Source organism: Saccopteryx bilineata, chromosome 3 (genome assembly GCF_036850765.1).
Source record: "Saccopteryx bilineata isolate mSacBil1 chromosome 3, mSacBil1_pri_phased_curated, whole genome shotgun sequence".
In the NCBI taxonomy this organism is placed as follows: domain Eukaryota; kingdom Metazoa; phylum Chordata; class Mammalia; order Chiroptera; family Emballonuridae; genus Saccopteryx; species Saccopteryx bilineata.
Window position 1 is genome coordinate 136,691,286 of NC_089492.1, and position 72,089 is coordinate 136,763,374.

Sequence of the window (72,089 nt, forward strand, 5' to 3'; positions counted from 1 at the left end):
ACATCGTTTTGGTTAAGGAAACCTAATCCCACTGCTTTTCTGTTAGTAATTCTTTTTATCTCAATCCTTTTTATTAAATTAACAGAATATACTGTAGTGAGGTTCACATTAAAATGTATTTTGTTTTTGCGTTACATCATAATACATTTTAGTGTGAACCTCACTACAGTATATTCTGTTAACTTAATAAAACACAAAAACAAAATCTATGAGTCTACCTTTAAAAAATATTTCCCATGGAGCCAGGACTATTCTAAAACCCAGGACTACAGTCAGACAAGTGAGATTCTTGTCAAGCACACAATTTAAGGAGGTTCCAAAAGAATCAGTAGTCAAAATAATAACACTTAATAGAATATTTTCAAATCAAAATTATTACAAAAATATGATGGAAAATAAATCAAAATTTAAAATGATATGATCAACGTTACAAACTTTTTCCTTTTGTTCTACGTTCCAGTATGTCCCCTCATAACACCGATCTTGCAATAAAAACACACAAAAATATAGAAGAATCTAGATTTATAAAAATATATAGATACTTTTAATGTTAACTACAAGGAAAAAAACTATTACCATGATGAATTCAGCTCAGAATTTTATATATTTGGTTTCTAGGAGCTAAAATAATAGGAATATTTTGGTAGGCCTTGTGATGGCTGTTGTTTCAGAATTAAGAATTAGGCAGCAATAAGACCTCTGTATTAAGGGGAACTGGGAGGGATTCTAACATTTGCTTGAGATCTATTATGAATACAGAGTTCCAACTACTGTGGTTCTTCATCTATCATGAGGTTAGGTTCCAGAACCCCCCACAATAGGCAAAAATCTGCAAAGTAGTGACCTTATATTTGTTGTATTATTTATATATTTTTAAGGCTTTATAAACTCTCCCTACACTCCTTTAAACCTTTCTCACATTGGCCTGACCTGTGGTAGCGCAGTGGATAAAGCATCGACCTGGAACACTGAGGTCTCTGGTTCAAAACCCTGCACTTGTCTGGTCATGGCACATATGAGAGTTGATGCTTTCTGCTCCTCCCCCCTTTCTCTTTCTTTCTCTCTCTCTCTCTCTCTCTCTTTAAAATGAATAAATAAAAAGAAAAAAACAAAAACAAAAAAATCTTTCCCACAGTTATTAACATTTCCCCACACTCTTATAAACACGTCTTATGGTCTTAAACATGTTCCACACTCTTAAACCTATGTAATTTTAACAACATATAAAATTCTATATGGGTCCTCACTGGTGAATATACTACAACTTAAATGATGAAGATAATGATGATTTAATATTCTTTTAATATGTTTTAATTAATATTTTTATATTGTTTCCAATTTTTTAAACTAAAAAGTGCTTATTTTACCATAAAAGTAATTAAAATAATAAATAAATTAAAATACCTGTATACCACAAAATTCCACAATTAATGAAAAATCCACAATATAAAATTAGATATAAAAAATTAAAAATCTGTGATACAGAGTGAACCATGATATGGTAAGAGATGACTGTATATGATTTTATATAATCTTCACAATAACTTATTACTATTTTAGACATCAGGAAACTGAAGTTCATGGAGGCAAACAGCTTTCCCAAATAGTAAATATTTTAACTTATCAAGATTTGTCTAAGTTCTAACTGACATCCTTTCCAGCACCTGTTATTTAGATTGTTCATGGCTTCAAGTAGAGTAGAATAGATGATGTTTAGCTAGACCAGCAATCTTATCTGATTATTCTCTCTCTCTCTCTCCCTTTCCTTCTCTCTCTCTCTCTCTTTCTCTGTCTCCCTCAACTAGTGTAACTGGATTACAGATCTTGGCAAATGTCCATCTCTCTTCAAGTTTGTCTTCTTCTCCACCATCTCCCATCTTATAACTTTATTCTTTCAGATGCTCAATTAAGGATACAGTTTTATTTTTTTTTATTGATGGATTTTAAAGAGAAAGAGAGAAGAACAGAGAGAGAGAAAAAAAGGGAAGCATTCATTTTTTTTGTCCCACTTAGTTGTTCATTTATTAGTTGCTGCCCATATGTGCCCTGACCCAAGGGCAAACCTGCAACCTTACTGCTTCAGGATGATGCTCTACCAACTGAACTAATGGAGCCAAGGTCAAACATACATTATTAAATATGGAGCATGTATATTTATATCCCCTGACCTACAGTTAGTTTCAAAGAGATTATTTTGTATTTCTCCCTAATATTCTTCCATATTTTAAAAATTACTCTTGATAAGCAAGAAACCTATCTTATACTAATTCATTAATATTCTCCCTTTATATCTATTGCAGTACTATAGAAAGCACTCTAAAAGTTGAATTTGGGGGATAAATGATTTAATGAATTAATCATTTACTTAATATTAATATAATCATATTATGGTATTTTATTTTGATATTGAAAAATTTAAATTTTGTCTTATTATAAAATTCTGTATAATTAAGTTATTTTATTTATTTATTTATTTATTTATTTATGTTTTACAGGGACGGAGAGAGAGTCAGAGAGAAGGATAGATAGGGACAGACAGACAGGAATGGAGAGAGGTGAGAAGCATCAATAATCAGTTTTTCGTTGCAACACCTTAGTTGTTCATTGATTGTTTTCTCATATGTGCCTTGACCGTGGGCCTTCAGCAGACTGAGTAATACCTTGCTGGAGCCAGTGACCTTGGGTCCAAGCTGGTGAGCTTTTTTTTTTTTTTTTTTTTTTTTTATCGAACCAGATCAGCCCGCGCTCAAGCTGGTGACCTCAGGGTCTCAAACCTCGGTTCTTCCGCATCCCAATCCGATGCTCTATCCACTGAGCCACTGCCTGGTCAGGCTAATTAAGTTATTTTAATACATTCTAGCTAACAGAGCTTAGTGTCTTTATTTTTCCAAATGAAGAATTAGTTGGTCACTGGTATAACTCTCACCATGGTCAGGAATTATGAACAGGCTTTTCAAGTGACCTCAACTAGCTAAACATGATCTGCCCATGGCCCTTTTCCAAAATGCAATGATGATATAACCACTTTCAGAGAAGTGACTTATCATGTGAAATGAGTAAAAGACTTTAAGATCCCAGTATGTCATTTTGCAAATTACATTCTATGTTATAGCTATTCCCTATAAAGGTCTGGGAGGGTTGAGTTGTCTTTGGTGAATGACAGATTGTTGCCTTAGGACCAATTACTCAACAATGATAACAGTGAAATGGAAAAGGTAGACAAGCTTGGAAATAAATGATTATTGAATCAATGGCAGTGATGGGAACCTTGGCCTGTCTTTTGAGGAAGAGATTTAATAAAAGCATCCCAAAGATCTTGAATATTACAGAAAAAGCACCTGGTAGCCTCCTCCAAAAGAAATAGCAAGAACCATACATTTCTCATAGATTTTCACATCTGTCTCCTATCTCATAAAAGTTCTCTGCACTTATAAATATGTAATAAAATTTTCAAAAGCAGTTAATGCACTTATTTGAATGCATTTTCCACAAGTTGTAAAGTTTGTGTTGGTTTTGTTACACTTCCTTTATGATTTTTATTGCCAATTTCATTCACATAACCTCAAACCCCCAAATGCACCTGCACAAAAACTTAGCATTTAACAGCCACTTAGGAAATGAACTCTTATGATTAGAGCTGGACAAGGAAATAGTAGTAACTTTCATTTCAGATACTTTAATGATAGCATAGTTAAATTTCACCATAATAAAGGAGCCAGTCTATAATTTCTATCCTGGATGAGATTCTTAAAACTTGTCTAATGATTTAATAACCTCTGACACTTTCTGAAATTTTCCTCCATTTGTTTCATGCAAAGCTCTTCAAATGTTCCCAGCAGTTTCTCACTATAGGTTCTACAAAATAAAATTATTTAGTCAGTCTAGGTAAAATAAACACAGATTATGTGTTTATATACTTAGTTTTCAAATGTGAATATTGATGATTTTGAAATCTGTGGGTATTATTTGATGTATTATATCTTTTCCATTCTGCCTTGGTCCTAGTCTACTTAATAAGACCTGAGATTAGCTTTGAAAGTAAAATATAGACCAGGATTAAAAAAAAAACCAAACTACACATATCCTTACCATCAGGTGGGAAGAAAACTTGGAGATAAGCTGCTTATACTTTTGCAGATAACTGATGGTGAGGGTAAAAGGGCAAGTACTAAACTTAAATGATTAAAAGGGTTGATTCCTCAGATCTTGAACTGAGAGAGCAAGAAATTGTCTTGATGGGTCTGAGTGTGAGTTTCAGTCCTACACAAAAGCAGACAAAATGAAAAACTGATTTAGGGGCAACATAAGAAACTGGCTGTCAGTTCCAGGGTATTGGAGGACTCCAGGTCTAACTGGCAGCAAAGCAAACTCAAAAACAAAATGATGCTTGAAGAATAGCTCATTTATCTATCCATTTATTCTTTTAGCAAGTATTTATTGATCACTTACCATGCATGTATCTATTCTTAACTTGAGGAATAAGTTGGATAAGTGGCTGAGTTCTGAGTTCTTTGTACTGAGTGGAAAGGGCTATACGGCAATTTTTGTCAGGACTGGTTTCAGCACGTGGCAGGATCTAGGCAGAAGTATTTGATGAACTTGGGGGAAGAAAGGAAGGAGGCAGAGGTGAATGAGAAGGTAAACAGGGATGAGACAATATGAGTGGGAGAGGGAGTTACCTTTTCGATAGTCTACCAATTATTGAGATAAATTTTCTTTAAATAATTCTATAGTCTCTATTTATAATTCTTTAAAGAAGAATACTTTGAGCAAAAATGTAATAATATACTGCAGATGTTATTTCACTTTTTGGCTATTTCTTATCTAAATACTGTGTAAGTGTGTGTGTGTGTGTGTGTGTATGTTTGTGTGTGTGTGTATTCACCTATCCCAAATACTCATTTTTCTCTATTTCTTAGCAACACTTAATAATTGATTTGCTTGGATTCTGTAGATTAGATTGAAATTTAGTCTTCATCTCTTTGCATATCAAAAACTGGCTCTTTTCAACATCCTTTTTTATATTCTTGAGGCCAGGGCATTTATGAACTCATATTATAATTAATTACTCATAGACAAAAACATTAAATATTAAAAGGAAATATTTAATACTACTAAAAATAGCAAATTGAGCATCAACTTCTAAATTTTGTGATGTGAATTTGAGACAAATGAGGGAGAAATGTTTTACATATAACTATCACAATATAACATATTTATATATTGACATATAACATGATTGAGGATTTATCCTTACAAATGTACTTTTAATGCAATATTTTATTGTCTAGCAAATTCAATTCTTCCAATACAAGGATGCTTTTACTGTATTGTGAATACAGTGGCACCTCACTTATCGTGGGGGTGGGCTCCAGAACCCGCCACAACAGGTGAAAATTTGCAAAGTAGACACTTCATTTTATTATTTATATATATTTTAAGGCTTTATAAAATCTCCCTACACTCTTACAAACCTTTCCCACAGTGTTATTAACCTTTCCCACACTTATTTTGCTTATTTTTAACTGCAAAAATAATTAAAATAATAAATATATAAAAATACCTATATTCTGCAAAATCCTGCAACCTAGAAAAAAATCCAAGATACAAAATTAAATATACACAAGTTAAAAATATGTGATGCTGTGAGACCACAAAAAGTGAACCGCGACATGGAGAGGGATGACTGTATACAACTAGAATATTGTAGTTCTATCTAATGGTCTGATTCTAGATTTGGCTCCATTTTGAAGAAAGTTAAAGGATTTCCCTGAGATTCTTAGCCCAGATTTCACCTTCTATGAAAGCTCTCACCAGAATCTGGTTATTGGTGGACACTTTAATGTGTTGCCAAAATTTAAAAGCATTAGTAAATTTCTTCTGATAGAAATAACCTTGTCTGATGCAGAATTTTAACCATTGAATATCTAGTTTCTTTCCCAGCAAAACAAGTAAACCTTCAAAGTATTATTGTGTTGAACCATATCATTTCACTCATATGTGCGATATAAAACATAAAGCAGAGAGATGACGTCAGAGTAATGGTGCGGTAGGAAGTGATACCAATAAATCTCCCCCAAAACTCAACAAGATCTTCAACCAGAAACAGAAAAACCTATCCTTGGAGCCTCCAGATGTTTTGCAATACACCCGGAGGTATGGTCAAGCGAAAAATTGGCTAAATATATAATCAAATCCCGAAGGAAATAGGGAGTAAGAAATGCTCCGCCTTCCTCACTAACCTAAATAGGGCGGCTTTCACTGGGAACTGAGGGTATAGAAACTAAGGCAGGCAAAGGCGGTGAATAGATCCAGGCCGCGGCACAAACGGCTGAACCATGCTGTGGCACAGATATCCAAGCCGAGGAAAAACTGTGCCTGTGGCAACCCAGGCAATACAAGCTAACATTCGCGCCAAACCCAGACAAAGAAAGACAAGTGGGGCAGCCATTTTCCTCTATCTCCTGGTCAGCACACAGATAGTGGGCAAGAGATTCCTTCCCATGGAGGGGCAGAGACAGGGGCCTTTGTGTAGGCCGAAAGCGAACCTCCAGCCTGTCCCAGCACCCTGAAAAAGCTGTGCATGGGGAGGGAGAGAGAGAGAGCCAATTCCAATGCTGGAACTTTTTCGTGTGGGCGGGGTTTCACTCAAAGTGTGAGGCGGACAGCCTGATATCCTGGTCGGCAAGCACGGAGAGTGGGCAAGAGTTATTCACAAGTTATTTTTTTAACTTTTTATTCTTTATTAAATCTCATTAATACTATCAACAAAACCACCCTCAGATGCCATTAAGGAAGAGAAATTCAAATATCATGGATACAAAAGAAAGAAAGGTAACACAGATAGATGAGGAAAAATCTATGGAGAAAAAATTTAATATATTGGAAACCTTGGACTTAAAATATAGAGAATTTAAAATAGAAATCCTAAATATGCTCAGAGATATACAAGAAAACACAGAAAGGCAATTTAGGGAGGTCAGAAAACAACTCAATGAACACAAAGAATATATTACCAAGGAAATTGAAACTATAAAAACAAATCAAACAGAGATAAAAAACTCAATTCACAAGCTCAAAAATGAGGTAACAAGCTTAGCTAATAGAACAGGCCAGATAGAAGAGAGGATTAGTGAAATAGAAGACAAGCAACTTGAGGCACAACAGAGAGAAGAAGAAAGAGACTCAAAAATTTAAATAAAATGAGATAGCCCTACAGGAATTATCTGACTCCATCAAAAAGAATAACATAAGAATAATAGGTATATCAGAGGGAGAAGAGAGAGAAAATGGAATGGAGAACATACTCAAACAAATAATAGATGAGAACTTCCCAAGACTCTGGAAAGAACTAAAGCCTTAAATTCAAGAAGTAAACAGACACTGAGTTTTCTTAACCCCAACAAACCTACTCTAAAGCACATCATAAGAAATTGGCACAAACCAATGGCAAAGAAAAAATTCTCAAGGCAGCCAGGGAAAAGAAGAATGCAACATATAAAGGAAGGCCCATTAGATTATCATCAGATTTCTCAACAGAAACTCTACAAGCTAGAAGAGAGTAGACCCCAATATTAAAAGTCCTGAAAGAGAGGAACTTGCAGCCATGAATACTATACCCATCAAAGCTATCCTTCAAATATGAAGGAGAAATAAAAGCATTTATAGACATAGAAAAGATGAGGGAATGTATCATCAGAAAATCCCCACTCCAGGAATTACTAAAGGGGGTTCTCCAATCAGATACAAAAGACAAAAAAAAAAACCAAACAAACAAAAAAACACAAGTAGAAGCTCCAAGAAGAACACAATAAAACCAAATTTAAACTGTGACAACAACAAAAAGAAAGGGGGGGAGAGGATGGAGATTAACAGTAGCAAAGGACGATGGAGTGCAAAAGTACTCACAAAATAGTGCACTACAATGAACAGGGTAGGAACCCTTTTCATTACTTAAAGGTAACCACCATTGAAAAAACCACCACAGAAGCACATGATTTAAAAAAGATAGCAACAGAGGAAAGATGTATGGAATACAACCAAACAAAAACAAAAGATAAAAAAACAAAAGAGAAGGATCAAACAAAACACAAAACTAACAGAAAGCAATCTGTAAAATGGCAATAGGGAACTCACAAGTGTCAATAATTACACTAAATGTAAACTGATTAAACTCATCAATAAAAAGGCACAGAGTAGCAGAATGGATTAAAAAAGAAAATCCAACTATATGCTGCCTACAGGAAACTCATCTAAGTAACAAGGACAAAAACAAATTCAAAGTGAAAGGCTAGAAAACAATACTCCAAGCAAATAATATCCAAAAAAAAGCAGGCGTAGCAATACTCATATCTGATAATGCTGACTACAAGACAGCAAAAGTACTCAGAGACAAAAATGGCCATTTCATAATGGCTTAAGGGGACACTGAATCAAGAAGACATAACAATTCTTAATATATATGCACCAAACCAAGGAGCACCAAAATAAATAAGACAGCTACTTATTGACCTTAAAACAAAAACTGACAAAAATACAATCATACTTGGAGACCTCAATACACCACTGAATGCTCTAGATCGGTCATCCAAACAGAGAATCAACAAAGATATAGTGGCCTTAAACAAAACACTAGAGCACCTGGATATGATAGACATCTACAGGACATTTCATCCCAAAGTGACTGAGTATACATTTTTCTCCAGTGTATATGGATCATTCTCAAGAATTCACCATATGTTGGGCCACAAAAACACATTTTATGAGGCCAACATAACCCTCATACCAAAACCAGGCAGAGATGGCATAAAAAAAGAAAATTACAGACCAATATCTCTAATGAATACAGATGCTAAAATACTAAACAAAATACTAGCAAATTGAATACAACAACATATTAAAAAATAATACATCATGATCAAGTGGGATTCATCCCAGAATCTCAAGGATGGTTCAACATATGTAAAATAGTTAACGTAATACACCATATCAACAAAACAAAGAACAAAAACCACATGATCTTATTATCAATAGACACCAAAAAGGCTTTTGATAAAATACAACACAATTTTATGTTTAAGACTCTCAACAAAATGGGTATAGAAGGAAAATATCTCAACATGATAAAGGCCATATATGATAAACCATCAGCTAACATCATATTATATGGCACAAAACTGAAGGCTTTCCCCCTTAAATCAAGAACAAGACAAGGTTGTCCACTCTCTCCACTCTTATTTAATGTGGTACTAGAGGTTCTAGCCAGAGCAATCAGATAAGACAAAGAAATAAAAGGCATTCATATCAGAAAAGAAGTAAAGGTATCACTTTTTGCAGATGATATGATCCTATACATCGAAAACCCCAAAGAATCCACAAAAAGACTACTAGAAACAATAAGCCAACACAGTAAGGTCACAGGATACAAAATTAACATACACAAGTCAATAGCCTTTCTATATGCCAACAATGAAACAATTGAGAATGAACTCAAAAGAATAATCCCCTTCACGATTGCAACAAAAAAAATAAAATACTTAGGAATAAACATAACAAAGAATGTAAAGGACTTATATAATGAAAACTATAAACCATTGTTAAGGGAAATCAAAAAAGATATAATGAGATGGAAGAATATTCTTTGTTCTTGGTTAGGAAGAATAAATATAATCAAGATGGCCATATTACCCAAAGCAATATACAAATTTAATGCAATTCCTATCAAAATTCCAATGACATTTTTTAAAGAAATGGAGCAAAAAATCATCAGATTTATATGGAACTATAAAAAACCCCGAATTGCCAAAGCAATCCTAAAGAAAAAGAATGAAGCTGGGGGCATTACAATACCTGACTTCAAACTATATTATAGGGCCACGACAATCAAAACAGCATGGTATTGGCAGAAAAATAGACACTCAGACCAATGGAACAGAATAGAAAACCCAGAAATAAAACCATATATATATATATATATATATATATATATATATATATATATATATATATATTCAAATAATTTTTGATAAAAGGGCCAACAACACACAATGGAGAAAATAAAGCCTCTTTAATAAATGGTGCGGGAAAACTGGAAAGCCACATGCAAAAGAATGAAACTGGACTACAGTTTGCCCCCTGTACTAAAATTAACTCAAAATGGATCAAAGATCTAAACATAAGACCTGCAACAATTAAGTACATAGAAGAAGACATAGGTACTAAACTCATGGACCTGGGTTTTAAAGAACATTATATGAACTGGACTCCAAAGGAAGAGAAGTGAAGGCAAAAATTAATGAATGGGGCTACATCAGACTAAGAAGTTTTTGCTCAACAAGAGAAACTGATAACAAAATAAACAGAAAGCCAAGTAAATGGGAAATGATATTTTCAAACAACAGCTCAGATAAGGGCCTAATATCCAAAATATACAAAGAACTCATAAAACTCAACAACAAACAAACAAATAATCCAATAAAAAAATGGGAAGAAGACATGAACAGACACTTCTCCCAGGAAGAAATACAAATGGCCAACAGATATATGAAAAGATGCTCATCTTCTTTAGTTATTAGAGAAATGCAAGTCAAAACGGCAATGAGATACCACCTCACACCTGTTCGATTAGCTATTATTAACAAGACAGGTAATAGCAAATGTTGGAGAGGCTGTGGAGAAAAAGGAACCCTCACACACTGTTGGTGGGAATGTACAGTAGTAATACCATTATGGAAGAAAGTATGGTGGTTCCTCAAAAAACTGCAAATAGAACTACCTTATGACCCAGCAATCCCTCTACTGGGTATATACCTCAAAAACTCAGAAACATTGATACGTAAAGACACATGCAGCCCCATGTTCATTGCAGCATTGTTCACTGTGGCCAGGACATGGAAACCACCAAAAAGCCCATCAATAGATGACTGGATAAAGAAGATGTGGCACATATACACTATAGAATACTACTCAGCCATAAGAAATGATGACATCGGATCATTTACAGCAAAATGGTGAGATCTTGATAACATTATATGAAGTGAAATAAGTAAATCAGAAAAAAACAGGAACTGCATTATTCCATACGTAGGTGGGACATAAAAGTGAGACTAAGAGACATTGATAAGAGTGTGGTGGTTACGGGGGGAGGGGGGAGAGGGAGAGGGAAAGGGGAGGGGGAGTGGCACAAAGAAAACTAGATAGAAGGTGACAGAGGACAATCTGACTTTTGGTGAGGGGTATGCAACATAATTGAGAGACAAGACAACCTGGATATGTTATCTTTGAATATATGTATCTTGATTTATTGATGTCACCCCATTAAAAAAATAAAATTATTAAAAAAAATAAAAAAAACAACAACATAAAACATAAAGCAACAGCCTGACCCATGGTGGCACAGTGGATAAAATGTCAACCTAGAACTCTGAGGTCAGTGGTTCAAAACCCTGGGCTTGCTAGGTCAAGGCACTTATGGGAGTTGATGCTTCTTGCTCCTCCCCCCTTCTCTCTCTATCTGTCTAATCTCTAAAATAAATTAAAACAGCAAGCAACAAACATAAATACTCATTGACACAGATAATAGTGTGATGGTTACCAGAGGGTATGGGGATGGGAGAATTTGAAGACCATAAAGGGAGTCAAACATGTGGTGATGGAAGAAGACTAAACTTTGGGTGGTGAGCACAAAATGCAATATACAGATAATGTATTACAGAATTGTACACTTGAAACTTACATGAACTTATTAACAAATGTCATCCCAATAAATGTAATAAAAATGATAGTGATAACAATGTTATCAATAAGTATTAATTCCACTTCCTCTTGGACAAATTAAAGGCAAACATATAAGTAGATTTATAATTTTTTTATAATTTTAAGAAATGGTTTGATTATCTGAGCTTTAGAATATATTATCTACCTCTTTACTAAACCCCTGAAAAGAAAATGTATCTTCTTAGTGAGCATTGTTATTCAAAGTCTGATGCATTGATTTTGTCTTGGGAAATTATTAATCAGAGCCTCAAATTCACTCCACACATCACAAATCAGAATGTGCATTTTAACAAAATCTCCAGGCAATTGGAGATTCATGTAAAACTTTGAGGTGCATTATCCCTATAGCTGTCTCCATTTACTTTCTTAGAGACAACTAACTCTAAAGCAAAATTCAGGTTGTATCTCCTCAAAACCAGAATTGTTTAGATCAAAGTTCCTGGTTCGGTCTCATTTGATAACTCTTTTTCACTATAACTGCCAAAAATGATTGCTTTCTTGCGTTGATTATTTTTTGACCCATTTGGTCTATATCTCTGTCTGACTTTCAAGGCTTGGAGTCCAGGATTGACAATCCAGGATTGGAGTCCACTGACACTAGCTAAGGTGATTTCTTTCAAATCCTTCAGAGGTATTGCAGCTCCCTGTGCCCTGCTACATGGGATAGGTACTTGTTGCATGCTTCCAACTCTGGTTTTCCATTCTGCTTATCCTCCCTGATTTATTCTAACCTTCTCTTTCATGTGATTCCTGAGCCTCTTTATTTTATAAATTTCAGATTTTTTAAAAGGGGAAGGGAAATGAGAGAAATTAAAAAAAAGGAGAATCCCCCAAAATGATTACTTAAAATAAATTGTATTTTAAACAGTGTGAAACAAACAGTAAAATCATTCCACAGTGAAACAAGATTGAAACAAAATTTTTAAAAAATTTAGTTAATAGTATACTCTAAGATATAGGAACTGGTGAAAAAAGTGATAAAAATAATAGGATGGATGGGGTTTTTTTATTCTGTCAGTATTCTCAATGTATATCTTATAACTACAATAAAAGAGAATACCAAAATTGAGGATGTTTGTGAATATAATAAAATTTTTTTCCTCATTAGAGTTGGCCATTGACTATGCGATTATTTTATATTTGAGGCAAAGAAAACCAGTTCCTCTTTGTGTTATGCTACAACACATATCTGAACACATCTATTGATAAATACATTCATGCTATAATAATTAAAATGTATTTATACTTACACTCACTCCGCATCCTTCTTGCAGTTTCTTTTATTTCTAGATGAAATCGTAGCTCATGTTTAAAGAGCAGTCATTCTGCAGTGTATTCCCATTGGGGATAAATTCTAATGTCCTGGAGTGTGCTGAAAGGAACAGATTGATTATAACCTCTATGTACCTCTTGGATCAGTAAGTGATAAATTGTTGTCCTTTGGTCTCCACAGGCTGTATTGTTAGCTGCAGCACTTTACCCTGGAGGGCACTTGAGACTAAAATTATTTGCAATTGTTGGAAAGTTAGGCACTTCACATCAGGGAAGAAAGGAGCCTTTTAAAAATTTTATAATGCGTATGCATCATGTTTCCATCAGCAATTTTCTCTTTTGCCTTCACACACTCTTTCTGAAGAGTCTGTCTTGGAAAACTGAGGGGGAAAAAGTATAGATTTTAGTGTGTGACTACCCTGCCTAAAAACTTTTTAATTGCAACTCATTAATTACTTGCTGAATAATGTCTAAATGATGCTTACCTCTGCCATTTACTTATCTCTTATACTTTTGTAAACTACATCTGGCCATGTAACCTTTATGCTTAAAATGGTCCATGAATAAATAAATAAATAATAGAAAATATAAAACTAATGGTTTAACTTGATGACTACATAACGAATATTGTCATGCACTGACTTAAATTCTATTGGCGTTTACTGTCCTATTTTATTTTTTAGATGCACATATAGCAAAATTTGTTATAAAGGGAAAGGACATACATATCATGTTCTTTTTTTTTTACAGTGACAGAGAGAGAAAGAGATAGGAACAGTCAGAAACGGAGAGATGAAAAGTATCAATTCTTCATTGTAGCATCTTAGTTGTTCATTGATTGCTATCTCATATGTGCCTTGACCATGGGCCTTCAGCAGACCGAGTGACCCCTTGCTCGAGCCAGCAACCTTGGGTCCAAGCTAGTGAGCCTTTTTTTTTTTTTTTTTTTTTTTTTTTGCTCAAGCCAGATAAGCCTGCACTCAAGCTGGCGACCTCAAGGTCTCGAACCTGAGTCCTCGGCATCCCAGTCCAATGCTTTATCCACTGTGCCACTGCCTGGTCAGGCCATATCATGTTTTTAGTGTATGTTTAATAAAGTTTATCTTGGCAGACATTCCAAACACACCTGTTTTGTTTGTTTATATATTTTGCTATTTGACTGCTATTTGTGCCAAAGCTTCCAAACATGATAAACAATCATGCCACAGTAATCCCAAGAGCTAGATGTAGAGTTAATTCAGCAAAGGAATCCTCCAAAAATATCACGATGTCATATCAGGTGCACCAGGCAACCTCAGTGTATGTCACTAAGTGAAAGAGTAGGACAGGTGGCCAAAGTCTTCACTGGCCAAAGAGTGACTATATAAATTTTTGAGGCTCTAAATCTATACATACATAAATCTTCCATATAAACTGAAAATAACTGTTTCTCATATTCATTCTTTCATTTATCTGTTTTCATCTTTTCATTGTTTTTAAAAGCTTACACTTTGAAAAGCTTAATATGTTTGGTACTATGCCATAACAAAAGGTGCAGTAGATATGTATAGGGATGTCATAGTACTTACAGCATTGGAGGGAAATGTCACATTTTCAGGAGATTTTAAGAAAGGGCATAGAGTAGGAAGAAGCCTAACTTTACTATGAATGCCCTGAGGGGAACTCAGAGAGGCCCTACGGGTGGTATACCAGGTTCCCTATTTGAGCTCCACTCTGCTATGAAAGGTTGTCAAGGTCTATGCACTTTAGTTGCTTCATAATAAAACAGAGGTAGTGACAGTACTTCCCTTACTGTGTTTTTGGAGGATTGAATGAGACAAACTATGCAAGTCCTCAAAAGAATGCTTATGTTATAGGTTTCAATACATCTTAGGGTCTCAAAGAAATCTGTTTTTATTTAGGATCAAAGAAGCTCAGATGGTGCACATGCATGATAATAATTTTTTTCTTTATTATTATTATTATTTGTATTTTTTCAAAATAAGAAGCAGGGGAAACACAGACAGACAGACTCCCATACACACCCAACCAGTATCCACTCGGCATGCCCACCAGGGAACAATGCTGCAACCCTCTGGGACGTTACTCTGCTGCAATCGGAGCCATCCTCAGTGCCTTGGACAACTCTGCTCTAATGAAACCTTGGCTGTGGGAGGGGAAGAGAGAGAGAGAAAAAAAGGAAAGGGGAAGGGTGGAGAAGCAGATGGGCACTTCTCCTGTGTGCCCTAGCTGGGAATCGAACCTGGGATTTCCACATGCAGGGACGACGCTCTACCGCTGAGCCAACTGGCCAGGGCGATAATAAATTTTAATAACTGGTCCCAGCCAGGTAGTTCTGTTGATTAGAGCATCATCCTGATATCCTTATTTTTCAGGTTTGATCCCTGGTAAGGGCATATACTAAAAGCAAGTAATGGATGCATTAATAAGTCAAAGAAAAAAATCAATGTTTCTATCTCTAATATCAATAAATAAATATATTTAAAATAATTGGAAACACTGTTTTCATTAGTTTAAAAAAAAAAAGCCTGACCAATCACTGGCATAGTGGGTAGAGCATCTACCTGGATGCTGAGTACCCAGTTATGAAACCTGAGGTCACAGGCTTAAGCATGTGTTCACTAGCTTGAGTGCAAGATTATAGACATGATGACCCCATGGTCATTGGCTTAAACCCAAAGATTTCTGGAATGAAGCCTAAGGCTTCTGGTTTAATCTCAAGGTCATTGGCTGGAGCAAGGGTTCACTAGCTCAGCTGGAGCCCCCCAGTCAAGGCACATATTGAGAAAGCAATCAGTAAACAAGTAAAGTGCCACAACAAGTTGATGCTTCTCATTTCTCTCCCTTTCCATCTGTCTATCCCTGTCGGTCTCTCTCTCTCTCTGTCATGGTAAAAAAAATAAAGACATATATCCCTCTATACCCTCCTCCTCCACCCACCTCTGACTTACTGTGGTGCTATAGAATGACTATCTTGACTTAAATCCACATTCAGTTTCTAGTTATTGAAGTTGTTTCATGGATTTTAACCTTTTTTATATCTTGACTTTCAGCCTTTAATAGAATAATAGATGTTGTATAGTGAGAAATCAATTCACAATATTACCTATTTTGTGGACTTAACCAATCTACTCAGACATGGAATCACTTTGACAGATAGAGAATGTAGGTAAGAGTATTGAATGGACTGCAGTAACACAAATGAGTGTTCTGTTGGCATTTGGAAGCTTTATTCAGACTCTCCAATACCTTTAGGACTGATTCCGGAGAGCCACAGATGCAGGAATTTGTTGAAACTAAGCGTGTGATGAAGGAAGCTGGCCTTGGTGCACAGTGTGGTCCTTTCAATGTACAACGAGGCCCAGCAGAGGCAGCCACAACTGTGGACCACTTTGTATCTCCAGACAGGTTGCCCAGGGCCAGTCACAGGCAGTACCTGACACTGACCTGCACCAGAGTATCTCCCCAAAGGCACCAGAACAGACACACCTATGGGTCAGCTTTACACAAAATCAGGATAGGTTCCAATTGACTTCACAAGTGGCCTTATCCAAGGAAAATCTTAGCAGGGACCAAATCCTGCTGAAGCAAATTCTGTTCCACTGGTCAGTACCTGCACAGCAGCTCAGACACTGTGGTCGGGATTGACACTGAGAGTCAATGTCAGGAATTAACAGGCCAAAAGCAATCAAGACTCAATTACAACAGGAGGGCTTACATGACACATACAACGAAAATTTCTGGAGCACTCAGCTAAGGTGATCAAGGATACTGCACCACTGGGTCCCACAGGACACCTACTATGTAAGGGCAACTACCAGGGCTGAGAGACATAAGGAGATCTACCTAATACATAGAAACAAACATAAAGAGGCAGCTAAAATGGAAAGACAAAAAAAACATATCCCAAATGAAAAAACAGAAGAATTCTCCAGAAAAAGAGCTAAATAAAATTTAGGCAAGAAATTTGCTAGATATAGAGATCAAAAATTGGTTATAAAGATGTTCAAGAATCTTAGTGAGAAATTCAGCAACATGAGAAAGGACTTAAAAGCCATTAAGAAAAAGTCAGAAGTGAAAAATACAATATCTGAAATAAAGAGTAAACTATAAAGAATAAACAATAGGTTGGATGGAGCAGAGGATCAAATCAACAATTTGGAAGACAAGGTAGCAGAAAGCACCCAATCAAAGCATCCAAAAAACATTTTTTTAATGATGTTAATTTAAGAAACATTTAGGACAACATGAAACATAACAAGATCCGTTTGAGAGCGGTACCAGGAAGAAACAGGAGAGAGCAGAGGATTGAAAACCTATTTGAGAAAACATAATTGCTAAAAAATTTTCTAACTGATGAAGGAAAAATCGCAGAAGTCCAGGAAACACAGCGGTTAAGTGAAAAAGGTGAATAGATTAAGCAAAAAAAACCACCTCATAGACACAAAGGACAGGATGGTGATTACCAGAGGGAAAAGGGCTTAGGGCAAGGTAGAAGAGGGTAAATAGGGGATAAATGGTGATGAAAGGAGTCTTGACTTGGGGTGGTGAACACAAAATACATTGTGCAGATAATGTATTATAGAATTGTACACCTGAAACTTGTATAATTTTATTAATCAATGCTACACCAATATATTCAGTAAAGAAAGAGAGGCAGAGTGGAATAAAAAAGGAAAGAGCTAGAACTGACTGGAATCCAAGCTGTGGGCTGCAATTCCAGGGTCTGGGAACCAGTTGTTAATATGGAGTAGGTGACTGCCAAACCAGGGGAGTCAGGGAAAGACAGCTAAAAAGCTGAAAAAGGCCTGTGAGATATATTAGCAATTATTATCTAGAATCTAGTTAAAAACCCAGTATACTCAAATCAGACTCTTAACGTGGGAATGCATTTGACTAAATCAGGTAGCTTGGGTTCCAGAATTGCAATTTAAATCTTGGAAGTCATTTAGCGTTTGTTATGAGGCCAGATGGAGCAGATTTATCAAGGTCACCTTGTTCAGGAAAGGCAGCTTAAGAATTAGTTAAAAGCAGTGGTTCTCAAATTTTATATGCATAAAAACCACCTTGGGAGCTATTTAAAAAAGTTGTTCTTAACCTTAGCTGTGCATTATTATTATCTGTGGAGTGTTAAAAAAGAACCAATGCTCAGGTCACACTCCAGACAAATTAAACCAGCCTTTCTTGGGTTGGGATCTAGACATCACTATTTTTAAATCTGCGTAGACCAATGGACAGCCTTGGATGATATCCAGTGTTTTAAAAGAGAAAGAACCCTGGAGAGTATGATTCAGAAAAACTGTTGGCAAACCAAGCACCTGAATCTTAACAAGTATAACAGATATTTCTTATACAGATGAGTGCAAGCATCCACTTTTATAAATCTGGTTAAAAAAAACAAACCATGGTATAATTTCAAGGGAGAGTCTTAGAAACAATTCTACATCTGTAAGTCCCAATAGTCCCAGTGCAAGTTTTTCCCATTAAAGTTTCCCATTCAAGAAAGAAGGCATTATATATCATTAGGAACAAGTTTATAAGGCAAATTCTCAAAAAGCAATGCTCTCTGCCTAGTATGATTCCTTCCCTACGTATACCTGGTGAGCTTTTACTTTTTCTAGCATAGGTAACACATACTTCAAACCCAATTTCCTTCTTTTTTAGAAACATGTGAAATTAGTATAATATATTTCTTACAATTGTGACAATTAATAAGCCAAGATGAATGCACTGTTTTTAACTAAAGTCATAGAATTCGGGTTTTATTAACTTTTACCTCCTGTCCTTTTCTGTTTGTTTCAGCATCCTATCCATGATACATCACATTTGTTTCATCTCCTCAGGCTCCTTTTCACTGACAGTTTCTCAGATTTTGTTTTTGATGAGTTTTAAGGAATACTGATCAGGTATTTTGTAAGTTGTTCCTCCTTTGAGATTTGATGGGTTGTTTGTTTGTTTTTAATTAGACTAAGGGCTTAGTGGTTACGGGTTTGGGGGATGAAGACTTCAAAGGGAAAGGGCCATTTTTATCATATAATACCAAGGGTACAGGGGGTCTTCAGGTTATAACATAGTTCCGTTTCTACTACAGTGACGTAACCCGAATATTGGTATAAATCAAAACACACCCTTGCCTATCACAAACAGAACACTTGTGCTTTTAACAGTGCAAAATGACATAGGTATGTGTACTGGGGACGTCAACTCCCTCACTCAGACACCACGTTACTGCACATTCTTCCACCGTGTGCAACCAAACTAATTCGCCCACGTAGTCCGTAAGTATGATGCTAACAGCATAAGCCGAAACACTCATAGCTTAATTTTTTAAAGTTTTTACAGGAGTGAGCATCATAAACTTAAAACATTGTATGTTGAGACTGTCTCAACCTGAGGACCTCCTGTATATACTGTCAATGTGATCAGTCTTTATCACCTGATGAAGGTAGTGCTGTTAGGTTCTCCATGCAAAATGGTTCTTTTTTCATTCTCCTTTTTTTCTTCTCTTCCAAGTAAAAAGAGGGGAGATAGAGAGACAGATTCTTGCATGCACCCGGACTAGGATCCACCCGGCAACCCCTGTCTGGGGCTGATACTTTTCCCATCTAGGGCTATGCTGGCAACTGAGCTATTTTTAGCACTTGAGGCAGAGGCTCCATGGAGCCATCCTCAGTGCCCCGCCATGCACTCAAACAAATCAAGCCATAGCTGCAGTAGGGGGATAGGGGAAGGGATGGAGAAGCAAATGGATGCTTCTCCTGTGTGCCCTGACTGGGAATTGAACCCCGGACATCCACATGCCAGGATGATGCTCTACCACTGAGCCAACTGACCATGGCCTTTTTTTCTCTTTCCATACTGTGCTTCTGTACTTATTGGAAGAAAGTTAATATGTATTCCTATACTAAGGAGTGGAGGATTATATTCCTTTTCCTCGAGAGTAGAGTATTTACATATATTATTTGTGATTCTTCTGCCTATTTTTCTCTCTTTTTTTTTTATCTCTGTAACTGATCATTTACTTATTCAGTATGGAGTCATGTATATGTATTTTGCCCATTGAGGTATAATCTCATACTATTTAATTTATTTTGCTTCTAAAATTGTCCTAACTTTGGCCATAGGAACTCTTTCAGTTGGCTTTTGTATCCCTTTGACATATCTCTATCAATGTGCAGTTGGATATTTTGCTTTTGAGCAACTCCTCTACTTTCTGGTACTACGAAATGCTTCAGATTTACCTTGTATATTACCTGAATAAACCCTAGAATCAGCCATTTTTCCAAGGAGGCTTTACTTTCATTGGAAGATGATATTAGAAACCAAGATCTAGATGCTAGCTGTGTTCATTATTATTTGTGTGTTGTTGTCTATAGACCTTTTCTGCTAACACATCAATCAAATGTATGGGTATATATTAGTTCCTTTAAATATACATACAAATATCTATAAAAATTTGTAACTGTATATCTATATTAAGCTAATCATGAGTTTGTACTGATATCTTCAACTCTAATCTGTCATCACATGTATTATTCTAGCCTCCTCCCTTACCTACACATTCCCACTTCAACAGGGAGAAACCTGGCTCCTACCATCTGGCATTTATGTACTTAGTTTTCCAATTCCACTATGCATATACAATAGTTTGAGAATTGTTAGTTTATGCCATATAAAAAATAATTTTATCAACTCGAGTACATTGCTTATATATATCTATTTCCATACGCTTTTAGTCTTAGACTCCACGTAATTCCAAAGTTAATTAGATCAATATCTTATCCCTATCAACCTTTAGCGATGATTCATAATTTGTAACATTTTTAGAATCATTTGTCACATTCTGCAGTACATTGTGGGATCTGCAGACATCTTAAATTTTTAAAATTTGTATACATACAAAAGCTTACTCTTTGTGCTGTATAATTTTGGCAAATGTTTAATGTCTTATATTCACCATTATAGTATCATACAGTAAAATTTTACCATCACACTAAGTTCTCTGTGTTTTAGTATTTAACCTGTTGAGATAAGATCCTTGACAACAACTGATCTGTTAACCCTTTTATAGTTTTGTCTTTTCTAGAAGGCCATATACTTAGAATTAGACAGTGTATAATTTTTTAAGACTGGTTTATTTTACTTATCAATATGCAATTAAGATTCATCCTTTTATTTTTAATTTTTTTTTGTTGTAGAATAATAACTAGTCCATTGAAAGACTGCCATAATTTCCTTATTCATTAACCTTCAGAATATATATTGGTCAGTTCTAATATATGGAACTTAAAAATAAAGGTCCTATAAGCATTCACATGCATTTTTTTCAGATATACATTATATATATATATCAGTTGGGTAAAATACCTAGTAGTGTGATTGTTATATTATATAGGAGAAATTTCATTTTTTAAATAAACTACTAAATGTTTGCCTACAATGAGTATATCATTTAGCAATTCTACCAACAACAAAAAAAGAGAGATTTCAACAGGATACCACATCCTTGTCAACAGTTAAAATTATCAGTTTTTGTATTTGACCATTATAATGAGTGTGTAGTAGTATATTGTTTTAATTGGCACTTGTCTAATGACAAATGATATTTAGCATTTTTATAATCTTTTTTGCCATCTGTGTATCTTCTTTGCTGAGATGTCTATTCAGATCTTTTACCCTCTTTTAAAAATTTGGTTGTTTGTTTTTTATTACTGAGGTTTAAGCAATTGTATGTTTTGATTAAAAATCTTTTATCAGATATGTGTTTTGCCAATGTTTTCTCCCAGTTTATGACTTAAATTTTTAATATTTAACAGAATCTTTTTATGACAAATATAATTTATTTTACACATTTTATCATCTTTTCTTATTTCATGAATAGTTTTTAATCATTGTATTTTAAAACTCATCTCCAAACTTAAGTTGACAGAGGTTTTTCTCCTTTTATTTTTTCTAGAAATTTTATGTTTTTTATTTAGGTCTATGATACATTTTGAGCCAATTTGGAGAGGAGACGTTTTCTCTTCTGTTCCATTGCTCTATGTGTCTTTCACTAATTCTATTCTGTCTTCATTACTGAAACTATAGAGTAAGTCTTTAAGTCAAGTAGGGTCAGTTCTCAGCTGGTGTTTTTCTTTTTTGGTATTGTGTGGACTATTCTGGAGCCTTTTCGTTTCCACATATACAGGGGTGGGCCAAAGTAGGTTTACAGTTATGAGTATTATGAGTATGTGAAACACAGTTTATTCTTGTATTATTATTAGTTAATTATTGTGTTATTTGTATTATAACTGTAAACCTACTTTGGCCCACCCTTGTATTTGAGAATGACCTAATGGCATTTACAAAACAGCTCACTAGAATTTTTTTTTCTGTTATAGAAATGTTTATTTTTTACAAAAAACAGTGGACTTCATCAAATTCTGTTTGGTAATAAAATCTTATGTCAGTTTTAATAAAGAAAAAATAAGCTCACTGTTTTATTGTCATTAGTTAGACTTTCTGCAAGATTACTTAATCCAGACTTATTCAATTCATTAATCAGATTCTCTGCTTAGCTCTCATCTTTATATCTTTGCTGTCCTATTCAATCTGTCTCACTTCCAAGTCTTTAATTTACAAGAAGGGAGCTGGAATCTTCCATTGCTCACCCAAATTGTTAGTGAGTATTTCTTATTGTTCTCCTGTTATGGATTTGTCTTCCTCAACATCAAGACTTTTTCCTTCAGTAAAACATTGTTCATTATCTTCCTCGACTCTTTTTATTTCTTCAGAAGGAGGTGGTAATTCTTTGGCTTGCTTTATTACCATGTTTTCAAGATATCCTAGCAAAATTTTAAACTGTTGGTTGGTTGGCTAGAAGAAATGAGAGCTTTTCCCTGCTTATAGTCTCAGGGTTCTCCAACCATAATTTGAGTTGTTCATAGCCTTATATGAACTTTCAACCATATTTTCTGCATGTGCCTATTTAATGGCTTCTTCAAAGAATTCCTCCAAAATTGGCATATATTATTCTTGTCTCTGATTTTACAAGTTTCCATATTATTCAGCAAGAGATTCCAAAGCCTTGTTATCTCCTCATTTCCTATTGGAATCTTTTTGTTGGGTCCTTTCTCTAGGATGTTGGCTTGATATCTGCTGTTCTTTTCTTCCCAAAATTTGGGTGGCCTTTATTTATCCATAAACCTTGGTTTTCTGCAGTGTTTCATATATGCTTTGCCTGACCTGTGGTGGCGCAGCGGATGGAGCGTCAACCTGGAACGCTGAGGTCGCTGGTTCAAAACCTTGGGCTTGCCTGTTCAAGGCACATATGGGAGTTGATGCTTCCTGCTCCTCCTCCCTTCTCTCTCTCTTTCTCTCTCTTACCTCTCTAAAATGAATAAATAAAAATCTAATATATATATATATATATATATATATATATATATATATATATATATACTCTACCATCTTTGAAAATTTTTCTCCATCAAGTGGGTTTTTAGATAGTAGTCAATTTGGTAGAATCTTCAATTGAGAGTGATTGTTCATTAGTTAAAACATAATTTGAACTTTTGAATTTGACCTGCCCCTTGGGATATTGAAATAAAATAAAACATCACAGTAGAAAGTGTTGTCAAAAGTTTCTGTCACACAACTGTAAATCTATCACCTTTTAACTCGTTAAAAATTCTGAAAAATATGCATGTCCTCCCCGTTTTTAATTCTTTTATCTTTTTTTTTTTGAGGCCTGAGTATCATCTAATTTATAACTCTTGTTAAAAAATCCAGAACTTCTTTTGAATACTAGAGAAAAGTTTTCTATGAAATTTTCTGATAGCATTATAAAGCGTTCTCGAAGTAACACTGAAGCAACAGGAATTTTTGATACAGGTTAGAATCAGCTGGAATGAAGCAAGTTGCTGGAGCTACATCATCTCCCATTTCACCTTCTTCTACACTTATTCCTTCTTCTCTATCTTCAGTGTGCTTCTGACTTGAGGTGCTTTCTTGCTAGTTAGTATTGAAAGCAGTGACATTGCCCAGATTAAACTGACTCTGCAAGTTAAGACCTGATTTCTCAGATAAAGGGAAAAAAATTGGCTAAAAAGAGTTGAATTCATCCAGAGAGGACTGTATTCCGGAATTTTGATTCTTAAGAGATCAATGCATATGTGTAGTAAATATTTTTTTCCCAACAGAATGGAATGTATTTGTATTCCAAATAGCAAATTTTTTTTTTTCACAAAAGTGAATATTGTGTCACACTGATCCAGAAGAAGACAATTCTGAATCTCTCTCCAAAATATAAAAGGTATAGATGTGGTACAGATACATTCAGCAAGAGAAATAATACCTAAAGTGTTTTCACTTGATCAATGATTGATCAAGGGCAAAGGCGGATTTAATGGCATGTTCTGGGCCCCAACTTCTGAAAGGCCCCACAAAACTCCAACTTTATATATTTTTTAATGACACCAAGTTTCATATGTGTGCCCTGGGCCTCAACTGACCTTAATCCAACTCTGGTCAAGATTACTTTTATCTTATTTTCTAATTTTCACTGCCAGGTAACTGGTTGATAGTATTCAACAATGGCTCAATATTTTTGGTGTTTAGGGCCTGGCTGGTAGACTTCATAAACCGCTACTGTGTTTGGCATAAGCTGAAGGGTAGCAGTGTGGGAGACATGTAGGCTGCAGGCACCCTCACTATAATTTTCTCTTGGAGTTGTTTTGAATCTATAGATCAAGTTGGGGAAAAAAATATGTCTTAATTTTGAGTCTTCTAATCCATAAACATATAAAATCTCTCTAGCTAAATTATTTTGATTTATTTTCCAAGAGTTTTGTAGTTTTCTGAATTAAATCCTGTATATTCTTTGTTAGATTTACAACTAAGTATTTCTTTATGGAATATTTGATGTTGTTAAAATGGTATTTTTAAAAAATTCTCCATTGCAATTATTTATTGCTGATATCTAAGAAAGCAATTAACATTTGTATTAACCTGGAATCCTGAGACATTACTATAATCATAAGTTTTGAGACAGAGAGAGGTGTTATTTTTCTTAATGGAATTTCTATAAGAAATTAAATAGTAGAGGTGAGAAGTGATATATTCTCCCCTCAAATTGTTCCCAATTTTAGGGGAAAAGACTAAAGTTTTTCATCATTAAGTATGATATTAACTGTACATATTTTTTTTTATTTTTTTTTAGATATTTTTTTATTTTTAAATTTATTTTTAGAGAGGATAGAGAGACAGAGAGAAGGGGGAGGAGCTGGAAGCATCAACTCCCATATGTGCCTTGACCAGGCAAGCCCAGAGATTTGAACCGGCAACCTCAGCGTTTCCAGGTTGACGCTTTACCCACTGTGCCACCAGAGGTCAGGCCTTAACTGTACATATTTTAGATGTTCTTCATCAAGTTGAGCAAGTTACCTTTATCTCTAGTTTGCTGAGAGTTTTTAAGCATGAGTTGTGCTGAGTTTTGTTAAACCTGTATCATATTGGTATAATCATGAATTTTTCTTTTTGTAGCTTGTTAAAAGTAGATTATGTTGATTGATTTTCACAAGTTGAACCAGACTACATACATGAAATAAATCCCACATGGTTATGATATACAATTTCTTTTATATATTTTTGGATTTGATTAACTAATATTATGTTGGAAGTATTTACATTTATGTTCATCAGGAATAATGGTTCATAGTTTTTTATTTATTTGTTTTAAGTGAGAAGAGGGGCAGTAGAGAGACAGACTTCCACATGCACCCTGACTGGGATCCACCCAGCAACCCCTGCCTGGGATTGATGCTGAAATCAATAGAGCTATCCTCAGCTCCTGGGGCTGAGGCTCAAACCATTCGAGCAACTGGTTATGAGAAAGGAAGACAGAGAGAATGGAAAAAGAGAGGTGAAGAGGAGCAGATGATTCTTCTCTGACCAGGGATCAAAACCTAGATGTCAAAAAAAGACAAAAACAAAAAACAGAAAACCCAGATGTCAGCACATGGGGCCAATGCTCTATCCACTGAGCCAACCGGCCAGGGCCAGTTTTACTTTTTTATAATGTCAGTGTTACTTTCTTCATTTGGTTATTGTATGTGGTAATGTATGATAATGTTCTTGATTACAAGAAAAATTAAACTACTTGGAGATGATGGGACATCATGTCAACGGCATACACTTAAACAGTTTGGGCAAAGAAAATGTGTGTATTAGTCTCCCAACTTTTCTGGAAGTTTGAAAACATTTTAAATAAAAACAAAGACTGAGAAAATGCCAAAAATATATAATAAAACATACCTGTCAAGTTGACAATAAACAAAAAGCATAAACGTACCAAATAATGATAACAGTAATAGGAAGTCTCACATACTGCTGGTGGGTATATATGTTGTTTAAATCATATTAGAAAACAATATGGAATTATATAATAAATTTGAAGATATGTAAGTTCTACTATCCAGTTGTGGAAGGCTAAATTCTTCAGGGCCCTCACAACCTTTTCTTCCTGGTATTATTCCCATGATTACATTAAATTCCATGGCCAAAAAGATTTTACAGTTGTGTTCGAAGTAATCATATAAACTCTTTGAAACAGTTTTCTAAAGCTGGTAGCAGAATAAGAATTCAGAGAGATTAGGACAGCAAGGATTGAACACAGGCAATGAGCTTTGTTGCTGAAATGGAGAAAGACCATGGTAAGGAACTATATGTGTTGCCTCTGAGAAAAGCTCCTGGTTGACAGTCTACAAGGAGCCTAAGGCACCTCAGTCCTACAACTAAAAACAATTGAATTTGGCCCAAAATGTAAAAACTTGGAGATAGATTACTCTTCAGAGTTTCTAGACAAGAGTTTAGCCTTGTGAATATTTTGATTGTGGCTTTGTGAGATCTTGAGCAGACAACTTAGCTAAACATACCCAGGCTTCTGGCATACAGAACTGTGGGGTATTAAATGGGGGTTGATTTAAGCTGTCAAGTTTGTAATAATGCATTCAAAATGTAATAATGACAATTGAATCAAAAAAATCTTTTTTGATGATGTAAGCTTACAAATAAGGAGAATGAAATTCTTTTTCGGGAAATAACATTTTACTCAATTGGTTTTAAAAATCAGTGTTCTGGGCCCTGGCCGTTTGGCTCAGTGGTAGAGCGTCGGCCTGGCGTGCAGAGGTCCCGGGTTCGATTCCCGGCCAGGGCACATAGGAGAAGTGCCCATCTGGTTCTCCACCCCTCTCCCTCTCCTTCCTCTCTGTCTCTCTCTTCCCCTCCCGCAGCCGAGGCTCCATTGGAGCAAAGATGGCCCAGGTGCTGGGGATGGCTCCTTGGCCTCTGCCCCAGGCGCTAGAGTGGCTCTGGTTGAGGCAGAGCGACGCCCTGGAAGGGCAGAGCATCGCCCCCTGGTGGGCGTGCTGGGTGGATCCCGGTCGGGCGCATGCGGGAGTCTCTCCCCGTTTCCAGCTTCATAAAAATACACACACACAAAAAAAATCAGTGTTCTGTATTATCTAATTGAAACAAGCAGTGAGGTAGGTTTGACCCCCTGAGCTGTTGTTTGCCAACACATGTGATAGAACCTCAATGCTTTCATCAAAACAGTCAAAATAAAACTGTTTGTGAGGTATGTGTAATTACCTACATTTGCCCCTAGTGATGGTCTGAAGACAAAAGAAACCACCAGGGGTGAGTCTGGGTAGGAGGCAAAAGGAGGGGCTTGGGAAGTGGGAGCATATGAGGCATCCCACTTTCTGGGCTCGCGGTGATTCCCCTTGTGGTAAATACCTTCTGTGGGAATCTTTCTGCATTGACATCTGCAAAAACCCTCAGTCCACATCAAACTCCATCACAGAAAATGAATTTTCCAAAAGGGAAAAGAAAGGAGATAGCAAAGACAGTCCTCTTACATAAAAAAACAAACAAACAAACAAAAAACAACAGCAGCCAAATCACTTGTTTTATGGATTTCTTCTTACTGCCCCCTTTCCCCTTAAAGTAATTAGTCAAGTTAAATTGCTGATATTTGTAAGGACATTAACATAAGTAAATGACAAACTTGGCAATAAAGTTTATCAATAGATGAGATTATGCTATTGTTTTTCTGAAATGAAAATGAGATTTCTCCAGCAGAAAATTGCATTTAAATCTGTGGCCCTTCAGCTTTTCAATATTTTTCTCCAGAGTAAGGTACACAAAATTAAAACCCCCAAAATGAGGTGCTACAATTTGATCCAGTTCTATACGCAGCAAAGCAGTAGTTATTGCTTTACAGAAATAAAAGAATTTTGTTATTGTTTTCTGGGATAAAAAAAGAGCAAAATAATATATAACATAAATATAATATGAGCTCACGGAAATACCTGCACATTATAAATCACTATGTGAGACAGAAAGCAAGGAACGGTCATGAAATTTCCCTTAGATTCTTTCATTTTGGTTGAAAATCTGTTTGTTTTGCTTTGATACATTCCTAATGTACTGTGGAAATGGGCTTACTAGCTATATATTGCATCATCTTGGCTACCTGTAAAAGAGGAGAAAACTCTTGGGGAATCACTTCATGTCATTTGGGAAAACCCTTACAATGTGCAGTACCAGTTAACTGAAGAGGTTAAAAGGACCGGCACTGCCAACTGACAGTTTTCTGTGTTTGGGATTTCCCAGACTTGGTTGTCCCGTTCAAACAGCAGATGCCAATTATTTCAATAGATGTTACAGGGATGCCAACTGCACAGAGAGCTGATCACAGAGTGGGAGACATCAACTACCATGTCTTCTGTCTATCCTAAGTTAAAGCAGCTACAGGTCATTTATAAACATCATGTCAACTTCCAGGTCTGAAAACACTTGTAACCTCTGAGCTTATAAGCATCTTTCTTGCACATGGCCTCCTATTAAAGAAGAAAAACCTGCCTGACCCGTGGTGACACGATGAATAAAGTTTCGACCTGGAATGCTGAGATTGCTAGCTTGAAACCCTGGGTTTCCCCAGTCAAGACACATAGAAGAAGCAACTATGAGTTGATGCTTCCCTCTCCTCCTCCCCTTTCTCTCTCTCTCTCTCGCTTTCCTCTCTAAAATAAATCAATAAATAAAATCTTCAAAAAATAAAAAACAAAAAGAAAATAATGTGACTAGCTTTTGAAACAGTAGCATAGGAACATATGGTAAGGCAAGAAGCAGCTCTAATGCGTTGGCGTGGGGAATAACTTAAGTAAAAATTAACCAGAAATGTGCTCACAATCCCTTAAAAATTAAAACCTAAAAAAAATTTGTCAAATATGGCTGCAAATTCATTTGCTTAACAAAACAAGATATTTCATTGGACTTCACAATTTATTTTGTCTAGGAAGCTCTTCTTTTCCTCTTCAATTTTTCATGAAAAACCTTGACGTGTAAATTAGTCTTAACTGTAAACGTCTTTGTTTTTATCACTTTGAACATTTCATGCCAATCTTTTCTGGGTTGAAATGTTTTTGTTGAGAAATGAGGTGACAATCTAATTCAGGGGTAGTCAACCTTTTTAAACATACTGCCCACTTTTGTATCTCTGTTAGTAAAATTTTCTAACTGCCCACCAGTTCCACAGTAATAGTGATTTAAAAAGTAGAGAAGTACTACTCAGCCATAAGAAATGATGACATTGGAACATTTACAGCAAAATGGTGGGATCTTGATAACATGATACGAAGCGAAATAAGTAAATCAGAAAAAAACAGGAACTATATTATTCCATACGTAGGTGGGACGTAATAGTGAAACTAAGAGACATTGATAAGAGTGTGGTGGTTACGGGGGGGAGGGGGGAATGGGAGAGGGAAAAGGGGTGGGGAGGGGCACAAAGAAAACAAGATAGAAGGTGACAGAAGACAATCTGACTTTGGGTGGTGGGTATGCAACATAATTGAACGACAAAATAACCTGGACTTGTTATCTTTGAACATATGTATCCTGATTTATTGATGTCACCCCATTAAAAAAATAAAATTATAAAATAAAAATAAAATAAAAAAAAAAGTAGAGAAGTAACTTTACTTTTTAAAATTTATAAAGCAGAGTTATAGCAAGTTAAAGCATATAATAATAATTACTTACCAAGTACTATATGTCGGATTTTTGCTAAGATTGGCAAAATAAATCTTTATAAACAACTTGCTATAGTTAAATCTATCTTTGTATTTATACTTTGGTTGTTCCACTACTGCCCACCATGAAAGCTAGAACGCCCACTAGTGGGTGGTAGGGACTAGGTTGTGTACCACTGACTGAAGCTCTCTTGTAGGTAATTAACTGCCTTTCTTAAGCATCTTTTAAGATTCTCTCTTTATCTTAACTTTTTGCCATTTTAATTATGATGTGTATTGGTGTTGGCCTCCTTGTATTCATCTCTTTTGGGGCTCTCTGGATTTTCTCTGTATCTTTTTTCTTCACCAATTTAAGAACATTTTTAGTTATTATTTCTTCAAATAGGTTCTCAATCCCTTGATTTCTATCTTCTCCTTCTGGTACCCCTATGATACAGATGTTTTTACATTTCATGTTGTCCCAAGGTCCCATTAATTATCTTCTTTATTTTTTTTCTTTTTTCTGCTTTGATTGGGTGTTTTCTGCTACCTTGTATTCCAAATCTCTGATTTGATCCTTTGCTTAATCCAACCTACTGTTTATTTCTCGTAGTACATTCTTTATTAAAGATAATTTATTCTTTGTTTCTGACTTTTTAAATAATTTCTATGTCTTTATTCATGTTGTTGAAGTTCCACTAAGTTTCTTGAGCCTCTTTATAACCATTTTTTCAAACTTAATATCTTGTAAATTGCTTACCTCCTTTTTACTTAGCTTTTTTTCTGGAAAGTTTTCTCCCTTTTTACATTTGGAGCATGTTTATTTGCCCCCCCCCCCATTTTGGCTGCCTCTTTGTGCCTGTTCTATAGATTAGGTAGATATGCTATATCCTCAGATTTGGTATGGTGGTTTTATGAAGAAGTGCCCAGTGGGACCCAGTGGCATAATATCCTTGATTACCTCAGCTGGGTGGTCCAAGTGTGTCTTCTGTGTTTGTTATATGAATACTCCTGCCATAATCAAGACATGTTGTTATTGACCCATTTGTGCTTGAGGCTGACTGTAAGGCTGGCTAGTGTAAGTATCACCCCTGACTTTGGTGCTCAAGCTACTGTGCAGGCGCTGACCACGTAACCAGAATTTGCTTGAAAGGCTCTGGTTCCTGCTGAGATCTTCTTTTGGATATGCTGCATGTGAATCTAGTTGAATCCTGCTCTGATATTCTCTGAAGTTAGCAAGTTTTCTGGAGCCTTTTTGGAGATATTCTAGTGCAGGTTAAAGTTAGACTGTCTCTGTAACTGACCCTGGGAAAGTTACAAAGTGTTCCACACTTTGTGGATGTCTCTGCTGGGCCTTGATGTGTATTAGAAAAACCAAGATGTGTACAAAGACTAGCTTTTATTAGCACCAGACCTGGGGGGCAGGCCAACAAAAGGCCTAATTCTCCCAAAGATCTGCCTCCACCTGCCAGATCTCAGTTAGGCTCACTTATTCAATGGATCTCTGGCGGTTCTTGAGTTCCGTGAGTTAGGTTTTGTAAGGTAGGTGTGTGTGGTGTTCACCAGCTCTAGTAAAGGTTTAAACTCAGTGTCAGTGCTACGTCTGAGTCCACTCAACAAAATTCCAAGGTATTCCAGATCTAGTTGCCCCCAGCCGGATTCCTGCAGACCTTTGTGGTGAGGTGTCAGGGATTCATTAGTCAGCAGAGTTTGTCAAGACCAAACAGACCAAAATTTTTCTATGTGAAGGGAAAACTCTGCACTGGTTGGGCATGAAAGAGAAAATTGGTCCCTCCTTCTATAGCCACACAACTAAGTCTGTCCCAGATTCTCCTGGGACCCTGAGCTCAACACAGCAGCATAACCAGAAACCAGGAGGGTGTGTCTAGTGAATTCTCATGAGCAGGAGGTGCTGGTCAGGAGATCATGGGAAAGGTGCAGTGACTCCTATCGCAAAGCTGCACATTTTGAATCAGATTCTGTCCAAACCTCAGTAAGGTGGGCCCACAAGGATTTGAAAGGCTGAGATTCTGTGCTGATCTGCTGGGGGGTTCACACTTAGCAAGGTGAAGTCACCAGGAGTCAGAAGTGTTGGCTTACTATGAACCTGAAGTTTAAAACTGGTAGATTTCCCATGAGGAGGAGGAACAGTTCAGGTTTACAATAAAACATGGAGAATGATTTCCACTCTAAAACCACATAATTCAGGCACTAACACCCCTGGGTCTGCCTGAACCCCTATAAACTGGCTCAAGCAGATGACTCCTCAGCTAGGTGCAAACATTGAAGGGTGGAGAGATAAGGAATCTAAAGGGTGGGGTTATTGTACCCTCCCCCCCCCCACAGCTAGTACCTTAAAGAGGAGAGTGGTCCACCCAAGAAAGATTGCATTTGTTGTATGGGAGAAAAACTCAGCACAAGGATCCTGGTAGGAGTCTCTTTAGCTCTCACCCAAAGAGCCAGATACCTCAGACTCCCCTCACAGGACTCGAGTCTACTCCACCCATGCTCCATCAAAGCCCAGGCTCAGTGACTGCAAATAAGATTTTGTGCATTGGCTCTTTAAGAGGGTGCCTCTGTCTCTAGAAGACTCTCTCCTTGCAAGCAGAATCACCATTAATTTTCAAAGCCAGATGTTATGCTGGCACTTCCTCCCAGCCCTGGTACTCTGGGTTGGGAAACCCAGCATAAGTTTGAGACCCCATGGTCCTTAAGAGGAAGCTTTGCAGCTGAGATATCCCTCTAGAATCTTCGTTGTTGCCTGTGGGAGTGAGGCCAGCCTTTTGCCTGTCTCTGCCCTTTCTACCAGTCTCAATGTGGCCTCTTCTGCAAATCCTTGGTTATAAGACTTCTGTTCAGCTAGTCTTCACTTGGTTGTTCAGGTTTATTGCTCTATATTTTAGTTGACATTCTAGTTTAGTCCTGGGAGAAGGTAAGTGTAACTTCCACCTATTTCATAGCCAACTTGGATCCACTTATTTTAATATAAATGTTAAATACAGCATAATAACAGTGTCAACTAATGTTAAGTTTTTAAATTTTCTTCAGCCAATTTTTGAAGTTTTATTTTTTAGATAGTCATTTATTTTATTTAAATTTCTAAATAATATTGATATGAATTCATTCATAATTATATTTTAATTTTAATATCTTCATGATATGCATAATTATATTCATTGCTGATATTAGATGATTGTACTTTGTTTCTTTTCTATGATCAATCAAAAACAAACATCTATTAATTTAATTATCTTATTAATGTATCAATTTCTGGCTTTTTTTTTAATGATTTATGGCTTTGACTTTGGTTATCCTCTGGATAACCTTAGAAATACTTCAGAATAGAATGTTCTAGAACCAGGAACTACACATCTCAATAAATTGTCGAAACTGTTCTAATTTTATTACTAGTTTTGTTTCTGAGAGGATGATTTATAAAACAGAAATAGTTCTGAAGCAATGTATTTGCTGCCATTATGCTGTCTTTTAATAGGAAAGGGCCAGAGAAGAGAGGAATTAGTGTTAAAGTCTGAAGTTCTAGATCAGTGGCTCTCAACATTATTTAAAAATGTATTGTATAATAAATATGTATTTTCCGATGGCTTTAGGCAACCCCTGTGTTTTGGTCATTCGACCCCCGCCGGGGTCGCGACCCACAGGTTGAGAACCGCTGTTCTAGACAGTATAAGGTTATACTGACAAATATGTTTTGATAAATGATCTGGAAATTTTATTTCATAACAGCTAAGTACCAATTGCTTATAGAATGCATTAAACCAGTGCATATACTTTTAATATGAGTATTTATTGATAAGTGCAAAGTGGCAGGATTTGGGTGTGAGGTGAGCGATTAAGGATGAAGTGTTAAATAAAGAGAGCCATGAAGGAGTAGGGGAGCTGATGTGCTGTTAGTCTTATGAATACAAAGTCTGATTGGACACAGAAGACTGCTAATTAAAGTAAGCAAACTCTTCGTTAAGAATGCATAATTGTCGTATACTGGATCTCAAGAATTGATAGCACAGAAAGTTACTAGCAAAACTTTGATGATCAATTGAATGCACATATCTAAGTCAGTGTTGTTAGAAATGGATGCCTTGTAGTTACAGAAAATGACAGTGAGAGAAGCAATGCATAGGTGAAGAGGCAAAGGAAGGCAAGGCTGCATAGAAATATTTAGTTATGAAACATGACTTGGTCAGCATGCATGCCTTGAAAGGTGAAAAGTAATCAGGGAGTCAGAGACTAATGAGTATCTTAGATCACATATATAAAAAATAAAAATGAAAGGAAAACTAAATAGGCAGTATGAAGAGTATAACATTACCATAAAGAAGTGATTATAGGAGGCCTGGGAAAAAGAAGGTTGTTAAAATCTAGAAGTTTTCACCAATTTCACATACTATTTAGGCATTATTAATTCATAGATGCGAAAATCAGCATGAATGGTAGATATTTCACTATTTGGAACTACAGAATAGAATTTAAAAGTCTATACATGTTCTATGAAATTGCTTATTTTCTGTCTTAGGAATTTTTATTGAAGCAAAAGTCTTGTATTGATTGACTCATTTTGGGAGACAGGCACTGTGAGATTTATGAGGGTTGTTTGGGGTAAAAATACATATGTAGCTCAGCAGCCTAATTTCATTGTTCAAATGTTATAGCAGTCTTCAATCACAGCATGTAATATTAATATCTGAGTATCCTAGTTAAAGTATTGGAAAGTCCCTGAATATGAGCATACAATGGTGAGGAATTGAAGAGGATAGCAGTACTGGATGTAATGACAGGTGGTCATGCTTGTTGCAGGTTCTATCATTGAATAACATGACACCAGCCATTGATATTATAGCCAGTGAAAGAATGAGACACTAAAGAGTTTAAAAGAACAGGATTCAGAATTCAGGGAATAAACAGAAATCCAAGATTATGAGATTAAAGATCTGAAATCTGGCCTAGATCATGTCATAACAGTATCCTACAAATCACCAAGCTTAAAAGAAACACTGATTTCAGCATTAGCATAACAAGGATGGGCATAGATCATGTTAAGCCACATTACAGTTGAACTGAACAGATTAAGAGTGACTAAAATACTTTAAATTTTTCTGCCATGTTCAGATATGATGGGGAAAGCCTATTGAAAATGAGAAACACCAATGGATCTGTCAGTGATAGAAAAAAATGTAAAGATGGCAGACTATAAACCAATAATTATAAAGGCCCAATGAATTTATATGGCGTATTTTTCTCACCATTTCAGATTACTATCTACTAATGCAGGCAAACCTCACAGTGTAAATCTTATGCTCTCTCTTTAGTAAAGTAATTAAGATTTTTGAGTAATGTTATAGTTTCTTAGCAAAACATGTTCTCTTTTCCCCAATATTTTCCACCAAATGACTCTCCTATATAATTTGAATGATCATCAATTACCTCTCATCTCAATATTTTTTTCTTTTACTTTATTACTATGGGAACTTGCCTCATAATTATAAAATTCCCAAAAGAACTTTGCTTGGAACTCAAAATATGTTAAAATGAAACCATTAACTTCAATCCAAATTGGTTCCTCTTCCAGACTATTTCATATGCAGTCTATTCTCATTATTTATGGATTCCATATCTGTAATTTTATCTACCTTCTAAAATTTGTTTGTAACCCCCACAACAATATCCATAGCATTCTTATTTATAGAGATGTGCAGAGTGGGAAAATTTTTGAGTCACCCAGTATATGTTTCCAGCTGAGGTTGAAAAAAAAATTGGCAGATTGTTCTGCCTTATTTTGGCTCTCAGAATGTTGCAAGTATTCTTTTTTTTCATGGTCTATTTAGTATCATGGCTTTTGCAGTTTTGTTCTGTTTTTTGGTGCTTTTGGTACTTTAAATTAGCCTCAGTTGTAGCACTGAACTGCTTTTTGATATTCTCAAGCACAAGGGAGCTGTAATCTGCCTCACAGAAAAAAATATATGTCTTAGATAAGCTTTATTTAGGTGTGGGTTACAATGCTGTTGGCTGTGAGTTCAATGTTAGTAGATAAGAAATATATATTAAACAAGGTATCTTCAAACAATAACACACATAAGTCAAGGTAATGTATCAATTGGTCAATGAAAATGTTGTGACTCAGAGGTTCATAAGAGCCTAACTTGTATTTCCCCTAAGAGTAATGAATACTGATTCAACAATTTAGTTTTTGTGGTGACTTTATAGAACATAACCATGGCAAAACAAAATATAAAAATTAACTGTATATCAGCAACTGTAATATTTTTACCATCATTTTCAAGTTGAGTATCTTAGGTTTTGGCCTTCCTCATCATACCCTAGTTGAAGGACTAGGGCAGAGGTGAGTTGTGGTTTGGACCAAAAAAAAAAAAAAAAATCTGCAAAGAATGTCTGAGGCCCAAGAGCAAAAAGGTCAATGTAAATTTGATGGTTGAGTTCTTTAAAGATGAGAAGACAAACATGAATAGAGAATTATACAGAAAAGTGCAGAAAATGAAAGTCAGCTGTAAAAAAACAGCTCTCTCAAGACTACAAGGCCTTCAATATCATGTTATGGCAGGGTAGTAGGTGATTCTTTCAACAGCCATCATGTGGGCCCTGCACATTATACATCAACCTGCCTTCTTGTCAGTGAGTGGCTCCACATCACTCCTGATGTCCTTAGACCTGTATCTATTCAGAATACTGGCAGTGGTATATGTCAGTGGTGTATATTCTTCTGTTTTAAGTTTTTCTTCCCATCAAGTTTTGTCTCCTCTAATGTGTTTCCATTAAAATTTTTCACCTTAACGCACTCAACAAAGCCTTTGCAATGTCAGCCTCAAGGACTCCCCAAAAGAGACCAATATTAGTAAGAAACCGTGACCATCATTTCCTCGATCCACAAATAGAGGTAATATCAATATCAACTGTCTGCACTTAGCACAGGATGGGTGTGAGGATATTAGGCACATGTAAGAAAAATTTTCTATTAATTTGAGGATTCGTGGAGGCGTTCATTTTTCCCAACCTTTGGGGTTTCCCAATTACTTGTTAACAGCATTTTCCAGAGAATTTGTAGACAAAGCTGATTATTGATTATCTCCAAACAAAGGTGTCTCCCAGTCACACCTGTTTCTGTGAAGTGAGATTTATGGAAAAAAAACAAAACAAACAAACAAAAAAAAAACCGGAGAAGTCCGGATTATTCTGTGAATTTCAAAATGTTCAGGAAAGCCTAAGCCATGTGAACAAAAAGCTGCTATGAAACAAAAGCATAAGGATCAAGGTTTTTAAATCTTTTAAATTGTATAACCCAGTACTAAGCTATTTCCCCACCTATTGAGAATGTTATAAACAAATACAATTAATCCTGGAGTCCAAAGGAAATTTAAAGTTCTGTTTTACCTGGTTGGCATTATAACAAGTGCACAAGGAACTTCTCAGCTTTAAATTGTGATAATCTTGACATATAATAAAACTTCAGCATCAGAAGGTTCATACTTTTGGGTAATAGCAGGTGGTTGCGTGGAGTTGGTGGGACTGCAGTGCAGTGCCTGTCTGAGTGAGCAAACATTAGCTGTATCAATGAGAGGGAAAGGTAATATTAGGTTTGCAATAATCATGGACACAGGGAGAATGTGGGAGAAAAAGCATTGACTAAACACTGCCAGACGGCTTCCTGGGAGAAAATGGAATTTAAGTGTGCGGCCAGGTATTCGGTAACTATAAGAATTATTATTTGATTTAAGAGGCAATCATTCTACTTTCCTAAGTAGATAAAACAAAAATGTGTTCTACAACCTAAGCAGGATGGATTGGAAAAGTATGGAGGGAGATAAAAGCTAAATGGCAAGCTAAAAACCCACTTTGGAAAGCTAGCCTGGAGGCAAGGCACCCTGGCCCAATAGTCTCATTGGTGGGAATATATTTCTCCTGGGACCTTTGCTGAAAAATATGGTGTGAACCAGGGCAAATTATTTGATTGTTCTTAGATTCCATGGCCAATAATACTATCTTGAAAGTATTCATTTCATCACTTCTAATTCCTCTTACTAAAGTAACTTCCTCAAATTAGATTATGTTACTTTCCAAATTATTTATGATTATTACTATTATTATTATTATTACTGCAGCTTTATGGCCTCTTAAATAAAGCTTATAATCCTCAGTATAGTCTGTGAAATCATTTAATATTTTTCTTTTGGATTTATATTCCATCTCTTCTTGTTAAGAATTCTATACAAAACATGCCAAAAGTAGTGCTTTAGCTAATTATGATATGTTTTACTTTTTAATTTTCATCTACTTGATCTGTAATGTCTTTACCTATTCCTCAGCTATCTTTACCATTTCAGATATAATGTTACTTTCTTTGTAAAATAATGATACACTTGGGCTGAATGGGTTTATACTTAGGGGAAGCAGACATGCTTTAAAAAACTGAATGTATACATATATTTGGACAGACTGTATTGGAATATCTTCCACTTAGCAATTCTGGGAGTTGGCCACATTCGTTTCCAGTTCTATAGATCACACTTATCTCATTATCCTTAAAGCATAGATGAAATATATATATGTCTTGAGACAAATAAATATTCCCATTTATTTGTGAGAATTAAATGGGATCAAGTATGAAATTCAGGGCAATAGGAAGACCTTATTAAATAAGTTATTATTACAAATTACACAAAGCAATCATCTTATTTTTAAAATTAGTTTTAATAACTCTCCTTCACTCCTGCCTGACCAGGCAGTAGCGCAATGGGTAGAGCGTTAGACTGGGATGCAGAGGACCCAGGTTCAAAACCCTGAGGTCGCCAGCTTGAGGGCAGGTTAATCTGGTTTGAGCAAGGCTCACCAGCTTGAACCCAAGGTCATTGGCTTGAGCAAGGGGTCACTCGGTCTGCTGTAGCCCCTTGGTCAAGGCACATATGAGAAAATAATCAATGAGAAATTAAGGTGCCACAACGAAGAATTGATGCTTCTCATCTTTTCCCTTCCTGTCTGTCCCTCTCTCTGTCTCTCTCTGTCTCTGTCAAAAAAAACAAAAACAAAAACAAAAAACTCTCCTTTACTCCCGTATTGTAAAATTTTATATAATAAAATCATATTTTCACTTTTCCATATCTGGTATATCTTTGCAGTTCCTTCAACGTAATAGATATCCACCAATGTTTTGTTTACATTGATACTTAAAATTCACAGAGGCACACTGAAGTTAGAGTGAATAGTCTTGTTCATAAAGTTAAAGAGAATTTAAAGCCAAAATAAAAAATAATAAAAATCTTTGAAATCCCAGTTGTTGTTTTTTTTGTTTTTGTTTTTTGTATTTTTCTGAAGCTGGAAACGGGGAGGCAGTCAGACAGACTCTCGCATGCGCCCGACTGGGATCTACCCAGCACGCCCACCAGGGGGTGATGCTCTGCCCATCTGGGGCGTCACTCTGTTGTGACCAGAGCCTTTATAGCACCTGGGGCAGAGGCCAAGGAGCCATCCCCAGCGCCCAGGCCATCTTTTGTTCCAATGGAGCCTCGGCTGCGGGAGGGGAAGAGAGAGACAGAGAGGAAGGAGAGGGGGAGGGGTGGAGAAGCAGATGGGTGCCTCTCCTGTGTGCCCTGGTCAGGAATCGAACCCCGGACTCCCGCACGCCAGGCTGACGCTCTACCACGGAGCCAACCGGCCAGGGCCTGAAATCCCAGTTTTTTATTATTTTTTCTTTAACAGAATTTTTCAATATGTACTGTATATAATCTGAGTGTTATAACTAAGAAATAGGGGTCTGTGATAAAAAACATGTTAGATAGAGTACATCATATCTGATTTAATGATTTACAGTTTTAAATTAGTTTCAGGAGTCCCTTATTAGCTGTTTAACACAGAATTCTCTAGTGCGTGAGTAATGCCTAGTTTTGTCCATAGAAATAGTTTTCAATGGCACATTCATTGGGAGTTCTTCACTGTAAGATTGATCTTTTTGTAAACCACTTTATGGTTAAATCAGTTCTGTTTTACATTTAGGTCTTATTAAAATTTTCTTCAATGTAAAAGCTCTTGGTATATTCAGACATAAACATTTCTAGCCTATGCCATAGGAATACCATGAGTACTTGTGCCAGTCGTCATTTGAATCTCTGTACTTGTCACAATTATTTTTTTGTAATTATTGATTCCAAGAAAATCCTGTAAAGATCTATGGCTCAAAGAAAATTAACATCCAAATAAACAAAAAAAATTACATGAAAAGAGCTAACAAAATCTTGGGCACACATCTAAAAACTGAAATATTGACTGACACTATTCTAAGAAGCTGTACAGAAATTAATCATTTTTTTTCTTAAAGGAATAAAAAGAACAACAACAAAACCTTTCTTCTTACCTCTCATTTGTGATTCTCAGACATTTGCCTTATAAGAGAGTTACACGTCAGAGAAAGCAATAGAGCAAAAATGACAATGACCTTGAAAGAAGCATTTTTAATTTTCAGGATGTTCCTTTTCCCTTTGATACACTTTGAAGAACACAGAGAAGCAAGACTCTGCTTATCCTATTAATCCAAAGGGAAAGAGTTGTTATTTCTAACAATACCATTACGAATAAAAATACCATTAAGGAGGGTGTTTACATGGGGAGGCATATCTGGAGTGAACAAAGACTATACATCAAGAAGTTGCTCACTCTTCTAAGGTAGATTCATGAATGATCCTTCCAAATTCAAGATGATAAAGAATCAACTTTGCCAACTTGTTTGTTTGTTTTTGCTGTGAATGACAAGACCTGAAGAGATAAATTTGGTAATTAAGAAAACAATTTCCACTTGAGAAAGTGAGGGGATCCAGACTGCTCACCATTCGTGATCCACGTGGATGTTTTAGAAATGCATTCCCTGCATTTGTGAACAAAATTTAGTTGCATTGTTGAAACATGATACTGCCAAAAAGAAAAATTAATTGTGGCTGTGTATGTTCATTACTGTTAACCAACCAGTCATTTTTATATTTGATCATCTGTGGCATTATATTGAGGAACAACAAATGTTTACTAAAATATTAGACAATGAAATATCCCATGTATATATTTCTAATTTTAATTGTTCCACATGTCACCAACATGTGACTTCTCTTATGCTAAATGTCAAAACCAGAAATTCTAAAATATAGAATGAGACCAGATGGATGGCCTTTCTTTACCACTGATAAATAAGTTAGGTGTGTTCAAGTAAGTACCTTTTGCTAAATGAGAACTGGGTTTTTCAGGTAAAAAAAAACCCAAGTTATAGTTGGACCACAGCTTTTATGGTAACCACACTCACTTAAATTTAGCAAAATATGTTGAGAATAGTGTTTCAAAAAACAAAACAAAACAAAACTAGGCCTGACCTGTGGTGGCGCAGTGGGTAAAGCATCAACCTGGAACACTGAGGTCGCCGGTTGAAAACCCTGGGCTTGCCTGGTCAAGGCACATATGGGAGTTGATGCTTTCTGCTCTTCCCCCCTTTTCTCTCTCTCTCTCTCTCTCTCTCTCTCTCTCTGTCTCCTCTCTCTAAAATGAATAAATAAAATCTTTAAAAAAATAAAGTGGACCCAATAAACATAAAAAACAGACATTTGTAAACTCATAAAAGTGTAATTATATCAAAGGCATATAATTCCCCATCATTTGTCTAGTATTCCTACCTTGCTTTTTCCTTCATAGTAATGTCATATATATTTTTCCTTCAAAATTCATAATTAATTTAATGAATATCATTACAACAAATGATATAATTGGTCATTAGAGTTATGGGTAATCATTTTAAAAGCCACTATAAGGTAGTCATTGTCTTTTTATTTGATTTGTTAACTAGAAATATTATTAGGATTTCCCCCCTAAAAGCAAGATTAAGGGGGAAAAGTTTGTGTTGTAGTATTTATTTTTAGCTTATGAGGAAAAACAATTTTTAAGACTATGTCTTCATAGGTTTTCCATTCTATTCTTTTAAACCTGAAATGATTTCATCCTCACAAACCCCAGAAGTCCCATGTTAGAATTCCACCAGAACTTAACCACAGCTTTATCTAATGAGAAGGGAACTATATATTTAAAGCTTATATGTTTTAACTCCCTTGTTACATATATGAAGAAACTGTGGGCCAGTGAAAGAAACATCTTAGAGAATTATTTATTTACCACAATAGTCCTCAAGTTCCTCTCAGTTCTAGGAGCAAGTAGCCTTCTCCTTTCTACTGTATATTTGAATACTCCCTATAATTTCTATAAATTCAGTAAACCAAATTGGTTTCTATTTCCTTTTTCATATGCTGTTTTGGTACTTCACATTGCATAACAGTATTTACAGACCTGCCCCTTTGTTCTCTCAACCTATACAAATTATAACTTTCTAGGCCCAGCACATGCTGTTACTCTCCTAAAAATCACACTTATCCCTGGCTGGGTGGCTCGATGAATAAAGCGTCATCCCAGTGCACTGTCATCAGTTTATCCCTGGCACATCTATGAGGCAATCAATGATTACACAACTAAACAGAATAGCTATGTGGAACAACAAAGTTGATGTGTCTTTCTCTCTTTCTCTCTCTCTCAAGTCAATAGGATTTTTTAAAATAAAATATGTACTCAATCATTCCAGCCAAATGTGATTTCTCCCTTGTTTAAATATATGTAATCTTGCATCTTTTCATAATCGGAAATATATTTATAGAGTGCTTGTTCTCTCTTCACAAATACTTTTTTTAGCCTGACCAGGGGGTGACACAGTGGATAGAGTATTAGCCTGGGATGCAGAGGACCCAGGTTCGAAACCTTGAGGTGGCTGGCTTGACCTCGGGCTCATCCAGCATGAGTGCAAGGTCCCTGGCTTGAGCCCAAGGTCGCTAGCTTGAGCAAGCGGTCACTGGCTTGAGCAAGCAGTCACTGGCTTGGCTGGAGCACCCTGGTCAAGGCACATATGAGAAAGCAATCAATGAACAAATAAGGTGCTGCAACAGAGAATAGATGCTTCTTATCTTTCTCCCTTCCTGCCTGTCTCTCTCTTTCTCTCACTAAAAAATAAATAAATAAAAATAAAAAAAAATACTTTGCCATATGGTATTTCTGGAATTGTTATTTCACAGTTATTTCAATTTTTGTTTTACAATATTTGAGAGGACTATGCTATCTATAAATCTAGATTGTAAAGTTCTTGAAGGAAAAGGTTAGGTCTATGTAATACAAAGTATTCAAGATATAGCATACATTTTACATATGTAGTAAATATATGATACAAAACTGTTCACTGACAAACTGTCAGATATGTAGATAAATAAGCCCTCGATTTCTCGTTTTTACCAAATGTTTTTCCAGTGTCATTTTAGTTTCTATTATATGAACATAGAATAAGTTGAAACTTTTCTCAATATTTTGATAAAATTATCTGAGGGGAAACTGAAGTGACTGTCCAACTTTGGTCTGTCTTCAGTCCTCTTGTTCACCCTGCCATGGAACATATCTTTGAAGGATTGTTCCCATTTTCATCTGTTCATTTTTCACACTATAGGTTCTACCATTAGTTAAGACAACAGAACAAATAAACAAAACCTGTTTAATGCTTAGTGATGTTATTTATTTTTATAGAATACTTTTGTGCTTTTATTATTATATATTATTTACTTTATTTTGATGTGTTCTTATATCTTTTATATATACAGGAAAGCCAAATAATATTGTTTTCTTGCAATAAATCTATAAATTAATAATATTTAGTATTTGCTTACTTCAGGAAGAGTTATACAAAATACACATTACTCAGTGAGAATAATGAGCAGATTCAGCTTTACCATATAAACAATTAAATAAAGATACAAAATAGAGTTAAAATATTATAAAAATCACATATATGTATATGTCTATATTTGCATATCAGATGAACCACTGATCAACTGTGCATTGTAAAGGCACTTTCTCATAATTTTCTAATCATTTATACTGTAATAGAGAAATGCTTTTTAGAGTCAGATAGTAGATTAAAACCATGACACTGAAGGGTATTACTGAGAGAAAGAGGAATTGGTTAGGGGTAAAAAAAAAAAAAAAAAAAAGCTAGAACCAGCTGTATGTGGTGGGAAGACAGCCAGATTAGCTCAGTAGAACATGTACTTCAAACTACATGGTAGCTTACATAAAGGGGACATAGTGGAGCAACAGTTTGGAATGTACATCCAACCTTATGTAACGTATGTGTTATAGATAAAGACAATTTGGTGGTGGTGACCCTGAGAAAGAAAATACTTACCAAGAAGGGCTCCAGGTGGCTAACTGGGTTAGAATTTAAAAACAAAGCTTAGCAGCTGTTTTTAAACAGGTGCTTATTATGCAAACTGTCTTTTTAGAAGAAGCCTGCTTGCACTAAGCTGCCTGCCTCCCCGACTAAACTGCCTGCCTGTGCTGCCTGTGCTGTGTTCCACCTGCTGAGCCAGCCCTTATAAAGGAGTTCCTGGTATTGTACAAACAATACGACTGAGACTATCTCTGTCCAATCGGAGCTGCTCAGCTATATCTCTGTTAGCATGTTCACCAAGAGTGGCTGTATTCTGATCAATCAGGGCGGTGCTTTTTGGACCAAACTGAAAGGAATTGGGGTACTCATTCGCATAAGGATGGACCCATCAAGAACTAATATATAATTATATAATAATTATATAAAATCAGCTCCTCTCTGGCTCAGAAAACACACTTTTTTCTTTCTATTGGAGACTGTGTTTCCTGATGGAATTGGGACTGGGACTGGGGCTGGGACTGGAGCAGGGACAGGAACAAGGGCTCTGGGGTATGGAGATGTCTTGCCATACCAGAGTGGAGCAGACTATGCTGTTCCATAGCTGAGCTGCTTTGGTTATGATTCAGCTGTACCACTATTAAGCTGTTCTACAGCCAGTCTTTATTACAGTTGAATTGTTCGCACTAATAAAAGGTTTCTTTACCACACCTCAAATTGGAGATTTCTGTTGGCATTGAATTGGCACCAGTGACCATTAGTTAATAGTGGTGAGCGTATAATAAACCAGAATTTGGGATTAGAAAAAAAATTATTCAAAATTGAGAGAAAGGGAAAAGCAAGTGGCCGCTTTAGTAAATTAAAACAAATGTAAGACAGAGGCAACAATCTAGAAAGTAGAACTTGGTACACATATGTACAAAGAAACCAAACAAACTTCAAATATAATTTGCAATGAGATATTTTTAGGAAGATGAATGGTATCAGCAAACCAAGGACATTAAATTTTATCCAAATTGTAAACCACAATTTAAAACTTTTCCAAAGAAAAAGTTATTTCAGAAAATCACCAAAGTACTCTGTTATTTTATTATTTTCATAGGTTAACATGGTGAACAAATGATTAAATTAAAAAAAATAAACTGCAGATATCTTTGCGCAGATTCAATTACTTTATTGAATTTAGTTCTCTTTCAATATGTTCATAAAGCAAGCTCTAGAGGTTGGGGTTATAATAAACAGTGGGTAAAATAAGTAGAAAAAAGTGGGTCCTATGAAGACTTGAACTAAAGTCAGTCTATTTGATTTTCCCAGTAACAGTGAAAATATGTATAATACCTATAACTCTAAATTTTTTATTTCTGTTAGAATTTTTTAAAAAAACCTCTTAAACTTTATGCCTGTTTTTCACCAAGTATTAGGTTAAAAGAGCCTACCTTAGTAGGGGAAACGCTGAACTCAGATTCAAGACGCCATTTTCTCGTTGTGGCTGTGCTTTTTCCTTTTTCCTGTCGTAACAGGCAAGTCATTTGTTGTTTGGAAGTCCAGTTTTCTCTCTGTGAGGTGAAAAGTTTGGATTAGACTGCTGTTCTCAATCAAGCAAGACCCAACATTCATATTGCTTTAAATATATGGTAAAATTTCTTTCTAATTATAAAATGAAAATAATAAAAATGCAGTTGGGCCTGACCTGTGGTGGCGCAGTGGATAAAGCGTCAACCTGAATGCTGAGGTCACCAGTTCAGAACCCTGGGCTTGCCCAGTCAGGACACATGTGGGAGTTGATGCTTCTTGCTCCTCTGTTCCCTTCTCTCTCTCTCTCTCTCTCTCTCTTAAAATTAATAAATAAAATGTTTTTAAAAATGCAGTTTGCCCATACATTTATTTTAAACAATGAAAATAATGATAACAATAATATAAAGGAGAGATGAAAATAAATATTTATAATAAAAATGATATGCAATCTTTAAACTTGGTTACATTATAAGACTCCCTTTAGAGAATGACACAAAATGGATTTCCAAGTTAACTTTAAGTCTAAAATTTTATAACAAATTTGCTCTCAAAGCCCATTTATATTTGTTGTTTCCACAACTATGCTATAAATGTGTCTGCATGTCTTTAGTTAATTTCACTAACAAAAAGAATTAATAACATTTTAAGGATTCAAGTGTACTCTTTCTGTATTCTGATTAATACTAATTACTATTTCCTTCTATGCATTTGTTGATGTGTGCTTAGACAAATCAGTGCAAAGAAAAACATTTGCAAGACTATGAATGTGCTGAAAACATCTTATTCCATAGAATAAATGCCTTGTAGGAGTAAAGAAGCTCATACCGGCAAGGTTTTCTGGACACATACATGCAACTTCCTTTTGAACACGTTTAGACATGGTGGCCTTACTAATTCATGGGCTGTCAAGAGAAAACAAACCAATCTGAATTTCAGAAATCAGAACTCTTTCAAAACTTGACATTTTCATGTGATTTAAAAAACCCTTTGGCAGAGAATGATCCCTCGGTCCTTCTGGAAATGTAGCCAGGTAGAATGCTAATAACCACAGCTAAGCTGACTTGAGGAATCAAAAATGACAGGCTATCGCTGAATGTTCCCTTCTTCACGTGAATATTTTTTTTTCTCTTCATATCCAGCAACAAAGACTTGTATAATAAATGACTCTATGATGTATGAGACTTCTCAAGCATTAAATTATGTCTTTTACCTCAGGACTTATCATGCATAGAACACGTAATGTATCCAGAATGCCCTTCCAGTGAGCTATACTGCTAGCCAGTGCTGAACCAAATATAAATCTCTCCAGACTCACAATGAAATTGCTTGTTCAACTGGTTGCTTTATTCAACTAATGATTTTGCAGTATCACATTCAATTGAATAATTATACAAGTAGTGATGCTCAATGCCCCTCTTTTTTAGATTAGAATAATTTATAAAGGCAGTTTTTCTGTTCCATTAAGCAGAACCACCTTTTAATGAGACAAGCACAACAAGGTAGACACAATGATGTGTAGCAAACAAGAGAAAGAAAATACCATTTGGGTAGGCAGAAATGTTAGTGGAATATGTGTTACAAAAAGCCATTTTTATTTATTATCGCAGACAATGTATCTGGAAGAGATCCCAGGGTAGTCTTAACATATCACACATGTGCACACACCAACTCTCTCTCTCTCACACACACACACATACACATATGCATTTATATTTAGCAATAAGTGGAAGACTAGAAAATTGACATGTTTCTCATTTTGCATGAATAATTTAAAGCCCAGTTCAAAATATTTAAATCAGGACTTATTTGCCCCTGAATTAGCCAACTCCTGTTCCCAGAGTGTGGAAACTATGTGTGTTTATTTCTCTCTTGAGAATTTAGGGAAAAGTTTCATCAGCCTTTTTCTCCCCCTATGTCATGCCCTCAGTATGTTCTTTCGTTTTTGCCGTACCGCCTCTTTTTAAATGTAGTTTAAATTTGACAGTCTGGTGCTATTTATGAAGGCCCCATCGGGATAACAGATGGCAGGACCATGTATCTTTCCTGTGGGGGCCTGGCCACGGGCCATAGGTTATTCGTTTCTAGTTTTTAGTTCAACTGTGAAATGAGAATTGGTTATAACATGCCACTTTGGAAACAGCAGAGCTTCATTTTAAAATGGCCTATTATAATTGTATCTGTGAAATCAATTAGGAAAAAAGTAAAAATAGTTTACATTGTTTTTTTGTGTTTGTTTTTTTTACAGAGACAGAGAGAGAGTCAGAGAGAGGGATAGACAGGGACAGACAGACAGGAACGGAGAGATAAGAAGCATCAATCATTAGTTTTTCATTGCGCATTGCCACACCTTAATTGTTTATTGATTGTCTTCTCGTACGTGCCTTGACCGTGGGCCTTCAGCAGACCGAGTAACCCCTTGCTTGAGGCAGCAACCTTGGGCTCAAGCTGGTGAGCTTTTGCTCAAATCAGATGAGCCCTCGCTCAAGCTGGCAACCTCAGAGTCTTGAACCTGGGTCTTCTGCATCCCAGTCCGACGCTCTATCCACTGCACCACCGCCCGGTCAGGCAGTTTACATTGTTTGATAAAATATTTACAATTAACAATATTTTTCAAAAATATCTGGGCATGTTTTAGTTTTAAAAAATGTTTTTTTTAATTTTATCTATGTATTGGGGCATTAAGCACAAAACCATTCCAGAAGCATACTAATCATACATTTGAATAAAATAATCAGGTATATTTTGTGTCTTTATATATCTAGAGCATCATACCATGAGGTAGTTACAAGGATCATCTCCTTATATGTAAATTAAATGTGAATACCATTTAATTGTATGCAGAGGTATACTTCATTTTAAAAAATACAGCCAGTTGGGGGTATAGACCACTGATGTTCACCTGTGTCCTGTGTGCACTGGAGTGCTCCTATAAGGATCAAGATTGGGCGAGAACATACAGTTAGGTTTCTACAATCCCACTTCATCCAGGGAAGCTGTGTTTTAATCTGATCCATGTATGAAAAAGGCCTAATCATTGATAAACAACTTTGAGATAATTCCAAGTATTATTATTAAAATTTTATATTTCTGCTGGCTGGGTGGTCCAGTGGATAGAGTATCAACCCTGGGCTCTGCGATCACAGGTTAGATCCCTGGTCAGGGCACCTATGAGAAGTAACCAATGAGTACACAATTAAATGGAACAACTAGGTGGAACAATGAGTTGATGCTTCTCTCTCTCTTTTTTTCTCTCTCTCTTTCTCTCATCAATGGAAAACTGAAAAGTAAACCTTTATATTTCAGTTAGTTTGGTAGTACCTGCATTGCCTGGAAAAGGGCACAAAATAAGTCACAGCAATTGATTGTACTGAAGAAGGAAAACCAGTCTTCAATGAAATGGTCTGGGGAAGATAATCTTAGAAAGGGGTCTTTACAGACACTTTAAAATTCTATCACAAACACCCAAATCAATTCTATATAGTTGACACCCATTTTATTCTTTATAATAAGCAGATAATAAAATTATTAACTAATTAAGAATTCTTCCTGCTGTGATAATTTCTATCCACAATGCATATTTTAGGGTACTTCTTGAGCTATTTTTATCATTGAAATAATATAATTTCTGATATTTAGAATTTATGCAATAGTTTAATGAATTTCTGCAGGATTCATTTTCAAACCCTGGAATATGTTAATGTTAAATGTGTCTCATTTATTTCAGAAAATGAACCACTCTGGTGTTGAAATTGTAGTCATATTAGAAATGTCACAAAGGGAGCCATATTCCTGTAATACATCACTTCTCTGTTTAGATTGAAAGTGATAAAGATGGCTAGGCAAAATAATAGATGATATGCCTCACTCTTAATGCTTTTCACTCTTAAAAAAATGCACAGCCATCTGTTTTGTGCATGTCAGGTTGTTGCAAGTGAGTGATAATTTTTCTTTTTTATTTGAAAAGAAATCTATGGAAATTCTGAGCAAAGTTAATTTAAAAACATACGGTGATATTAATAAAACACCTATGTAAATACTGACTCCTCATTACCTTTGGCATTCATGGGCTTAGATTAGTCTTAGTTGTATCATGGAACTTTTAGAACAAGCCTTACTGCTCAAAGCTAGAGACTTAGACTGTGTCTGTGCGGGCAAGATGAGATAAATAATTTTATCAACTTTTCACTTAATTCTAGAACATTAATCATATTCTGCTGGAAGGTAAATAATTAAGTTTAAAATGTAGTTATCATTTCAGCTTTTAGGCATGGATTTTCTTCTAGTTTCTATCTCTTGTGCTTACATGTTTATAATCTTAATCTCTCTAAAAATTGATACGATATCATAAATATATATTGAGGGAGAGAATAAATGTACAGTTTGAGGAAAGAAGTGTTCTTTTCTTTTTAGGTTAGACCTGAGTATTCCAGAAGGATTGATTTGATAGGTGAATAAGTCAGAAATAACGGGAGACAATAAATTCTTTACCGGTGTCACTAGGGTATGAATGTGTAGAACTTTATTATATTTTCTATTAGTGAATAGGAACTGATTTAAACTAACTGAATATAAATTATTTTGGTTACACATAACCCAAGTCTTTACAACCAGTGCTTAGAAAGCAATCAGCATTGATTTATATGTGAAACAAAATAGTGGCCACTTTGTGAGATATTATTTTAGAATTTCTAAGAAGCATTTATGTATACAGGTTCACTTAGTGATGCCAGAAATTTTTATAATGGCGACAATTCTTTTTGTCCAAGAATTTGAGTTAATGTTGTAAAAGTATAGAATAAGAAATTAATGACTCATGTTAGGTGGAATATTATACAGAATGTAATACTCCTAATGTTGCTATGATTATACTCACAAGAAGGGGTAAATGACTGTTAAATTAGATTATATCTGAGCTCAGGTTTTGTAGAGGGTTTAGAAAGGCAGGCTGGGGGCTCATTAGAACTCTGAAGAGGAGAAAAGAGAGGATGGGCACACAGGGGAAACAAACACGAAATGGGAGAATAGATTGAACTACTAAAAGGTTTTGTGTAGTTTGATCTTGGATGCAAGCTTCTTAAGAGGAATAGAAAACAAAAATGTGTGTCGAGACTATTTTTTTCTGTAAAAACCCTTATATTAATCCAACTTAGTGCTGTATAATATGATTTTCATCAACATTACATGATTGGAGAGGGAATCAAAGAAATTCTTGTCAACTGCACACTGCTATAGCATCAAGCAAGTGTCCCAGCCCTATATGATAATGTTTCCACTATGTTAGACATTTTACCAAATTGGAGATTCTGTACAATTGCAATACTTTCTTTTGAGAGTAAAATGATAATAATAAGAGTGTTAAACTATTACCGAGATAAATGTAATGCCTCACAGGCTATAAGAGAGGACATGGTTTAGGAAGAGAGGTAAAAGCACAAAAAGATGGAAGAGATCTTCCAAAAAGTAGCCACTCTCTTCTGAACTTGAACTTAGCAACTCTCAAAATAACATTCTTAATATATCCAAGGACGAACTTTGCCATTGAACTACAACATTTTGAAAACTAAAACAGCATGCACAAATTCCACAATTTCAAAGTTGAGTGTCTATTTTCTTTTATACCATTTTTACCACATATGTGATAATGAAAATTCTTTCTATGTGATTGGGCTCTTATGAGGATTGATATATAAATATTACCACACTGCATGTTAATTAATATGTTTCTAAGTACTAGTTCCTTCTATACCTTGAGTGTATCATTTAAGAAGTTTTCTTTACTATCTTCTATTTATTATTATTTACCAAAGGCAGAGAAAATTCATTAAATTACAATTTCTAAGTGAAATTGATGGCTCTATGAGAGAAGAGCACAACACTGAGCAATGAAAAGCACTTGGATGTTCTTGTTTGCTGATTGATATAAGTAGCAAAGTTTTAAGAGTCAGAAAAGTAATCTTTACTTTCCAGTTCTACCACACTCTCTGTGACTTTTGGTGAAGAATTTGTTTCTTCTGAGTTTCAGGATTATCATCTGTACACTGAGGAAAAAAAATTTACCTTATAGATTTATTAAATAAATAAAGATTAATAATTAATCTAAACATTTAGTGTGCTGTCCAACATAAACTCTTTCCTTTATTCATTTGAGAAATTGAGAAATTAGAGATATAGAGCTTTTTACAACACACTGTTCAATTTCCAGCAACTTACTTAATCTTTTTGGGTTTAATTGTCTATTATTCCTAAAATGCTTATGATTACAATAGTGACTGTTCTTCCTACATCATGATATCAAGGTTGAATCAACGAGATAGTGAATATGAATGACTTTTTAAAAGCACATTATTCTACCTATATGGAAAGTTATTGATAAAATTTTATTTTTCACTGAGCTTTGGCTCCAACATTATCACTAAATCTATTGACTTCATAAAAATAATTGCATTCTCACCTTAAAAAATAGCATACTGCCCTGGCTGGTTGGCGGCTCAGTAGTAGAGCGTCAGCCTGGAGTGCAGAGGTCCCGGGTTCGATTCCGGCCAGGGCACACAGGAGAGGCGCCCATCTGCTTCTCCACCCCTCCTCCTCTCCTTCCTCTCTGTCTCTCTCTTCCCCTCCCGCAGCAAGGCTCCATTGGAGCAAAGATGGCCCGGGCACTGGGGGTGGCTCCTTGGCCTCTGCCCCAGGCACTAGAGTGGCTCTGGTCGCGACAGAGTGACACCCCCAGAGGGGAGGAGCATCGCGCTCTGGTGGTCAGAGCTTCGCCCCTGGTGGGCGTGCCGGGTGGATCCCGGTCGGTTGCATGCGGGAGTCTGTCTGACTGTCTCTCCCCGTTTCCAGCTTCAGAAAAAAATACAAAATATATATATATATATATATATCATACTGAGGTACTAGGTTTAAAATATTATGATGATTGCAAGTTTTATTTTTTGAGATATATTGAGATATAATTGATAATTAGTATTGTGTGAGTTTAACATGCGCAACATATATATTGTGAAATAATTACTGCATTGTTAGCTAACAAATTCATCACTTCACATAGTTTTCTGTTTTTGCAATAACATTTAAGATTACTTTGTTAGCAAACTTCAAGTATATAATAAAATATGATTATATTCACTATGCTTGCTTTAGACCCTAGGACTCATACATCTTACAACATCAAGTTTGTACCCTTTGACTAACATCTTCTCATTTCCCCACACCCTAGTTTCTGGTAACCAACAATCTATGCTCTATTTCTATGAGTTTAGCTCTTTGTGATTCCACATATAAGTGAGAACATATTTTTTTTTGTCATGTCACAAGTGTTAAAGTAGCCTTCTTTTTAAAGAATGAGTAATATATTATTGTGTGTATGTGTGTCATATGTTCGTTATATGTTCTTCATCTATTCATTCATCTGTTGTCAAACAACTAGGTCTTGGCTATTGGGAATAATAGTTCAGCAAATACAAAAATGCAGAGACCTTCTCAATATCCTAATTTTATTTTCTTGCTATATACCCAGAAGTGAAATTGCTGGATCATATGATAGTTCTATTATTAATTTTTAAAAGAACCTCTCAACGTTTTTTATAATGGTTGTACCAGTTTACATCCCCACAGACAGAGCACATAAACATATATATGACATTGCTATTTTTTTAATGTTTATTTTATTAATTTAAGAGAGAGGAAGGGAGAGAGCAGGAAAGAAACAGGAATATCTGTTCCTGTATGTGCCCAGACCAGAGATTGAACTGGCAACCTCTGAACTTCAGGGTGATCCTCTAACCAAAAGAGCTATCCAGCCAGGGAAATTATTATATTTTAATTGGTATATTTTTTTCTTAGTATATATAAAATGAAGATTTGACAATCTACAACATCTCAGGGTAGGCAGAATAAACATACAAAAAACCAAAAACCAGTACTATCATGGTGCAAACCCTCCGACTCGCTTACGTTGGTCTTGTCACTTTTATTTGCAGGTCTTTTTGTTTCATAACTTTATTGAGGTATACTTTACATAAGAAATTTTTCTTTTCAAAAGTGCAGTTAGTAACTTATAATAAAGCTTAAATATTGTGTAAATATCACCGCAGTCCATTTTAAAAACATTTCTATTGCCCCCCAAATGATCCCTTGTATCTATTTGCAGGTTTTTTTCCATTCCCATAACTATTCCAATGTCTTAGAAACCTACTGTTGTAGATCTGTTTTTTTCTGTTGAATTCCCATAAGTGAATCATGCAATACATAGTCTTTTATGTATGAATCCTTCCATTTAGCATAATACTGAGGTTCATCCATTTTGTAGCTTGTATCAGAATCAATGGAAATACAGAATAAACGGATACCTCCACAATTGGTATGATAAACGTCAAACCCTTCTTGTGACAGGATGTCATTATATCCCCCATGACCAGGTAGGAAAATCATGAGCCTCACAATCAGAAGTAACTGCATTTGAATTTTAGTCCCTGTAAGATGTTCTTTCTCTAAAAAGCCTCAGTTTCTTTGTTAACAAAAAGAAGAAAGTCATACTTTCAGGGCTGTTGTAATAATGAAGCCAATTAAGTCTGGATCTGATCCTAAATAATGAGAGATTTTAGCTTTTAGCATCTTCAGGGCTAGTGATGAATAGAAGTAGTTAGTATCAAAATTATTTATCATGAAGATGAAATAAGATAAAAATGCAGTAAGCAATTAAAACAGCATCTTCTCTTCTACCTCTGTTAATATTTTCTCTAGTTTCTCTGAAGTTTCTACCTTCCCCTTTAAAAAAAATATCAAATTTCTGCCGCTAGCATAGTCTCTGTTGCTTTTAGGGTAGGAGAGAAAGAGGGACAAAGACAGAGACTTTAGTGTGTTTTTTTTTTCCTTAAGTCTTAAAAACAATTTTTTTTTTTTTTATGATAGAGACAGACAGAAAGACAGAGAGAGGGACAGATAAGGACAGTCAGAAAAGGAGAGAGATGAAAAGCATCAATTCTTCATTGCGGCACCTCAGTTGTTCACTGATTGTTTTCTCTTTTGCACCTTGACAGGGAGGCTATAGCAGAGTGAGTGACCCCTTGCTGAAGCCAGTAACCATGGGGTCATGTCTATGATCCCACGCTCAAGCCAGTGACCCTGTTCTCAAACTGGTGAGCCCACGCTCAAGTGGTGACCTTGGGGTTTCGAACCTGGGTCCTCTTTGTCCCAGTCCGATGCTCTATCCACTGTGCCACCAACTGGTCAGGCAAGTCTTAAATTTTTTTTTAAGTTGAAACTCCTTCTCAACAGGTATAATTTAGACATATTTAAATGAAGAAAGGCTGAAAAATGTAGCAATGTTTACCTAGTAGAAGAAGTGATGCATGAGGAACACACAGCTGTCTCTAGATATATATGAAAGGCTATCTCAGTAAAGGGAAATTGTACTTGCTTTATTTTATCTCCATATAAATGAGATTATAAAATAGTAGTCTTCATCTCAGCATTATGGAAAGAAATACTTTGTAGCATTTATAACATATTTATTTACCATCACTGGAGATCAGATATAAAGAGTGCTTGACCATTAAAAGAAAAGTATTTCTTGAATGGTTTGGAAGGCAGAATTAATGGTCTTGCATATCCCTTCCAGTAATAAAATCTCAATTCTATGGGGCTTTTGTAAGGGATTTTAATGGCTTATACAATGAAGTTTCAGGTGATAAAATTTCAGGACAGCAGGAACAAAACTTTGGAGCAGGAATGGTTCCAACCAACTTCTTCTTTTAAAACTTTTCCCACGGCAAAACTCTCAAAATATGACACCTGCATTTCTAAAGACATGTTTATTTTACAGTTAACAAAAAAGAAGGCAACTGTTTCTAAAAGTGACTGCTTTGCTTCCAGAATCTGATTCTAAATGTATGTGATTCAAGAAAAAGGGAGAAAAGCTATGTGGTATGGACATCTATTTTATTATTTTTTTTCCTCATCATACCTTGCCTCTTTTCAAAATATAATAAAACACTTCTTCTTCTATGAAATTTACCATTCCCAGTTTGATGTAGTTTTGGACTCTGTCCAGGCTATTGTAGTAAGAATGCGACCCAATAATGGCTAGTTATTATACCCCAACCACTCTGTTGCTTTCATTGTGCTTGGCTAAAGAACAGGGTCATTACCCATAGACACCCCTCAGAGTTCTCCCCTTCCCATCTGGTTTATAAAATTCAGATAAATTAAGCCTTCATTTCCCTGTTACCAAGGCTTTCTTTCTAGAAGAAGGAAATTAGGACAAAACATTTAGAGGGTCTTGAAGAAAGAAGAACAGAAATTGAAACATTATATCAAATATATTTTGAATTTCTGGTTTCAGAGGCATGCTCAACCTCTGAACTCTTCAAATAAGTGAGCTAACACATTTTCACTATTTTCTCTTAAGCTTGTTTGGAATGGATATTTTTCTTTTCAACCAGAACCCTGAATAATACTGATAATGTTATTATTGGTGAATGTTCCAGATATTATTTTTAATATACAGGATTGGTGAGTTGAGGTGGGATATTTAGTAATGAAGACTCCTTTATAAGTTATTAGGAAATAAAAACAATAATAATAATACATATTTGTTGTTAAATCACATTTAAACTATCAGCCCCAGAGCTTTCAAAGGCATTATTATACATGCTTGAGTTTTGGAAGTTTAATTAAAAAAAAACAACTCAGTACTTGGATTGTGTGTAAGATGCTTCTACTATTCTTTTTAAAGATCCCATAAAAAAGAGAAAGATATTTCTATGCTAATGTTGGGAAAATGAGTTTGTAAAATTTGTATTTTTTGAGTTTGCTCACTTTTACCATTACAAAATGGTGCTGGACAGCCATTTTGTGGCCCCAGCCAGTTTTTCAGGGAGAGCAGAGAGAATGCAGAGTGCTAAAGAAGAAGCTAGTTTTGCAGAGAGAGAGAAGGTGTGCAGATGGGTAATCAGAGTTGAAGGGCTTTTACGCCCTCCAGTGAGACTGGTGTGGCCTTTGATTCTAGGAGAAACTGGAGACAATTCTCCTGGTTGTGGAACCAGAGAATGTGTCAGGGTTTTGGGAGCCACTCAAAGAGAGGGAAGAGGTCTTCCCTGCCTGTTTGCTTATTGGCCAGTGTGAGAGTTTAATAAAGAAATGGCCCACCATTTTTTGGCTCCACTGTTTCTTTACTGTCTGTCTGAATTCAATGAAAACCTGCATGTGAATGGCCATGATGGCGGCAGCCTCTGGCCCTAGAGCTAACAACTATGGTAGCAAGAAGGAGCAACATATAATTTTGACAACAGATGGACACTCTAGGAGTGAAAGAAAAGACTGATTTTCCAGGATTCTCCTAAATACCTCCTGCTGAGCACCAAATAACCTGAAAAGTGGTGATTCTACTGTAAAGACATTTCATTGAGAGCAGGCAAGTGGCAAAGAGGCAATTTGCCAGTGCCTTACTCTTTCAGCTAAATACTATAGTGTTTTAGTGGTTTCATTTTTTGTAGTTTCAGGTACCTGTAGTCAACTATGATCCAGAAATATTAAACGTAAAATTCCAGAAATAAGTCATAACCATTAGATTGCATACCATTCTGAGTAGCATGATGAGATCTCACACTGTCTCATTCTGTCCTGCCCAGAATGGGAATCTTCCCTTCCTCCAGTATATCTGTGTTATATGCTCTACCTGCCCATTAATCACTTAGTAGCCCTCTGAATTAGCAGATCGACTGTCTGAATACTGCAGCACTTGTTTTCAAGTAATCCTCATTTTACTTAACTATTATCCCAAAGCAAAAAAGTAGTGTTGCTGGAAATTTGGATATGTCGAAGAAAAACTTTAAAGAGCTTCCTTTAAGTAAAAAGGAATGTATTGTATAGGAAAAACATAGCATATGTAGGGTTTGGTAGTATGAATAGTTTCAGATATTCACTGGGTTTCTTGGACTGTATGGGGAAGAACTGCATTTCAGTTGCTCAGACACAGGTACCAGCATAAAGACATCTAGTAGAGGTTTAACCCACCCAACATTGAAAAAAAGACCAAGTAGGGTATATGTGGGAAGACAGTTTCTCAAGATCTATGTGATAGTTACTGGAGAATCCTAGAATGGATACATACAGTAGCTGAGTTTTCAAGGTTGTATTGATAGAGAAAACCCAAGCTTGCCAATGGAAAGAACACTCCAAATCAGAGAAAGGAGAGCTGAGCATCTGTACCACATGACATGGAAATGGCTATAGTGAAGATTTATTTAAATTATCTTTTTTCCTTACATTATTACCTACTGCAAATTTTGTAGTGATTATGGGTCAAAAGATACTAGGGTCACATAGAGCACATCTTGATTTGGGCTTTGTTGCTGGCTGCACTCACTTGGCATCACCTTGTATGTTTCAGCTTTGGTTCACATGTATTTTGTGTTTGTATTCAGAAAATTTACATTATAGTAGGAGAGGAAATTATTTAAAATATGTTTATGTGAAAGCTGAGGGAGATTCTCTTATTGACCAAGATCTAGTCAGGCTCTGCTGAGATCTTTTCCAAGTATGCTTTGACTTTTGGGCTTTCCTGTCTGTCTGCATTGTTCAGTTTTAGCAAAAATCCTGTCAGGTTAATTTAGCCAGAATCTCCCTTTATACCAGATATTTCTTCTTAGAAATTTTTCATTGATGGGGAGAAAAAATTTTCCTCTGCTTTGGGAGGGTTCTCTTGATTGGTCTAATAATCATATTGGCATGAGACAGACTAACAAATCTAATGTCATATATATAGGATCCCATGTACATGAAAAGTTTGAATACAGAAAAGTAATATGAGTAGAAATGTTCTCTTGAGCCAAAGAATGGAATAGGGGTCTGAGGCTTCCATAGGGAAGAAAGAGGGTTCATAAGATAGAGACAGAAGATGTTCAGTAATCAGTTGTCTGCTCTGCCATACAGATGAATCATAGAAATTTATGTCTGGTAATAGTTCTTATTATACGCAAGACCCTTCATTAACATTCTTTAAGGGAGAGGTAAAGTTTCACTTAAGCCTACAGGATCTGAATTGCTATTTGCTCAAATAGTTCTCATGGCAAAGTGGCATATCTTAGGGAGGCCTGTCCTGAATCTTCCACCATCGTCTATCCCCACATATTGCTTCTTAACCCTTTGAGTAGTACGAACGTTCATGTACATCCTCATGCCTCTTGACCATCCAGAGTACACATTTTACGAATGTGTAAGTCAACATTAAAAAAAGACAAATATATGTTATTCTTGTTTCCATAAATCAAATAAACATGGTTTTAAGTTAATAAAACTGGTACTGGAACTAATTTCATTTTTCAAAAAATAAACAAACACAAAAAAAGCCACCTCACTCCTGGGGTCAGCAAGCATCAAAAAAACTCACTATTCAAAGAGTTAATGTCAGTCCCCACTTTTTCTTCTTGTATTGAGAGCTGAGCCCTATTGCTCCCCTCTACTATAAAATTCTCTTACAGCTATTACAGGAGCACTCTTGTATAACTGTCTCAATTATTCCCCTTGAATAAAAATTGTTTTACTATATTTATCAAACATCTTGCATAATGTTCTATTTAACAAAACAAATAGAAAACCCATTCTTAGTTCAGATTTTATTTAATATCCACAGAGACATTAAGCATTTCTGGAGTGTTTTCACTAAATGCCAGTAAATTAATCTTTATTTAGGGGTTTCAAGCATCAGTTGGAAAGACATTTTAGTGCAGAGAAATGTTTTGATCACCTTTAAGAATCACACAATTTGGTGGCAACAACTACTCCATCACCAGGTAAAAGTCAACTTGTGTTTTCAACAAAAATGCAAGAAGAGGCTGTAACTTTAAACACATGGACTTTGTGTTTGACAATACTATTATGGAAAACACACATACTGTTAAGAAATATATGATTAAAAGAAAAAGAAATAAGACTAATGGGACAAGGTCAACAGTATCTTGAGAAAAGAATCATATAAAATTATCCTTTGTGTGGCAAGAAAAAATTTTTTGAGAAACTAAGATGGAACAATTGCATGTTAATTGCCTACCAATTAGAAGCAGTAGAAAATGATGCCAATGAGCTCTCCAACTCGCTGTTATTTTCTGTTTTCATTAAGTTTTTAAATTATTATTTTATTCCACTCACCATCTCTCCCTGGCTATTGAATTCCATTACTCCCTTTTTTGTCTGAAATTATAGTTCAAATTCAGAGGCCTAATTAAGAAAAAGAAATTTGAGCAACTCTGACAACTTCTTTTCAATAGAAAATCTTACTGAGCAATTCAGTCTATTCAAGAGCAACTACAGTAAAGCTTTCCCTTAATGATCGATATTGTTCTCCAAGGAGGCTCTGACCTCATCAAAGCAGTGAGTCCTGTGGGTTTAGTACCTCTCTCCAAAACAAGTCTTTGAATTTAAAATTATTTTCTGCATGAAGGAAAACATCTCTGCCAGTAAACATTATTACCTATAGTGCAAATCCAGACCAATGAGTGCGATTTGAGCTTAATATAGAAATGTAAAATGTGAAATAAAGAAAGAAAAGAAAAAAAAAGAGAAAGGAGAAATAAAGAAAAGAAAAAGAAATCGAAAGCAGTACACTCTTTATGTTGATTTAAAAACATCCAAACCTATAGAAAATGTTATGAGCCTAATAAAATGGAGTTCTTTCTATGCCTTTAGAATCAAAGGAAAGATTAAAAATATTACATAAAATTCATCGGTGGCAGATTATGGAGATTGGAGAAAGCTGGGTTGGGAAATCCTTATGATTAGATAAAGTAAAATTAAGACAATACATTAAAGATTAATTAACATTTTGGTAAACAGGGATGATATATAGGCAACAGGATACTCAAGAACTCTGGACAGCACTCACTTAAAGCAAAGATAAACCTTTTACTAAGGCATTCAGAGCTGGGGCCATGACTATCCACCATAACCTGACCAGTTAGGATTTTATGATCATCCCGTGAGGTTACATTGCTCATTGAGCTTGTGAGATTTACAGTACTGCGTCTCTTTTGTTAACAATTATGCAAGAAGAATTCTGGGAGGTCCTCATTTGCCATCTGCCCTGTCCCTGCCACCATTTGCCCCACTACCTACTTTCATACTGACAAAAACTCCTTCCATGACAAATTATAATCAGGCTCCTCTGAGACTCCTATTTGGTAAAGTCACCATGTTTTTGCATTACTCGGTTTTAGCAAGAATCCTGCTGAGTCAGTTTACTGAGAGTCTTCCATCCTTGATATCTAATCCACCTCCACAGCTGATGAAGTTACTCATCCCCTACCCATGGTATCTGATCACAGTGGGCCAGCTTTCAGATAGAATCCTGTCAAGTCAGTTTAAGAAAAATTAGCCCCCTCCATATCTCATCTTAATATTTTTTGTGTGTGTCTAATATCCTAATTGTACTCCTTGAATAAATTCCCATTTGTCCCTGTTGTATCTGAATTTGATCCCAGTTTTATACTGAGATGTCTTTGCTCTATTGCAATAGTTCCTTAATAAAATTTTTTTGCCACTTTAACTACTGTTCAGCTCTGGTTTCCTTTACCAGTTATGACACCCTTTCTTTTTCCCCTGGTCAGTAAAACTAAACCGACTCTAATATTATGCATCATCTATTTATAATTTTCCCCTCCACTTCTGAATTGAACTTGCAAATATTTATTTTTAAAGATAGTGAAGGAGTCCAAACTAAAACACTGTGGGATAAAAAACACATTTGAGGTGGAAAGCATTTGAGTTCTTGTAATTCCTTATTGCTTAAAAGTAGAGCCTCTCAGAACTCAGTTCTCAAAATCCCTCCCAAAGAACACTCTAATCTTTTCAGAGAAAAGACATCTGTACCACTCTCACCCAAACCGACATTGTTGCAAAACTATCATATCTTCCGTCTGTTTCCTAAGGGACTGTTTTTCTTTCCCAGAAGTAATTTGTTTCCCACTCCCCGGAAGTGTCCTCTCTCTTTTCTTCTGAGAAGGCTTTTTTTTTTTCTTTTTTTTTTTTAACCAGAAGTGTGCCTATGTCCCTCCCTGTTTCCTATAAGAGAGTATACAAACCTCAAATTTTAACTGCCTCTTTGCTTCACAGTTCTTTGTGAACTCCAGTGCATAGGTATAGGGTAAATTATGTCTTTTGTTATTTTAACTTGCAAGCCTCTAATCAAAAATCTAAGAAGGTAGAGGAAAAATTTTGCCTTGCTTACAATAAATTTCAGAGTTAAATCCTTACTGCTAATTACCAACTGAGCTACATCTAACCAAGCTCCTATTTTATGATGGCTGTATCTTTATTTTATTACATTTATGTCACACAAAGCTGTGTTTTTTCCTCTTTGGATAAATTATGAGTTCTTAAGTATAAGAATTATTTTATGTTCTTCTTTAAAACTTTTTTATATACTTATGTGGTACATAAAAGTAGGTTTAATAAATATCTCTTGAACAAATGAGTAGAAAATACAAACAAATGTATTACTCATCCCATAGAGGGATTGTCAGCTCAGTCAAAATACTGTCCCAGGCATCTAAGTTCTCTGATTTCATTTCTGAGATTCAATAACTATCTAAATCATCAATAAAACATGATGTCTGAAACTTTAACAATCCCAACACCCTCTTAAGGATTTGATTAAAAATGCATATTAGGCCCTTGCTGGTTGGCTCAGTGGTAGAGCGTCGGCCTGGCGTGCACAAGTCCCAGGTTTGATTCCCGGCCAGGGCACATAGGAGAAGCGCCCATCTGCTTCTCCACCCCTCCCCCTCTCCTTCCTCTCTGTCTCTCTCTTCCCCTCCCGCAGCGAGGCTCCATTGGAGCAAAGATGGCCCGGGCGCTGGGGGTGGCTCCTTGGCCTCTGCCCCAGGCGCTAGAGTGGCTCTGGTCGCGACAGAGCGACGCCCCTTGGTGGGCAGAGCATCGCTCCATGGTGGGCGTGACGGGTGGATCCCGGTCGGGCACATGCGGGAGTCGTCTGACTGTCTATCCCCGTTTCCAGCTTCAGAAAAACACACACACACACAAAAAAGCATATTAACTAGGTTATTTTATTATTATATATAGACTGGGGCTAAGAACAGGATTATATGGTTAATGATTTAACACATTTGATATAATTGTCTTTGATCAGCTGCTTTCCTTTTGTTCTTTTTTCTCTAACATAATAATATTTCAGGTCTTGTTTTCTTCGTGACACTGAAGATAAACCATTTATTTATGTATTTTTTTGTCTACTTAAATGCTTTCTGCTTGCTCCCACTTTATCTAATGAGCTCATTCTGTAAGAGTCACTAAGATAGTGACAGATATGTTTTATTTATCATTCTTTTCTAACAGTGCATAGGACACATGGTAGCTACAACACAAACATACATACAACCTTAAAAATAATAAATTAATGGGCATCACTACTGTTATTACTGACTAGAAGTTATCTTATATGGAATTCATTTCTCTCAATCCTATTATCCTACATTATTGCTCCCACATATTCCTATAGGTTTATCAAATTCTTGAAGAATTCTTATGCCACATAATCTTTTTATCTAAAGATGTTCATATGTGATAGTATCTAATATGTATTAAAATATTAATATTTATTTAGTGCCCATTACTATTCAGTCATAGTTCCTAGAGCAATTTATTTCATTTCACAGGAAAGCTATGGGGTAGGGCTTCCTACTTTCAGTGAACTGAAGTTCATATATGATACTATAACTTGTTTAAGATTATGCATTCAATAAGTTTTACATTTGGGACTTAGTGTTATAAATTATACTTTGCATTTTAAGCAGTTTAATTTGAGTTTCCTCCTTGTAGATTGTGCCTTTTTATTCTGTAATAACAATAGGAAATTAAAGAGATTTTCTCTTTATCCAAGAATCACAGAGTTGAGAAAAACTGTCATGTTGCAGCAGCTTAAACTCAAATGATTTTGCCAGCTTATTTTCCTACTAATTCAGCTCAGCAGAATAAGGGAAATTTGTTTCAAAATAGTAGCATCCCAAAAAAGAAAAAAAAAAAAAGAAGAAGAAAAAAAAAAGAGAAAGAAAGAAAGAAAGGTAAGAGCATCTTCTTGTGATTAAATGTGAACACTATTAGGGAAATAACTCTTTTACATGAGTATATCTTCCGAAGGAAATATCAATCAGACTAATGGCAGCCTAAGCAGATCTATCCTCTTGAAGAAATATATATCATTGGTGAAGAAAGCAGAGTAAACAAGGGTCCAATGAATTAAGTAGCTATTTGAAAGCTCTTCTAGTTTGTTATCTATACTAGAGTACAATAAAAGAACATGAAAAGGAATTGTGTGCAAGCAAACAGAAGAATTTCTTAGTAAGGCAACATGCAAGATAATTTCAGACAGTTTAGAAACAACTCTGAAATAGGATGCATCCTGGAAGGATTCTTATTATAGAGAAAGGACACATAACCAGAGAGAGGGACTATTGGTCCAGCAAGTACATTGTGCCACTAAACAATAGGTCAGGTGAAAACTAGGAACTGTCAACCAGCCTAAAGGAAATATTAAGTGGTAAAAAAAAAAAAGACATACTGCAATAAGGCTTTTTAAAGATTTGCACTAAAATATGGCTACGTTTTCTATTTATGTCCTGCTATAAATGTTATTTTCTCAGATAGTCCATTAAACCAGGGGTCAGGAACTTATGGCTCGCGAGTCAGATGTGGCTCTTTTCAATGGCAGCATCTGGCTCACAGACAAATCTTTAATAAAAAAATAACGTTAAAAATATAAAACATTCTCATGTATTACAATCCATTCGTTTCCTATCGCTCATGTTCATGGTTGTGGGTGGCTGGAGCCAATCACCTGCTGTCCTCCTGGACAACACCATATTTTTATTGGATAATGCGCAATGTACATGATTCGTTGTATGGCTCTCACAAAATTACATTTTAAAATATGTGGCGTTCATGGCTTTCTCAGCCAAAAAGGTTCCCAACTCCTGCATTAGACCAAAAGAATATCTAATTTCACTAAAACTCAAAGAAGTGACACTAAGAATTTTTTTCAAAGTAATCTTCATATTTTTCTAAATATTAAAGTAATAAGAACTAAGTAAAAAATACTAGCAGTTAGAGATGGGTATATTTTATATATGTGGTTTTTATTTATATATTCTTACCTATACATGTCTGTTTAATTAAAATAATATTGTTTACCAGTTTTATTATATTATGTTTTCTCTGGACACTATACAATTATTATTCTCTCAAGCTCTTAATATCTTTATACATAAATATAACTTTTGAAATGTAGAATTTCAATGTACAGATGTATGTAAATTATATAAATATTTCCCTTTTAATGGGTATTTCAAATTTTCTCCCTGTGACAAATATACTCTTGTAAAATTCAGCATACACATCAAATAATTTGTATCTGGCTATTTTTCAAAATTACTGATTCCAAAAGAAGCATATTTAAACATCAAATATGGCCTGACCTGTGGTGGTGCGGTGGATAAAATGTCAACCTGGAAATGCTGAGGTCGCCGGTTCGAAACCCTGGGCTTGCCTGGTCAAGGCACATATGGGAGTTGATGCTTCCAGCTCCTCCCCGCTTCTCTCTCTCTGTCTCTCTCTCCTCTCTCTCCCTTTCTGTCTTTCTCTCTTCTCTCTAAAAATGAATAAATAAAAATTTTTTTAAAATTAAAAAAAAATTAAACATCAAATACATACTTCCTGTTGCCCTACTAGCATAGCTGGTCTTTACCCACACAGCAAAAATGGCGGTGCTAGGCTTTCTTTAAATTGACCCATGCAGGATATACGATCATTTTTATACTCATTTGATATGGCTTAAAGCAAACTTATTATTAAACCATAGGACTGAAACACAGACAGGACTAATCATTTCTACATCCTTATCCGACTCCCACAACTCCTGGTTCATGTGTTTCTAATACCAGCAATTGGTCTGTGGCCAGTGTCTGGATGGTACAATTCCCTTCTGAATGGGGACAGAGGGGCTGAGAGAAGATCTGAGGCCTCGGGAATGTTTTGAATTATTTACAGTTGGAAGCAGGGACAGCTATGTAATTTTCTCACTGGTATTTCAGAAGATCCCCAGTCAAACAGTGGCTCTCAAATTAATGGGAAAGTGGCTGAAAAGTTTGATATGGTTTCTACTTCAAGGCAAGGCTCTGAACGGACATTGCTCAGCAAGCGGCAGCCTCTGTAGCTTCCGTCTTCATAACAGCAAGTTGGTAGAGGAAGAGGTGCTTGCCAGTGGATGAAACTATTTTGAAGTGTCCTGGCGTTGTCACACGTTTACTGCTGCCCCCTTTATTCTGCTGATCTTTAACCAAATAAAAGACTGAATATCTGTATTTTTGCTTTGTTGTTGATTGCTGTTTCTCTGTAAAAAAAAAAAAATTAGGTGCTTTGGGATTTGCAGGAAGAGGAGAATAATTAATACTGGGTAGGTAGCCAATAAACTCATTTAGCAAAACATTTGCCTCGTATTCAATAAATAATTAATATTGTTAAGTGTCAGATAGCAAGCTAAGATAGATAGATATAGTATTATATTTATGTAAAAGTGAAAATCATGAAATTTCTTGTTTTCTTACAAATGCTCTGTGTGTGTGAGAAGGTCCCTTACTCACTTTTACATGTATGATTATGAGCGAGGTTCCTCCTTGCTCAACACACTCAGATGTGAGACTTGTCTCTCAAGTCCAGGTCCCCACATGCCTACTGTCTCCAACTGGAGCATTTTCATCCTGCACTCAATGATGGGAAAACTTATTGGGAAGGACCATCTTTCAGATTGAGTTCTACATGAATTTTTGGCAAGGGATTGTAGTAGGTATCAAACCCACCCCCAAAGCTCCTTTAAATATGGAAATTAATGACTAAAATGGCTCCGTATTAAAGGATTGGTCAATATAACCCTGTTATTCTTCCTCTGGTTCACAGATTCCTTGTACATAGACATTCTCTCTCTCTTTTTTTAACATTTGTAACAATTAATACAGCACCTCTAACCATCAGAAATGTGAATTGAATTCTCTTTAGAAGGAAGTAGCTTTTTATGTAAAAATAAAAATCTAGGATTAATTGTTTTGGAAAACAGAATTTTTTTTTTTCAGTGAGAGGTGGGAAGGCAGAGTGACAGACTGCTGCATGCCCCAACCAGGATCTACCCAGCAAGCCCACTAAAGGAGGGCAATGCTCTGTCCATCTGCACCCTAGCTCTGTTGCTCGGCAACCAAGCTATTTGAACACCTGAGGTGAGGCCACGACCCCATCCTCAGCAGTTCCATCCTCAGCTCCCAGGCCAACTTGCTCAGAGGAGCCATGACTGTGGGAAAGGGTGAGGGAGAGCAGGTGGAGAAGCAGATGGTTGCTTCTCCTGTGTGCCCTGACCAGGAATCGAACTTCCACATGCCAGGCCACTGCTTTACCTCTGAACCAACTAGCCAGGGCCATAACAGGATTTTTTGTGCATGTGTTAGTTAATTCTTTATGAAAAAGAATTTTCAGTTTTGCAGTCTGGATTATTATTTGCTTTTTCCTGATAAAGAACAAACATTCATGTTATTACATGTTTTTTATGAGAAAGTCCTTGTATTCTATTTCTTGTTGACAGTAGAATTCAAGAGCCAGTTTATGGTGTTTTTAATTCTCTTATTTAAAACACTGGGGCTTTGGCTGGATAGCTCTGTTGGTCAGAGAATCATCCCCAAGGGCAAAGGTTCCCAGTTCGATCCGTGGTCAGGGCGTATACAGAAACAGATCAATATTTCTGACTGTCCATCTCTTTCTAAAATTAAATTGAAAATAATTAAATAAATAAAATAGTGGGAAAATTTTTAAAAAGTAAAACAGTGGAAAACTAATCTGAGTCATACAAAGAATGAGTGAAAATAATTGTGAGGAAATAAAACTAGCTATTTCAAAATTAAAGGCTATTAAGAGAAAACAATGTTATAATTTTAATAAATTAAAGATCATTTTCTATTCTGTTGCATACTAATGCCCATCATATATTGTATATCAATTAAGAGGGTGTTCTCTTGAACAATATCTATCTAGTCAGAAGTTCATTTAATCCAGGTTCATCCTTTATTATTGTAAACATTATTTATAGTGGTCAGTGATTCAGCCCTTAGTAGAGTTTACACACTGCTGTTTATTCTTGCTAAAGCAGTTGTTTTATCTACCTTTAACTTATACATTTCAGCTTATTCTTGCTGAGGCAGTGTGTTTTATATACCTTTGCGATGACAAACTTGAATACATCAGACAGAATTTAAAAAATTAGATGTTCTGTTTCAGTATTCACCTGAAAGCTTAAAAACATTTTTATAGAAATAAAAACCACAATAAATAAGAGATCAGAATTAAAGCATTGTTATGCAAATCTCTCTTTTATTAAATTTACTACTCTTGTCATTTTTTTTGTTATATTTCTTCTGTACTAGCCAAAGTACATGATTATTTGGCCCTCATATTGGTGAACTTAAACATATACAGAAGGGTAAAGATCTGAAAAGTCCCCTGGGTCCTTATTTTCCCTTCTCTGTTTCACATTCAGCCCATTCCATGTGCTAAACTGATCCCCTTGCTTTCACCATCATATCTCCAATAACTTATTGCAAAATAAATTTCTTTTAGTTTCCTGCTCTTGCTAAACTTGTTTCATAGTTGGATCTCTGAAACTTGTTTCATAGATTAGAGCAGTTTGAATGAAGAATTTTGAATTACAAACTCCTCTTTCACCTTCAAGATTTACAACTGTCATTCAAGAGGGAAGCCCTTCTTACTCAACTAATCTATGAAGAAATTTCCCTCTCAGGTTGTTATCATACCAACTTATTGTTAATGTCTTTATAGAAAAGATAGTAGCGGGAGAGACGTCACAGTGATGGCGCGGTAGTAAGCGATACCGAAAATCTCCCCATAAACTCAACAAGTTCTTCAACCAGAAACAGAAAAACCTATCCTTGGAGTCTTCAGATGCTTCACAACACACTCGAAGGTAGGATCGAGCGAAAGATTGGCTAGATATATGGTCAAACGCCAGGGGAAGTAAGGAGTAAGAAATGCTCTGCCTTCCTCTCTAATCCAAACAGGATGGCTTTCACTGAGAACTGAGAATATAGAAACTAAGGCGGGCATAGGGAGTGAATAGATCCAGGCCCCAGTACAAACAGCCAAACCAGGCTGTGGCACGGAGATCCAAGCCACGGAAAAACCTGGGCAATTCAAGCTAACACACGCGCAAAACCCAGACAAAGAAAGACAAGTGGGGCAGCCATTTTCCGCATCTCCTGGTTGGCACGCGCATGGATACTGCAAGAGATTCCTACGAACACTTCAGGGGTGGGCGCAGCCCATGCTAACCCACAGAGAAGCAGAGTCAGAGGCCTCTGTGTGGGCAAAAAGCGGCATCTCCTAGGAGCCCCAGCGCCCTGAGGGGACCGGGCACGGGGAGGGAGCTGGAGCCAACTCCAATGGCGGAACTTTTCTGTGTGGGAGGAGGGCTTTCTCGGAGCGAGAGGCGTCCCGCCTGAGCCTCATATTCTGGTCAGCGCGCACACATGGAGAGTGGGCAGGAGATTCCTCCGAACTCCTCAGGGGTGGGCGCCCGTGTTTTCCCACAGAGGAGCAGAGTCAGAGGCCTGTGAGCGGGCCAGGAGCGGAAGCCCCAGCGCCCTGGGAAAGCCGCACGGGGACAGAGAGAAAGCCAATTCCAACCCAGGAACTTTTCCGTGTGGGCAGAGGGCTTTCTCGGAGTGAGAGGATTCCCGCCTGAGCCTGATATTCTGGTCAGCGTGCACGCACGGAGAGTGGGCAGGAGATTCCTCCGAACTCCTCAGGGGTGGGCGCCCGTGTTTTCCCACAGAGGAGCAGAGTCAGAGGTCTGTGAGCGGGCCAGGAGTAGAATCTCAGGCAGCCCTAGCCCCCTGGGAAAGCCACACAGGGATAGAGTGAAAGCCAATTCCAATGCTCGATCTTTTCCATGTGGGTAGGGATTTCACTCGAAGTGTGACCTGGCTGGTCTGACATCCTGGTGGGTGCACACGGAGAGTGGGCAAGAGATTCCTCCGAACGCCTCAGGAGTGGGCACCCGTGTTATCCCACAGAGGGGCAGAGCCAGAGGTCTTTGAGTGGGAGGAAGCCCCACCTGATTATGCTAGCAGCTCTGACTGACTGAGCCTTACTCAGAGCCCTGTGCTTAGTGGGAATAGAGTGGGGAGTTGCCAGCTCTTTGAGACTCTTACTATCCAGGCAGAGGCAGCAGCAACCCCATAGCTGGATTATCAGGCTTCTAATTGTGGAAGGAAAGACTAGGAGAGAGGCTCCAGGAACACTCTCACAGTGAGAGATCCTCTCACTGTTGGAGCCTATAAACACTAATGAGCCTCGACTGCCAACGAGACTGAAGCCCAATATATGACATCGCCATAGAGAATTATCAACTGCAAACCTCTTCCAGAGCATGCCACAGGGGCAGAACCCAGGGTACAAAGTCACTGACCAGAAAGACAGAAAAGAAAAAGCAAGACGACAACCTCTAAAAATCAAGAATAATCTGCAGACTTTATAACCTATCCCATTTTATTATATTTGTTTGTCTGTGTCTCTTTTCTTCATTCTTGATTTTTTGGTTTTTGTTTTATTTTCTATTCCAATTTGGTCATTTAATTGTCTCTCAGTCTTACTCTCGACTCTCTTTGAACTACACTACCCAGAGGTGTTACATCTCCCATTATCTTTTCTTTCCTCTTCCTTTCTCTCTATGAGGGTTGCAATCCAAAACCCCTAACTCTCTCTTTCTCTCTCCTCCTTTTTCTTTTTTCTTCTTTAAGTGGTTCCATCTTTTCTCTCTCTCTCTCTCTTTTCTCCCTCTATATTAGTCTCTTCCTCTCTCCTTTACGTCTTCTCTCATTCAAACCTCAATAACGAACAAATTATCTTATCTGGACTCAAACTTAAGTTTGTGGCATTTTGGAGGGGTTTTACTTCACCTTTTTAACACATTAGCAGTGCTCCCATCCCAGGCTCTCCATTTTATCTAGTTCTTGTTCCACTAAATACAATAGTAATTTTTTAATTTTCCACCCCTTTTTCCTGTTTCCCTCTTATTCCTCTCATCATAACTCTGAGTCAGCCAACACCTAAAAGCAAATCATTTTATTCTTGACCCAAATTTTTTCCTAATTTGCTTTTTGTGGGTCTATACTGTTCCCCCTTTTTTATATATAAAATTATTTTTCTTTTATTTTTTTTTCTTTTTCTTCTTTTTCCTTTACCCCTATATTACTTCTCCCCAACTCAGGCCCTCCACTACAGGTATTGTTTGTTCTATTTAGTACAATATAATTCACAGTTCATCACAAGATTTTCTCAAAAAAGAGGGGAGAGGAGTGGAGAGGAAAAAAGGAGGGGAAGGAATTATTCCCTTTTTTCCTCAAATTTTTATCTTATTTTATTTTTCTTTATTTAAAGATTAATTTTTTAAAAAAACGCGCAATTTTTTATTTTTATTTTTATTTTTTTATCCTTTTATTCCTTATAAAATCTCATTAATACTATCAAGAAAACCACCCTCAGATGCCATTAAAGAAGAGAAAATCGAATATCATGGATACAAAAGAAAGAGAGGTAAAACAGAGAGATGAGGAAAAATCTATGGAGAAAAAATTTAAGATATTGGAAACCTTGGAGTTAAACGACAGAGAATTTAAAATAGAAATTCTAAAAATACTCAGAGATATACAAGAAAACACAGAAAGGCAATTTAGGGAGCTCAGAAAACAACTCGATGAACACAAAGAGTATATCTCCAAGGAAATTGAAACTATAAAAACAAATCAAACAGAGATGAAAAACTCAATTCATGAGCTAAAAAATGAGATAACAAGCTTAGCTAATAGAACAGGCCAGATAGAAGAGAGGATCAGTGAAATAGAAGACAAGCAACTTGAGGATCAACAAAGAGAAGAAGAAAGAGATTCAAAAATTAAAAAAAATGAAATAGCCCTACAGGAATTATCTGACTCCATCAAAAAGAATAACATAAGAATAATAGGTATATCAGAGGGAGAAGAGAGAGAAAATGGAATGGAGAACATACTCAAACAAATAATAGATGAGAACTTCCCAAGCCTCTGGAAAGAACTAAAACCTCAAATTCTAGAAGCAAACAGAACTCCAAGTTTTCTTAACCCCAA

General features: G+C 36.1%; 1 pseudogene; it reads right to left on the reverse strand.

Annotated features, from left to right (window-relative positions):
* Nucleotides 1-22,498: 22,498 nt before the first annotated feature.
* LOC136329893 (THO complex subunit 1-like) lies at nt 22,499-24,717 on the reverse strand (annotated as a pseudogene).
* Between the last annotated feature and the right edge of the window lie 47,372 nt (nt 24,718-72,089).